Source organism: Cornus florida, unplaced genomic scaffold (assembly GCF_030987335.1).
Source record: "Cornus florida cultivar Cherokee Brave unplaced genomic scaffold, ASM3098733v1 CherokeeBrave_3.0.0_Hap2_Chr04, whole genome shotgun sequence".
Taxonomy (NCBI): domain Eukaryota; kingdom Viridiplantae; phylum Streptophyta; class Magnoliopsida; order Cornales; family Cornaceae; genus Cornus; species Cornus florida.
The window spans coordinates 50,049,267-50,121,355 of NW_026775574.1; the positions used below are offsets into that span (position 1 = coordinate 50,049,267).

Genomic DNA, 72,089 nt, shown 5'->3' on the forward strand with positions numbered 1-72,089 from the left:
CAAAATATCACATTTGTATGAAATGGATGCTTGTTGGTCTCAAGTTTTTCATTTAAAGCATTTTTTTTTTTTTTTTTTTGGCATTTTAAGGTTTAGATAAGTCATATTTTGCATGGGGCATTTTTGGGAGCCGCGGACCATTCCCGCTCGCTTAAAATCACTATTTACGTTTGCGTGCATGATCGTTTTAACACACAACACCATTTAGGGTTAAATGAACACTTGGTGCAAAGTTGTTTATTCTTTTTTTTTCCATCACTTTTGACCTAAACTGATATAGGTGCATTTTGGAATTCCCTTTGAAAATTTAATTCCGGCCTTGATATGGTCACATAGAAAACGTGATTTTAGGGGGGGTTTTTTCACAACATTTTTCCAGAAAATGTCGTTTTGGTCTCGAAAACCCTACGTCAAATTTGATTTTTTAATGCGCACATGCATTTTCAGAAAATTCTGTTTTAAGGGTATTTTGGGGATTTCACGTCAAGAATAAAATTTTCTTTCGACATGGTCAGTTTGGAAAAATTATTTTAAGGGGGCTTTCGCTTTCTTCTTCATATTTTTCCAAAAAAATGTCGTTTAGTGCCTCAAAACGGCACATGATTTTCAATATTTTGCTCAGGTCACTATTCATTGCTGTCAAAACACTATTCAAGGCTGCGGCGACGTAAAAATTTGTTTTGACTTTTCTCTTTCATCCGAACTCCAAATCAAGTGATTTTTTAGTCTAATTTGATTAATTTTTTGTCGTCTTTCCAATGGTGTACTCAGTAACATCCAAACCTTGCTGAAAATTACCATTTTGCCCTTGGGGCTAAACTTTTTATTTTTAAAACATCGCTTTCACTTGTTTTCCTTTTGTGTCCATAGCTTCTTGAGAAGTCATGATTGTGTCTTAGGGATGATGTACATTTCTAGAGACATTGTTTGCATGTAAAAAGACCATTTTGCCCTTGAGGGCTTATTCGGTCTTTTTTCAATCTTTTTCTTCCGTGTTGTTCTCGTTGAGTTTCGTGGCCTCATGGAAAGTCACTTTGGCGTCTTAGAGATGCATTGCATTTCTAAAGACTTCATTTCTATTTTCGCTTCCGCTTTTGGATCCGTTATTGAGTCAAACTTCGATTCATCACAAGACGCACTGGCTTGAAAAACCAGGGTCGTCTAAGATTTTCTCTTAGACACTGATCCAGGACAGGAGCAACAAATTACAGGAACCCTATTGGGAGTTATATGTTGATGCTTCCTTGAGCCAGAACGAAGCTGGGGCAGGTTTGGAAATAAGAACTCCTGAGGGGACCAAACTCCAGCAATCAATCTGACTAGAATTCTTAACCACAAACAATAAAGCATAATATGAAGCACTACTAGCAGGGCTTAGACTAGCCAAGGAACTCAGGTAAAACACCTTCATGCTCATAGTGATTCATAGCTCATCACCAGACAGGTGACATGAGAATATATCCTTAGAGTAGAAAAAATGTGTGCATACCGAGAAGAAGTTGAAAAACTAGCAAAGTATTTTGACACGATTGAATTCCGGCAAATCCCACAGGAAGAAAACCCGATCGCCGACCGCCTGGCCTGCGCGGCATCCATAGCAAACGAATCATTGACCAGAGTTATTCCTATTGATGTCTTGGATACACCAAGTATCATAAAAGGGGTACAGGTACTAGTCATTCCATGGGAGCCAAGTTGGATAGATCCAGTACTAGCTTACCTTAAAACAGAAGAGTTCCCCAATGCTAAAGAAACAGCGCGACAGTTAAGAAAAAAGCAGCCAAATACTCAGTTATAGGAGGGCAGCTCTTCAAGCGTTCACATTCTCGGCCCTACCTCAAATGCCTGACTCTCATGGAGTCCAGAGAAGTTTTAAAGCAGCTACACGAAGAGGAATGCGGGAATCACTCTAGAGGCAGATTACTAGCTCAAAAAGCTCTGACTCAAGGCTACTTCTGGCCCTACATAGCAAGGGAAGCCGAAGAATACTCCCGAAGATGAGACAATTGCCGAAGGTATGCCTCCCTCGTCCATCAACTCCAAGAAGACACACACACCATGAGTAACACATGGCCATTCGCCTAGTGGGGAATGGACATAGTAGGACCTCTACCATCGGCCGTATCACAAAAAAGGTACGTCCTATTAGCCATTGACTATTTTACTAAATAGGTAGAGGCAGAAGCATATGCAAGTGTAACTAACGTCCAAGTAAGAAAGTTCATCTGGAATAATCTAATATGCAGATTCGGAATACCAAAATCCATCATTATGGATAATGGTTTAAATTTGAATAATCAGTACACTCAGCGTTTCTTCGACAAATACAGGATCAATCAAAAGATGTCAGCTGTATACCACATACAAGATAATAGGTAAGCAGAAATAACCAACAAAATAGTCTTTGCTTGCATCAAAAAGAAGCTCAAAGACAAGAAGGGAAAATGGTTGGACAAATTGCTAAATGTCCTATGGGTATACAGAACCACTCTGAGATGCCCCACGGGCGAAACTCCTTTCTCTTTAGCCTACGGAACTGAAGCTATAATCCCCACTGAAAAGGTAGCACCTACCATCCGAAGCTTAGCTTAGGAACAGATATCAAATAATCAACTTCTAGAACACAATCTGGATCTTTTAAAGGAAAAAAGAGAAACATCCTCTATTTGGCTAGTTGTCTTTTAACAGATGATAGCAAGTAGCTACAACAAAAGTGTCAGACATAGAAGTTTTAATCAAGGAAACCTAGTGCTCTTGAAGTCAGAAAAGTATGTCGGCAAATTGGAGCCCAATTGGGAGGGTCCTTACCGAATCTCAGATGTGATTGGAAATGGAGCATACAGACTCTAACACCTAGATGGTACAGAAATGACCAAACCAAGGAATGCAATGAATTTGAAAAGGTATCTTCAATAAAGTAATCATACAATGTTTTCCAGTACTTTATTTTTGCGAATGAATAAAGTTACCTTTTGTCTTTCTCGGAAGTCCCACATCAGATAGAAACAAAAGTTGTTATTTAAGATAAAACAACACAAAATCTAAACAATAGAGCGAACCCCTAGATAGTAAGAGACCCATAATGGGACCCACTATTAAGGGTCTCCACTTCACACCTTTTTGCCTTATTATAGAAGGATAAAACTTCTTCACCCATGAATAACGATGTCCCACATGGCTTAGAAGATATACTTCTATGCTTTTCTTACAAGATTACTCAATTTACTTATATATCAGTGAGTGGGACCCATTAACAATGGAAACCCATTTACGACATCAAAATACCCTATTATCAGAGGTCTCTACACACTCCCCACATCTTTTTCAAACGAAAAGTGTTTCCCTGTTCTTAGGACTCGGGGTCCCACATCGACCAAAAAGGTAAATTACTTTTATTATTAAAGTACAACCCAGTTTGTATATAATCAGCGGGTGAGGACCCTGAATTATGCGATCTATGAACAAACAGAGCCCATCGTCGTGGATCCGTAATTCAAAGCCTTCCCCACTTTCTTTTCAAGTCAAACCCTTTCAAGCGAATAGTTCCTTTTCAATTGATGTCCCACATTAACTAAAAAAGAATTATTTTCGTTGTAGTTAAAATTGCGCCATTAGGCCTCAAGGTCAGTAGGTTAACCCCCTTAATAATGGAGGCCCACTATAGACCCATTATTAAGAGAGAGACCCGTTGTGACCACAAGAGCCAAAAAATAATAATAAATAAATAAATAAATAATAGTAATAATAATAGTAATATATATATACATATATATATATATACACACACACACACACTGCCCTCCCATCGAGACACTTTTATTATGTTTCGACTTTCATAAAAAATAAAAAAATAAAAATAGAAAAATAGAAAAACAAAATTGAATGCCCACAAGAGCAGATCGCAAAAATAGGCGAAGGCCCCAAGAGCCGAACGCCCAATCAAATTTAATCAAAATAGTGGTTGAGTTCAAAAAACCGAACAGCCACAAGAGCCGATTGCAAAAACAAGCAAAAGCCCCAAGAGTTGAATGCCCAATCAGATTTAATCAAAACACTGACTAAGTCCAAAAAGCCGAACGGCCACAAGAGCCAATCGTAAAAACAGACGAAGGCCCTAAGAGCCTAACACCCAATCAGATTTAATCAAAACACTGATTAAGTCCAAAAAAACCGAACGGCCACAAGAGCCGATCACAAAAATAGGCGAAGACCCCAAGAGCCGAACGCCCAATCAAATTTAATCAAAACACTGATTAAGTCCAAAAAGCCGAACGACCACAAGAGCAGATCGCAAAAACAAGTGAAGGCCCTAAGAGCCGAATGCCCAATCAGATTTAATCAAAACATTGATTAAGTCCAAAAAGCCGAACGGTCACAAAAGCCGATCGTGAAAATAGGCGAAGACCCTAAAAGCCAAACGCCCAATCAGATTTAATCAAAACATTGATTAAGTCTAAAAAGCCAAATGGCGACAAGAGCCGATCGTAAAAAAGGTAAAGGCCCCAAAAGCCGAACGCCTAATCTGATTTAATCAAAACATTGGTTAAGTCCAAAAAGCCGAACGGCCACAAGAGTTGATGGCAGAAACAGGCGAAAACCCCAAAAGCCGAATGCCCAATCAAATTTAATCAAAACATTAGTTAAGTCCAAAATGCCTAACGGCCACAAAAGCCGATCACAAAAACAAGAGAAGGCCTCAAGAGTCGAACGTCCAATCAGATTTAATCAAAACATTGATTAAGTCCAAAAGGCCGAACGACTACAAGAGCCGATCACAAAAACAAGCGAAGGCCCCAAAAGCTAAAGCCATATCAGATTTAATCAAAACACTGGTTAAGTCCAAAAAGCTCAACGGGCATAAGAGCTTATTACAAAAACAGGCCAAGGCCCTAAGACCCGAATGCCCAATCAGATTTAATCAAAACATTGGTTAAGTCCAAAAAGCCGAACGACCATAAGAGCCGATCGCAAAAATAGGTGAAGGCACCAAGAGCCGAACGCCCAATCAGATTTAATTAAAACATTGATTAAGTCCAAAAAGCCAAAAGGCCATAAGAGCCGATCGCAAAAATAGGCGAAAGCCCTAAGAGCTGAACGCCCAATCAGATTTAATTAAAAAATTGATTAAGCCCAAAAAGCCGAAAAGGCCACAAGAGCCAATCGCAAAAACAGACGAACGCCCCAAGAGCCGAACGCCCAATCAGATTTAATCAAAACATTGATTAAGTCCAAAAAAGAGCTAAACGATCACTAAAACTAATCGAGAAAATAGGCGATCGCCCCAAGAGCAGGCCATATGTGGGAACTCAAACAAAACCGATCCCAATGATTGCAAAATAAACTTTCATATATATATATATATAATTATAAAGGATGCAAGATATACCCTACACCTCCAGCAAACAAAAAAGATTGGAAAAGACAAAAAAAAATGAACAAAAAGCTATTCATGTGCGTGATCATCCTTGGGTTCAACCCTACCTTCTACATTAAACCTCTGTATAAAAACATCAACCAGCTCCACCCTAGCTGGAGTAGAAGAAGGCACAGCAAGTGCTGAAGAAAATAGCCACTGAGGTTCGATCGATCGAACTTCCTCCAGCGAGAAAAAGTTAAAGTCCAGCTCATTTATTCCGTCCTTCATCCAATGATTGGAGAATATGCCTTGCACGACCACATCTCATCATGGGGTGTATTTGACCTACCTATATAAGGAATATGATACACTTTTTGAGGGAGTCTCTTGTCACACATTGAAAATCATCTTGGAGGATATTCTTAGAGAGGAAGAAGGGAGGAAGCTAGAGCAACCTTTGGAGGAGACCTTCATCATCAAGGAGCAGATTTTCACCATGGATTTAGCCCTTGAGGGTTGGAGCTTCATCATCATGAGTGGCTAGACATCCTTTTGGGGCTAGAGTTAGCCCCAAACATGCTTTCTTTACCTAATCTTGTGTAATTTTGAGGGATTTGTGTTGTAATGCATATTTTAACTCTTGAACTTATGAAGATCTTGATTATTCATTGAGTTCTATGGATTAATGCTTCTAATTGATCATTTTCTCTATCTATATGTCTATGTATGCTAGAGTAGATGCTCACCTCTAGATTTAATGTTATTGATGCATGTCTATGTGTATTAATGCCTTTAATCTTAAGATTGTCAAAATATGAAGTTCTTAATGTAATGCTCTTGTTATGTCTCTAGATGGTTCATACTTATTCCTTGATGGATTGTGCTTCTCTTTTAAGTAGTGTAGTGTTAGTTGGGGAAACAATTCATGCTTGTTCTTTGATGTTCCATGCTTTTGAGTGCAAGAAGCATATGCTCTAATATTGTGGTGTAATGGAATTTTGAGCTTAATGAAGGATTAATGACTAGTTATGATATGTTATATCTTTCACATGTGTTTAGACAATTTATTCCTCTCCCAATAGATATTTTGTACCTCTCACATGATGTTTAGATAATGCATGTTTAACTAAATCATCCTTATGGATTGCTTGGACTAAGAGCTTAATGAAAGGTTCAATAACTTAAATTGTTATTTTGTTATCTTCACATGATGTTTAGACAATATATTCCTCTACCAATAGATGTATTGTGGCCTCACACATGTTGATTGAGACAATTTGCACTTGTTGAGTCACCCTTACCACACAACATTATTGCAACACATTCATTTCCCTCATTAGTCACTTGATTATGGTTTGGAATAGTATTGTTTGGTGGTGATCTCTACACCCCAAGACCTTTCCTTCTTACTTACTATTTATCTTATTGCATTGCTTTATTATAATTTAGCTCATTTAGTATAATCAACCAACCAATCAATTGTGTGATCACTCGACCTACTAACCCTAATTACCATAGTTTCATAATTCGATACACCATCAAATCCCTTGGGACTATCCCTACTCGCCCTATCTATATTTTATATAGAGAAAGGTAGTAGTGGCTTTCTATAAATGTAAAACTTGGCCACCTCCTAAATTCATAACTCTTCAGGCTTTGTTGGTTGTGGCGACTCCATCAAGGAAGCCAACAACAAGTTTTTGGCGCCGTTGTCGGGAATTTTAAATTGGCAACATCGAATTGTGAAATTCAATTAGGATTAGTACTCTTTTGATCATGTCTTTACTTTCTTTTTATTTCCTGTTTTTTTTTATTACTTATTAAGTTTGTTCTTCATTAACAAGGTGCATTGAGCAAGGAGCTAGCAAAGAACTTCAAAGCTGAGGAGCAAAGCAAGCAAAAAAGAAAAAAAATGCTAAAAATGAAGAGTTGCTAAAAAAATTTTGTTTGCTAAGCTAAGCTTTTAAATTTGGAGTTGAAGTGCTAAAGGACCATTGTGAGACCTTCTTACTCAATCTCCTTAGTTAAATCGGGGGCCCACGTGGTGGCATTGCATATCATTGAAAGCATGGGAGTATGGGAATTATTGTATATGGAGGAAGTTGTTGATATTTGACTTGTTGTGGAGGAGAAGTGTTTGTTTGATTGCTTTGTTGTGATTTGTAGTCTTTACTTAATCATTCACTCTAGGCATTCACATGGAAGACCTAGAGGGAAATCTTGGCTACCTAGACCCGCATTTCATGCAAAACCTCCCTCCCGATCAATACGGTCTCGGAGCTCAAGCTCCAATGCCTCCAATGGTACTTCGTGACTATTATGATCTCCATGCATACCATACACCTTCTTGTATCATGTTGCCTAATTTCGAGACAAATCAATATGAAATCAAGCCCGAAACTATTCAATTGTGTCCACTTTTCTATGGTCTAAATGATGAGGAGCCTTATAAGCATCTAAATGAATTCTTTGAAATATGTTCCACCATTAGATACATGAATGTTCCGGAGGAAGTGGTTAGACTACTCCTATTCCCTTTCACACTCAAAAGCAAGGCAAAGCATTGGTTCAATACTTTGGAAGCAAATTCTATAACTTCTTGGATGCAAATGCAAAATGAATTTTTAAAAAAGTTTTATCCCATGAGTTTGACCAATGCTATGCGTACTTCAATTAGAACTTTTTCTCAAAAAGAAGGGGAGTTATTACATGAGGCTTGGGAAAGATTGAATGACTTGTTAGGGAAATGCCCACATCATGGCACTCCAAAATGGCAAGTGGTTCAATACTTCTATAAAAGCCTATCCGACATTCATAAAGACATTGTTGATACATCATGTGGAGGATCATATTTTGGGAAACATGAGGATGACATTTGGTAACTCTTTGAGAAGATGAGTGAAAACTCTTTACAAAAATTTTATACTTCTCAAATTGACCATGAAAGAAAAGAGAAGAAGAAAAATTCTCAAGTTTGTCAAATAGAGAGTTCAATGGGAATTGTAGCCGAGATTAAAACTCTTTCTCAAAAGTTTGACCAATTCTTGTTAAATCAAAAACCAGCTAACAATTCATATCCTCATCATCATACCTCTCAAATGCATGAGCCTTGTATGACATGTTCAAGTGTTTTGCACACTACTTTTGATTGTCCCCACGGACATGCTTATAATGAACACTATGAACAAGTCAATGCTACATTTGCTCATCCCTATTCCAATGCTTATGTTCCAAGGTGGAATGAACATCCAAATTCTTTTCAAGCTCAGAATTTTCAAAACAAGTACATTCCACCTCACAAGAGAAATGAAAGTTTTCAAGGGTTCACTCCTTCATATCATCAAAGAATGAATAATTCTTCACATCCTCAAATGTATGAATTCCAAATGGAGCATCATCCTCCTCATGCACTTCATAATAATTCTACATTTGAAGATAAGGTTTTAATGGCTTTAGATAGCCTAGAGAAGAACACAAATTTGTTGCATTTACACTCTCAATCTATATCAAAGCTAGAGTCCCAAATCGGGATCATAGCTAATGCATTGAATGCAAGGGAAGTGGGTAAGTTACCTAGTCAACCCGAGAGGAACCCAAAAGCTCAATTTTGTGTGGAGGCAAACTCTACATCGGAGAATGCCTCACAAGTTCAAACACAAGCAATCACTACTTTGAGAAGTGGTAAGCAAGTTGACAATAAGGTTGAGTTGCCTAAGGAGGATAGTGAATCGGTGCAAACAAATGTTGTCACTCATCAAAATTCCAATTCCATACCTATCTCTTTGGATGAGAATGTTCCAAATCGGAATACTCAATCTTCATCATCTTCTCAAGTGCCAAAATGTCATGAGCCAAAAGCTCATTCCCCTTATGCTTTGAGAGAAACCTCGCCTCAAGAGAGGCAAGATGGGAAAATACTTGACATGATGGATGTTTTCAAGCAAGTGAACATAAATCTTCCCCTCTTAGATGCAATTAGGCAAATGCCGCCTTATGCCAAATTCTTGAAAGATCTTTGCACACAAAAGAGGAGGAACAAAGGACAAGGTCCTAAGAAAGTGTTCATCACGGAGCAAGTGAGCTCCATTCTTCAACAAAATACTCCACTTAAATGCAAAGACCCCAGTGCTCCAACCATTTCATGTGTAATTGGAAATCACGAGATTCGTAGAGCTCTTCTTGACTTAGGTTCAAGTGTTAACTTGATTCCTTATTCTGTGTATGTCCAATTGGGGTTAAATGAGTTAAAGCCAACCTCAGTGGTGCTTCAAATGGCCGATAGATCCATCAAAACACCTAGGGGTATGGTTGAGGACATCCTTGTCAAAGTAGATAAATTCTACTTTCCGGTTGATTTTGTAGTGTTAGACACAGAACCGGTTGCTAATCCCACTACCCAAATCCCAATCATCTTGGGAAGACCATTCCTTGCCACCGCCAATGCCACTATCAATTGTAGGTCCGGAATCATGGATCTTTCTTTTGGCAACATGTTGGTCAAACTCAATGTTTTCAATGCAAGTCGACATCCCATAGATGAAGATGAGTGTTATGTTATTGATGTGTTAGATGAGGTTGTTGAGGAATCAGTTCCCATAATGATCATGAAACAACCGCTTGAGGATGATCTCTCATCTCTTTTATCCGATGATCCTCTTGCCTCATGTCTTCTTGAAATGTATGAGAGTTGTGGGTTTAATAATGAAAATTCAATCAATGAAGTAAGCAATATAATGGAATCCGTAGCAAGTTTGAATTGTCCACCATGGAAAACTCTAATTGAGCCTCTTCCTTCACTTTCTAGTACTCCTCCGGTTCCATCTTTGGTATCTCCACCAACTCTTGAGCTAAAAACTTTGCCTTCTAATCTTAAGTATGCATTTCTAGGTCCTCACGACACTCTTCCGGTTATCATCTCTTCAAGCCTAGATGAGGACCAAGAAAATGCTCTTCTTAATGTACTTAAAGAAAACAAATAAGCTATAGGGTGGAGTGTGGCGGACCTTAAGGGAATTGATCCTTCCATTTGTATGCATCGTATACTCATGGAAGAGGATACAAAACCCTTTAGGGATGCCCAAAGGAGATTGAATCCTAACATGAAAGAGGTAGTTAAAAAAGAAGTAGTGAAGCTTTTGGATACCGGAATCATCTACCCAATCTCCGATAGCAAATGGGTGAGTCCTACACAAGTAGTTCCCAAGAAGTCGGGAATTACCGTGGTTGAAAATGCTAAAGGTGAGGAAATCTCTAAGCGCACCGCCAACTCATGGCGTGTGTGCATTGATTACCGAAGATTGAATGCCGCCACTAGAAATGATCATTTCCCTTTGCCTTTCATTGATCAAATCTTAGAGAGATTGGCGGGGCAATAATACTATTGCTTCCTAGATGGATATTCCGGTTACAACCAAGTGGCCCTTGACCCATTAGACCAAGAGAAAACCACTTTTACATGTCCATTTGGCACATTTGCTTATAGACGGATGCCTTTTGGTTTGTGCAATGCTCCTGCTACATTCCAAAGGTGTATGATGTCTATCTTTTCGGATATGGTGGAAGAGTATCTTGAGGTCTTCATAGATGATTTTTCTATTTTTGGGTCTTCCTTTGATGCTTGCCTCAAAATTTTGGACTTAGTGCTTAAAAGATGCCGTGAAACAAACCTTGTTCTTAGTTGGGAAAAGAGCCATTTCATGGTTCAAGAGGGAATTGTTTTGGGTCACGTTATATCTAGAAGAGGAATTGAGGTAGATAAGGCAAAAGTTGAACTCATCTCTGAACTACCCCCACCTTCAACGGTGAGGGAAGTTCGCTCTTTTCTAGGTCATGCCGGCTTCTATCGCCGCTTCATCAAGGACTTTAACAAAATCGCTAGACCTTTGTGCAATCTTCTTGCCAAGGATACTCCTTTCGTCTTTGATCAAGCATGCCTAGACGCCTTTCATAAATTACGCACTTCATTGTCATCTGCTCCTATCATGCAACCTCCTAATTGGTCTTTGCCCTTTGAAATTATGTGTGATGCTTCTGACTATGCCATGGGGGCAGTTTTGGGCCAACGAGTAGGTAAGCTCCCTTGTACCATATACTATGCAAGCAAAACCTTCTCAGGAGCTCAATTGAATTACTCCACTACTGAGAAGGAATTACTTGCTGTAGTATATGCTCTTGATAAGTTCGGCTCTTATTTGCTAGGATCTAAGGTTGTTGTTTACTCTGATCATGCTGCATTAAGACATCTTTTAACAAAGAGGGAAACAAAACCTAGATTGATTAGATGGATTTTACTCCTCCAGGAATTCGATTTTGAAATCAAGGACAAAAAGGGCAACGAAAATGTGGTTGCTGATCATCTTTCTAGATTACAAATAGAGCCTTTCCCTAGTCCTCCAATCCATGATTCCTTCCCGGATGAACAACTTTTTCAAGTCTCAAATGGAATAATGCCTTGGTTTGCTGATATTGTGAATTATTTGGCAATAGGCAAGCTTCCAACCTCTTGGTCAAAGAACGACAAAAATCGTTTCTTTGCCAACATCCGGAATTACTATTGGGAAGACCCTGTTTTATACCGCTATTGTCCCGATCAAATTGTGAGAAGATGCATTCCGGAGAGTGAAATCCCAATTGTCCTAGTGTTTTACCACACACTTGCATGTGGTGGGCATTTTAGTGCAAAGAAGACCGCCCTAAAGGTTCTTCAAAGTGGGCTCTTTTGGCCCACTATTCATAGAGATGCCTACAACTTTTGCAAGTCGTGTGAGAGGTGTCAAAAATGGGAACAATGTCTAAAAGAGATATGATGCCATTAACCAATATATTGGTTGTTGAAATTTTTGATATTTGGGGCATTGATTTCATGGGTCCATTTCCCATGTCATATGGTTATCAATACATTCTTCTTGTCGTTGATTATGTTTCTAAGTAGGTTAAGGCTTGTGCTACCAAAACGAATGATCACTCCGTGGTCATTCAATTCATTAAATCCAATATCTTTGCTCGTTTTGGTATGCCAAGGGCTATGATAAGTGATGGAGGAAAGCATTTTTGCAATCAATTCTTGAGGCAATTATTTCTTAAGTACTCCGTCACTCACAAAGTAGCCACTCCCTACCATCCTCAAACAAGTGGACAAGTTGAAGTGTCTAACCGGGAAATTAAGCATATCCTTGAGAAAACGGTTAACACCACCCGGAAAGATTGGTCAAGAAAGCTAAATGATGCTTTGTGGGCTTACCGAACGGCATATAAGACTCCCATTGGCATGTCCCCTTATAGAATTGTTTATGGGAAGCCTTGCCATCTTCCGGTTGAGCTATAACACAAAGCCTTTTGGGCAGTTAAAAAGCTCAATTTTGACCTAGCCAAAGCCGGAGAGAATAGGCTACTTCAATTGAGTGAATTGGAAGAGCTAAGGCACAATACTTATGATAATGCCAAGCTCTACAAAGAAAGAACCAAAGCCTTCCATGATAAGCATATTGTGAAGAAGTCCTTAGAACTCGGTCAAAAAGCTTGGCTTTTCAACTCTAGGTTAAAACTCTTTCCCGGCAAATTGAGAACCAAGTGGGAAGGTCTCTATGAAATTATCTCGGTTGCACCGCATGGAGCGGTAGAGATACAAGACTTGAAAAAGGGGAACATCTTCAAGGTGAATGGGCAAAGATTGAAACCATACATAGAGGGTCAAGTCTTTCAAAGACATTTAGAGGCTGAAAATCTTATTGACTCGGTGTATGAACATATTGATGAAGATTTTGATAAGAACTTAAAAACATCTTTTGAGTTAAATCCAACAAGTTCTTCCAAGAACCATTTGTTGGGTGGAACTCAAAATATTTCTCAACCCAAAAAGGAGGGGATGCATCACAAAATCTTTGATCCGGGCTGAAAGAGCCCAAGGTCTTGCTAGAGACGTTAAAGACTAGCACCGAAACTCGTAGGATGTCAAAACCCTATTCCTCCCTCATTTCTATCTTGCATTTTGATTCTTGCGAAGTCTAGATACTGTTTTTGTGGTTCGTATACATTGGAAGGAACTGAGTAAGGGATTGCATGAGCATTCAAGTCATTTTGAGCATTTAAGCATAATTTCGATCGATCCAAGTTTTGGTTCGATCGATCGAACATTGGTTCGATCGATCCACCTATGGACTCGATCGATCCAGCTCTCATTTTGCACCCAACACTTAGAAAAATTTTGGACCTGCATCCAAATTCCAAAATGCATGCTCTCGGGATCTCCAAATTTTTGAAAGTTCGATCGATCGTAAACCATTTCGATCGATCGAACTATCTTTCGATCGATCCAACATGTGGTTCGATCGATCATGAGTCCCAACACTTAGAACAACTTTCAGGCCTCATCCATTTTTCAAAAATGTATGCTCTTGGGACTTTTCAAAATTTTTCATATTCGATCAATCGAATTCCAAGTTCGATCGATCCAAGGTTCCAACACGTGTCAACTCTTGAGCCCTTCAACTTGTACATTCTTTATCCTCTTCGATTGATCGAAATCTTTCTTCGATCGATCGAAATTTGCATCTCATTAATTTAATTTCCTTTGATTTTTCAAAATTCAAAATTCAAATTCAAAAAAAAAAAAAAATTTAGAGTGGAGACCTAGGTTCGATCGATCGAACTCTGCATATCGTGTTTTTAAAATAAAACCGAGTTGGATCGATACACTTGGATCGATCCAACCTCAAAACAAACCCTAACCCTAAGTCTTCCTTTCTCTCAATCTCAAGCTCAATCCGGCCAACCTCCATCCCAATCATCTTCCCCATCTCCGGCGAGCCAATTCCGCCAAGGATAAGCTCCATTTTCATTGCGGCTTTGCCCCTTCTCTCTCATCTCATCTCTCTCGGTTTAGAGGTAAACCGAATGCAATTTTCTTGATTCCAAGCTTAAATTGATGCATGTTATTGATTGTTTATGCTAAATCATGTTCAATATGTATGAATCATTCATTGTTGAAGCTTCAATTTCATGATTACATGCTATATATACACACATGCATTCGGCCGAACCAAAATTGGGGGTTTTTGATTTGAATTGAAGTTGGGGAGTGTTTGGGTGTTGTTGATTGTATGAATGGTGTGTAGATGGGCCCACAAACACGTTTGTGTGGGCCCCGTACTCTAGATCTCACAGATCTGCGACTTTTCAAATTCGGCATTCGCATAATTCGATCGATCGAACTTGTGCTTCGATCGATCGAAGTAGTGAACTTCATTTCACTACCTTCAATCGATCCAATCTTGTGTCGTCTTCATGCTATCTTTATATGCACAATGCCTGTGATATTCCACATTGGATGCATTTCATACCTACATTGCTTAGCATGATTCACATTTCATCACTGTCATAGATTCATGTCATCCATATTTTGTCTATCTTATTTGACATGAATATTTCTATATTATGCTTCAAATTATTTATTTTGGTACTGATTTCCATTGTAAGTTTTTCTGTTTGCAGACCATAGATACAAATGCCACTTCTTCTGCTTCTGCCATTTCTGAGCCTCATGATCTGATGCCTCGCTTTGAAGAGCGATTTCAGATTCTTGAGGATATGCTAGTTACCCTTAGAGCTAACTTTGCTACCCTTCGTCTGACTCTAGTGGCTGCCCTCAGGAATGAAATTGTTTGCCTGCGCAGAGAGATATTGACTGCTATTGAGGGCCTCACCAGCGAAATCCGCACAGTCCACCCTACGCATCCCGCTCCCTCTATCTGATATCTTTCTATGCTCTATATCTCTGATATGCCTCTGCCACATTTGTGATACTTTTATTTTTGCAGCCAGACCTGTCGGCTTTGACTCTGGATGTATTGCACTTTATTATCATTTCTTATCTATGATGGATGTTTTATGATTTTATCTTGATTTATCACTGTTTGATCCATCAGGTGCATCCCAATCGCTTCAGTGAGAGAGTACCACCCGATTTTTCAGGACCACCTTACACCTCTCTCTATTCTCTATCTTTCATCCCATTTACACTTGCATGTCCACTGTGCACTGATTATCCTACTTTGTTATCTAATGAGTTTATCCGAGTGCAAACTTTTCAGGACCACAGTTTATCCCAAGTTTGGAGGGGCCATGCCACCCACTTTGGATACTTCTATCCCGATCATTCATGTCTACAGCACTGGTATACTCTTTCCTTTGTTCTCTTCACACATTGAGGACAATGTGCAGTTTAAGTTTGGGGGTATTGGTGTATGTTTCAGTGTTGCTTTAAAATTTAAATTTTGAGCATGTTTTGTGTATTTGAGGGATATTTCTATACTTGGTACATTTCTAGCTATGATTTTGATCTTTTGAGGACTATATTGCTTAAAATTTAAAAATTGCTTGACTTGAGAGTCCAATACTCCTTGTATGCCTTTTGAATGCCATTTAGGAGTAAATTTTTCAAAAAAAAAAAAAAAAATTAATATCATGCTTGCACTTGTGGTCTACATAATCCTGATTTTGTGATTGTTTTGAGATTCATTCTAGGATTCTACACTAGCACCAGCGCACGCTAGCATTCAATTGTGGGGTACATGCTTTGTTGATTATTGAATTCGTTATATCCCAATTGGGCTAGTAGTGCATTGAAAGCTTTCATTCTTGATAAAGGTGGATAACAACCCCTTTTCATTGAGTAGCCGGGATTCTTGCCTCATTAAGCAATGAACTTCTCGCGCCGAAAGGTGGAGGGCCCAAACTCTAGGTTAATAATTGGAAAAAAAAAAAAAAAAAAAAAAAAAAAAAAGAAGTTGCAAAAAGCAATAAAAGTGAGGACTTCTCCCAAAAGGTGAGAAGTAGGAAATGATTAGATGGTTGTTGTCTTGATTTGTAGCCTAATTGATTTGAGTTTGTAAGTCTGTAGGGGTGTCTTAACACCTAATGCCCTAAAGCCATTTGGTTTGGGAGTCATTGACCTAAAGCTCGCTACATGAATCTTCTAGAAAGCTTAAGAGATCAACACATTGTACAATATTTCCATCTTTGATCCTCAATAAAAAATAAAAAATAAAAAAATAAAAAGAAAAAGAAAAAGAGTGAAAAGAATAAGCGCACCTAGAACAATAAAGCTTTAATAAAAGGTCCACTCTCTTATCTTGATGATCGGTACTAGATTTGTGTGCTAGTTTGAGGGTAAGGATGTGATTACTTCTCTAGTTGGCTAAGATAGCAACACACTTGATGCCGGACCTCTCACATGGATTCTAGACTTGTTTCAATTTTCATGATCATTTTCTTGATATGTGAAGGACCATACTTGCTTACTTGATATTGAAATTCTGGGAGATTGCTTAGAAACGGTTGAAAAATTGCATACTTGAGGTAGTTTTCTCCTAATGCTTGTTGCAATATTGGTGCCTCTTTTGAAAGAATGAGCTTAATGTTTGTGGGTACCATTTCGGGAAACCCTCATGAGACTTTACTCGTCCACTAGGGGTAACCTAGGGGTTTAAAAGGCTTGTTGCATATGCTAAATGCAATCGTGTTCCCTACGAAAATGGTGTTATCATTTTACTTGCTTTCCAGTTTATACTTGTATAGTTGTTTATTTCATTCCTTTACTTCTTAGTTCATTACTAGGGACTAGCAATATTTAAGTTTGGGGGTGTGATGAGCACTGAAAAGTGCGCATTTAAACCCGTTAAGCTTAAGCATTCTAGTACCTTTATCTATCTTACTTTGCCGTTTTAGACTTATTACGTGTCATTTATATTTTCAGGCACTAATCCCAAAATTGAGCTAACTCAGCCAAATAAGAGCTTAATTGAAGCAATCCGAAGATAAACCAAAGGAGGGAGCAAAGTGGAGAAAGAAAGGAGTAAAAAGGAATCAAGTTGTGCAGCTAAAAAGTTCGATCAATCCAACTTAGAGTTCGATCGATCGAACATCTATGATCGATTACAGTACTTCTCGATAGATCCAACCTTGGCCTTTGCTGAAATTCTAAGTTCGATCGATCGAACATCACCTTCGATCGATCGAACCCTATTTTGTCCTATTCAAATGATTGATCTTATCCACAGCTGTACGCCTACCAACCACTTTTGTCTTTTTCCCCATAAATATCTTGAAAATATCCCAGCCTTGTCATTATCCGGAGGAGTCAGACCACTTCGATCGATCTAAAATGCAGTTCGATCAATCGAACCCATTTTCGATCGATCCAAGTTAAGGTTCGATCGATCGAACTTCCTCCAGCGAGAAAAAGTTAAAGTCCAGCTCATTTATTCCGTCCTTCATCCAATTATTGGAGAATATGCCTTGCACGACCACAGCTCATCATAAGGTGTATTTGACCTACCTATATAAGGAATATGATACACTTTTTGAGGGAGTCTCTTGTCACACATTGAAAATCATCTTGGAGGCTATTCTTGGAAAAGAAGAAGGGAGGAAGCTAGAGCAACTTTTGGAGGAGACCTTCATCATCAAGAAGCAGATTTTCACCATGGATTTAGCCCTTGAGGGTTGGAGCTTCATCATCATGAGTGGCTAGGCATCCTTTTGGGGCTAGAGTTAGCCCCAAACATGCTTTCTTTACCTAATCTTGTGTAATTTTGAGGGATTTGTGTTGTAATGCATATTTTGACTCTTGAACTTATGAAGATCTTGATTATTCATTGAGTTCTATGGATAAATGCTTCTAATTAATCATTTTCTCTATCTATATGTCTATGTATGCTAAAGTAGATGCTCACCTCTAGATTTAATGTTATTGATGCATGTCTATATGTATTAATGCCTTTAATCTTGAGATTGTCAAAATATGAAGTTCTTAATGTAATGCTCTTGTTATGTCTCTAGATGGTTCATACTTATTCCTTGATGGATTGTGCTTCTCTTTTAAGTAGTGTAGTGTTAGTTGGGGAAACTATTCATGCTTGTTCTTTAATGTTCCATACTTTTGAATGCAAGAAGCATATGCTCTAATATTGTGGTGTAATGGAATTTTGAGCTTAATGAAGGATTAATGACTAGTTATGATATGTTGTATCTTTCACATGTGTTTAGACAATTTATTCCTCTCCCAATAGATATTTTGTACCTCTCACATGAGGTTTAAATAATGCATGTTTAACTAAATCATCCTTATGGATTGCTTGGACTAAGAGCTTAATGAAAGGTTCAATGACTTGAATTGTTATTTTGTTATCTTCACATGATGTTTAGACAATATATTCCTCTACCAATAGATGTATTGTGGCCTCACACATGTTGATTGAGACAATTTGCACTTGTTGAGTCACCCTTACCAATTGAATGTCTTTTACACACACAACATTGTTGCAACACATTCATTTCCCTCATTAGTCACTTGATTATGGTTTGGAATAGTATTGTTTGGTGGTGATCTCTACACCCCAAGACCTTTCCTTCTTACTTACTCTTTATCTTATTGCATTGTTTTATTATAGTTTAGCTCATTTAGTATAATCAACCAACCAATCAATTGTGTGATCACTCGACCTACTAACCCTAATTACCATAGTTTCACAATTCGATACACCATCAAATCCCTTGGGACGATCCCTACTCGCCCTATCTATATTTTATATAGAGAAAGGTAGTAATGGTTTTCTATAAATGTAAAACTTGGCCACCTCCTAAATTCACAACTCTTCAAGCTTTGTTGGTTGTGGCGACTCCATCAAGGAAGCCAACAACAGATTCGAGGAAACTATCTTGAGTTTGAAGGAAAATATTGAAATATTATATATATATATATATATATATATATATATATATATATATGTATTATATTCTGTTTCCTTTTCCCTTCTTTCCTTATATATGTAACGACCTGAACCCGTAGGTCCGAACCGTTAGCCGAGCCCTTACTCGGACCCGAGGTCATCTAAATTAATCGGAACATGTCTAGTGTAAAAAACAACATTTTTAGGTCATAATCATGCTTCATGAAGGCTCAAGACAATTTTCCAAGACTCTGAATGGATCATACCGGAAGAAGGAATAAAGTGGACAAGGAAGGTGTATTTCATGGATCATGCGGAAGAACGAACGAAGTGGACAAGGAAGGTGCATTTCGGTCTACCGAAATGGGGCTTCGGTCGGCCAAAACAATCCCCGTTGTACCCGTCAACCGAAATGGCCACTTCGGTCGGCCGGTTGTGAACCCAACAGTAGCTGAAGCTACTGGAAGAATCAGTCAGCTGAAACAGGCATTTCGACCGGCCAAAATGGCTCTGAGAAACTGACTTCAGCAATTGGACTGCTGCAATTGGAAAATGAAGTACGGCTCTGGTAGGAACTTTGAAACTGATCTTAACCTGTCCCAACGCACTTTGAAAATGATAGTATATACCATGGTTACATACTTTATGATTTATTACATTACCACATGATTTCCCATTCATCTCATATATAAAAGCATCGTCATTACACATAATCCCATTAACAACAAAATACTATCAAGAGTTCAAAGTTATATTACAAAACCATGTTTTACAACTTGATACATTTCAAATGAGACTTTTACAAAAAAAAGGCTCAATATACAAAAGATAGCACAAAAAAAAATAAAAAAAATAAAAAAAATAATATGAACTTCTAGTCCCCTTCAAACTTGTGGTGGATTGTCATCCGCCACATCATTTCCGTGACCTGAAAAATATTAAATATAAGGGGGTGAGCAAATTGCTCAATAGGTGGTGCCTAAGACACACCTCTTGTGACCCCGTGAATCCACTCAATGAATAGATATAAAGAAAACGGGATCATGCTATGCCGGGAGAAAATACAACAAATTACAAGACCAGCATAAATAATGTGATGCTATGGAATGCTATGCCATGATATGTCGCTCCCCATTTTCAAAATCACTTTCATTCTTCACTTTTCAAACCGTTAACATAACCTGTCTCACGGTGACCCCATGGAGACATGAGAGAAGGACTGGCTACTATCCCTGACCCTTGGTAACCTCGTGGCATCATTTGAGGCCCAGATAGCTCAACCACGCTAGGACGATCTCCCTAGTTCGTTTGAGATTACATTAACGCCACGGACCTTTGGTACCCCCTTGGTGTCCGAGTTTTTCACAAAACCCATTATCAAAACTTTTCCCAAAATCCCCTTTCTTTTTTTTCATTTCAAATCAATTTCCCTTTTTCATGCCCAATGACATGCATAAATGCCCCATGCTTTTCAACAATATCACTAGGAGGAATCACATACCATACAAGTCAAGTATTCACAATATAGCAAGCTTTAAAGAAAATTTCTAATAATAACCAACATGTTTCTATATTGAAAAATCTAGCAAAATAAACATAATAGGCATAGAAATTCACCACTTAAACATGATTTCTCATACAACATCAATTGACACACATAATTATATGCTTCAAATACACAATTAAATCACTTAAAAGAAAATCAACACAATTTAGCATGCTAGACAACAAATCATAAAGTATAATTTATAAAGGTACAAGAAATTCGTGAATTAGAAACCCCAACCTCCAAAATAAGAAAAACCCCAATTTGATGCCCAAATTTTGAAATTGCTAGGGTGGCCAAAATCATGATTTGCTCCTATCAATGCGTAGATCGAGGTCTCCGTTTTGCCGCACACGGCACCCAAAAATTCCAAAAGATGAGAGAGAGCAATTTGAAACTGGAAATTTGTGAACAAAAGAGAAAGAAAAAGAGAAGAAAAGTGAGGGAGAGAGAGCTTACAGGGAAAGAGAGAGAGAATGAGACCAAATATGGTCTATTGGCCACTAAAATATGCCCCCCCCCCCCCCCCCCCCCAACCAAAACAAAGATTTTTTTTTTTTAACATTAAATTTCTACCACAAATTCACATATATGAGCTACTTATATTACAACCACACAAAATGACACATAACAGTATAAATATGCACAAAATAATTTTGCATGGTATGCAATGGAGCCGTGACAGCACTCTCGTGTACAACAATTCCGGTAACGGGTCCCACCCGGGACCGTCCGGCCCAAAAAACAGAAAAATGTCGAAATAGCAACCATTACATTTTTAGGAACCCTAAACTCAAAGAAATGCCCCAACCAACTCTCGCACACACCCGACACACCCCACAGTGTCCGATACGCAAAACGAAAAAAAAACAAAAATGCCCTCGCAAAATCGAAAAATTTCAGAAAATGAAAAATAGTGAAAAACAGAAATATTACAATATATATATATATATATATATATATATATATATATATTATATTCGTTTTCCTTTTTTTCCTCCTTAATTTATTCCTTTTATTTCCCTTCTTTCCTCCTTGATTTATTCCTTTTGTTTCCCTTCTTTCTTCCTTGATTTATTCCTTTTGCCAACTTTATTTCTTATATATTGTGTATCAATACAATGTAAACGTATCAAGAAATACAATTAATAAGAGAAATGTAGCCTCAGTAGCTCTTGATCCATGAATGTAGGCCTTAGTACCGAACCATGTACATGCTGTGTTATCTTTCTCTCTTCCATATTCCTATTTTACATCTTATTTTTTCGCATCCTAAATTTAACAGACACATCAATTATAAGGAGAGGTTACTCATTGTAGGTGAGGATGGAAGCATTATTATGCAATTAATTGCATGGTTTCTTTTGAAATTTCAAAACTAAGCACACAAAGTATATATAAAGATTCATAATTTAATTTTCAATTTTTTTAAAAAAATCAAGAAATTACATTTTTTTTTTATATTGACTTTTCTAATGGCGTTTAGTTTGAGACAACGAGTAGTTAATATTTCCATTGCAAAACTAACATTGAACTTTCTTAATCAAAAAGTAAAGTAATATTTTGTTGGAACATGTTTCAAAATATATAATTATTTTTATAAAAAAATTTAAAATAATTTTAAAATATATTTATTTCCTATTTTATAACACAATTAACAAATTATCTAGTTAGTAGATGACGATTAGGAGTTTCAATTTTGCACATGAGCGCATGTGAAAAGGCACTCTTAACATAACTGGAACACCTTAAAAGGGCAGCTTAAGGAGAGCCCATATGAGATAACTTGAGAGCAAGTCTTTCTAATAGAGTAAGAAAGGGATAAATCCGGTGAAATACCGAATTCGAATTTCGGTGAGACTCCGGCAAAGGTTACTTTGTTTCAATTATTAGAATTGAAATTCCGCAAAATTTTTTGTAACCAAATTATGAAATGCTAAACATTCCACGTTGGTACATTCGATATCTATATATATTGATATATGTTTTCAAAAATAACTTCTTAAATTATATTTTATTTTGAATTATTAATTGGACGGAGATAAATACATGAATTCATAAAGGGTGTCACTCAATAGACATATTGTTGAATCTGGCTTAATTGAATCCCAGAGATAGTGTTGCCAATTTGATATTCCGATTGAGGTTTCAACTATCTTCAAAAAGCGATTACACGTCTCTAAGTCTTGATTTAAAATTATAATTAATTTTTTTATTTATATTTTTGAAATATTATTATTTATCACATATTTTTTTATCTATGTGATTATTTATTCTTAACATTGCATATATTGTCATTTATGTGATACGATTCCCACATATTTGAACCTAACCCAACTTATAATATAAGCCCAACCCCAAATTTAAAACATGACCGTTGGCCATTAACTTGCAGGAATGGTCTTGTGCAGCCGTCAATCCGGTGGTCGTGGAGGTGGTCGGAGAACTGAAGCCGGAAACCCCATTCAACTATGATGTGTTGTGCGGATACATAATTGGGGAAGGAACATAACAATTTGAGTCTTATATCAAGAATGATATTCCATTTACATGTTTGGAACAAATTGGATTTAAAAGTTGAATTTAAAATGAGATTTGGAATAAAAGTAATATTATATTATTTTTGCCTTTTTTAAATAATAAATGAAATATTTATTTTATTAAAAAAATACACCCTAAATTTACATCAAGTACGTAGACAAACAACGGGGGAAATAAATTGTGGAGAGACATTGCGCAAGGAGAGTTTTGATGGACACATGACAAACTGTGCTTTGTTTCCGTAAATTTTCCATTTCTTTTTCTTTTATTTTTACTTTTTTTTCCAATCACTTAAATGTCCCTTTTTAGGAAGAAAAAGAAAAATAAAATTAATTCCTTCTATTGCCATATTTCATTAATTAACAAAGGAGGAAAGATTTATTGAACACCAGACTATATGGAGAGCAACATCAATCATTTTGCATCAGGATTTACAGTGTTCTCTCTGTATATGTATATATATATATATATATTTCTTAAATAGATGTATGTGTTGAATTTTTTTAAAAAAAATAAACCATTTTGGGGTCCTTTGAATTATATTTATATATTCTGAATTTAACTAAATCATTAAATCTTTGATGGATTGAGTTAAATTTGTCTATTTTTGTGGTTAGATTGACAGCATTACTATTGTTGGATCATGTGCAATATTAGTGAGCCATAATCGCCACAATCACTAATACGAAAAGGAGGTGTGGATTTGGGTAAGTACGATTTTCAGATCCGTTGAATGGGAGGTTAGTCACCAAAGTTCTTACTTTTTATTTTATTCAATACCCTAATTCTATTACAATAACATTCTTATTTAGATGAATTAAGAAAATAAATAAGAAAATAGCATAGTACCTAAAGTAATTAAATACGAACATAATTAAATACTCCCTCCAACCCATTATAAATGTCCACATTCAAAATTCACACATTTGAAGACACTAGCTTTTATTACATTGGTTTCCAAATTTATCCCTTTTAAATGTTATTCTTTGATGGGGTCCACCATTTTGACACTTCAATGTGTTTTATCTTTTAGGGGTAAATTAGGAATGTTAATAAAAATAGTGCATTGATTTTTGAAATGGGACAACTATTATGGGACAACCAAAAATAGAAAAATGGACTACTAATATGGGACGGAGGGAGTACTAATTGGTATTAGTTTCCTAACATTCCACCCCTCTTGAATCAACACTTGTCCTCAAGCCAAAAAATCTAGCCCGCATCATGAAGTAATGGTTGAGAATAGGGCTACAAATGAGCCGAGCTGTTCATGAACAGCTCGGGCTCGGCTAGTTAAGGGCTCGGCTCGGGCTCGTTCATTAAGCAAACGAGCCGAGCTCGAGCCCAATATTTAGGCTCGTTTAGTAAACGAGCCGAGCTCGAGCAACGCTGGGCTCGGCTCGCTTAGGCTCGTGAACATGAGCTCGTTTAGGCTCGTTAATGTTCGTGAACAGAGCTCGTTTAGGCTCGTTAATATTTATATATGTAATATATATTATATATATATATATATGATTTTATTATAATTTATAACATAAGTACCCAAAAGAAAATAAATTAAATTATAAACTATTGCAGATTTGCACACCTGTCAATTGATTAAAACTTACCTTATCTCTTTGAAATCTCAAATCTTATCTGTTACTGTTGGGAAATCTCACGAGGGTTAATTTTATCTCCATCTGGCATCTTCCCTTATTCATTCTCCAACAAACTTCCCTTATTCATTCTCCAACAAAGACGATTTATTGAATTATTGTGACTTGTGAGGCTTGATCTTCAGTTCCCCAGTTCCGTCTTCTGGACTTTGGAGTGAGCGAATTGTGAGGCCTCTTCTTCGAAAGTCCTTTGGGGCTAACCAGTTACCTTGCCTGAAGGTTGACAATCTCGTCTCGATCTAGACTGCCGCAAGATAAGTTACAGGGAATTTTGGAACAGATCAAAGAAGCTAATCTCTTGGTGTTTCAGACATCAGAGGAAATTGAGGCTGAATCTTTGCTTTTGGTAAGAAATCCTAATTTATTTATTTTATTATTCTTTATTTTTTTTGGGTGTGGATTCAACCATTCTGTTCTATCTCGTGAATTAGTTCTTTACAGATTAGTGGGGAAATATCTATTTCAATTTTTCACCCTCCAAGTGCGAACTGTGAGAGAGAATTTTTTCCTAATTTATTGATTCAATTTTTTACTTCCCGAATTCGCAATGATTTCTTGTTATTATATTATATATGGATAATTACACATAACATTTTACATTTATTATATTATATCTGAACAATTAGATCCGACATTTTTTTTTAGATATTATGATGTGCTAAATTATGTAAAAAAAATTGAACTCAAACTGGACATTAATTTGATACAGTGGTAGGTGTTTAGTAATTGATGAATTTGATTGCATGTGTTTGCAATGTCATGTCATCGCACAAGGTATATGTGGGCTGTGTTTTAGTGATGTTTCTTGTTGCCATGTCAATTGAGCTGGAGACATTCAATAGCTCCCAGCACAGACACTTGTAGGTCTTCACTCTTCACACTTACAAAGACTAAATTATAACTAAAGTTTGCAGTCACAGTACGAACCTTTAATTATATTATATGTTTGGATGTTCTCTCTCCTGTTAAATATCTTCTTCCAACCCTTTTACAGATTTTGCCAATATATCTTATTTAGCATCTCTTTGGATTTAAGTTTTACTCTATCATTTTCTTTTTCTTTTTTTTCTTTTTTCTTTTTTTTTGATACTGTAGTAGTTTTTTTTTTTAATTTTTTATATACAGCTATGTCAAATGAAAATCCAGATTTCTCTTTGAATTCTTCAACATCAGATTCAGAGAGTTTAGAAATGGATAGTAAAAATGAAAATGCCAAAAGGCCAATTGATGAGGTTAATGAAGTGATTGATGTTGAGGTCAGTAAAGAAAGCCCATTTCAAACAAAGAAAAGAAAAAAAACATCTCATGTCTGGAATGACTTTGAGATAGTTACAGAGCCGGATGGTAGTAAAAAAGCAAAATGCAAATTTTGCAAGACAAAGCTTGCTACTAAGGTTGGGGGTCCTACAACTCATCTTATTAGGCACTTGAACTCGTGTCCACGTCGTCTACTGGTTGATAAAAAACAAAATATTCTAAGTGTAGGAAAAGGAGGACTGGGAAGTGAACCAAATATTGCAAATTTCAAGTATGATCATGCAAAGGTTAGAGAAGCTGCTGCTCACATGATACTCGTACATGAATATTCATTTAACATGATGGAGCATGAATTTTTCAATCGGTTCATGAATACGGCCACCCCGCATTATCAAAAGATATCGCGTACTACGGCGAAGAATGATTGTGTGGCAGTTTATGAGATGGAGAAGAAAAGGTTGAAAACAACATTTAAAAGTGTTAACAAAGTTAGTATCACGTCAGATTTCTGGAAGTCTGGTCAGCAGATCGGTTATATGTGCCTTACAGGACATTTTATCGATTCTGAATGGAAATTACAGAAGAGGATCTTGAATTTCTGTGATGTGCCACCTCCTCATACTGGCGTTGTCAAAGCTGATACTATTTTTCAATGTCTAATTGATTGGGGCATTGAAAATAAAGTATCAACTGTTACTTTTGACAATGCAAGTAATAATGATGCAGCTATCAGGATTTTGAGAGATAATTTCACCATTAAAAGTAAACTGTTTTTTGGTGGGAAGATCTTTCATGTACGATGTTGTGCACATATTTTAAACCTCATGGTGCAAGATGGGCTTAGTGAAATCCAGAATGTGATTGAAAATGTTCGTGAGAGTGTTAAGTACTTAAAGGCATCAGAGGCACGGCTTCTCAAATTCAGTGAGATTGTGAAACAGTTGCAATTGCCTTCAAGGAAGTTAATTTTAGATGTTCCCACACGTTGGAACGCAACATATGCTATGTTGGAAGCGGCAATAAAATTCAAGGAGGTGTTTCCAAGATATCAAGATAGAGATCCCAGTTATAGATGGTTGCCTAGTTTAGAGGATTGGAGTAGAATAGAGGAGGTGTGTCAATTTTTAAAAGTTTTTCAGGTTGTGACAAACACTATATCTGGAAGTGTGTACCCAACTTCAAACATGTTTTTGCCTGAAGTATGGAAGATAAAAGAAGCCTTAAGTGAAAATTCATTGGATGAAAATATTTATATGCGATCAATGGCCAACAAAATGAAAGAAAAGTTTGACAAGTATTGGGGTGAATGCAATCTTTTGATGGCCATAGGTGCAATTTTGGATCCAAGGTACAAAATGGTGCTTATTAAGTTTTGCTTTCCCAAAATATATTCCGAGCTAGAAGCATCAAAAAACATTGACATAGTGCGTAAGGCATTATATGATTTATTTAAAGAGTATGTAGAAACTTATACTTCCACCAACTTGGAGCAAGAAGTGAATGTAACAGTTGCAGCTATTGATTGTGAGTCTAGTCACACTTCTAAGTTCAAAAGTAAAGGAAGGCTTGAATTTGATCTTTTTGTTAGAAAAAATGAATGTGTTCAGCCTTCAAAATCTGAATTGGACATGTATTTAGAAGAAGGTGTTTTTATTTGTCATGGTGAGATGGATCACTCTTTTGATGCAATAGAATGGTGGAAAGTCAATAATCTCAAATTTCGCATTCTATCCAAAATGGCAGTTGATATTTTGTCAATTCCTATCACTACGGTTGCTTCTGAGGCTGCTTTTAGCACTGGAGGTAGAACTATAGATCCATATCGTGCATCATTATCTACAAAAACGGTGGAAGCTTTGATTTGTGCTGGCGACTGGGTACGTTCTATTCATGGAGTAAAAAAAGTATTAAATGTAAGTATTTTTGAACTTTCTAATATAACTTCCATTCTCTTATATTTGAAATTAAATTGAAATGATTTTTCTTTTTATTTTTTATTTTTCAATTTTTGTAGAGAACAACGGAAGATATGAAGGAGATAAAACTACCTTAATCATCCCACGAATGGTAAGTAATTTTTTTCCCATTTGTATAGATTACTAACATACTTAATTAAATTATAATTCTTGATCTTATTTTATTTCATTTATGTCTAGGTTGGAACTTTTTGGTGATTTTGATTTTGGAAAACAAAAAACCTGCATAATATTGTTATATGATCCATTTTGGGCAGTCCCTTGACTAGAAACTATTTCTTTTGGTAAGTAATTTTTTTTTTTTTTTTTTTTTTCCATTAGTATAGATTACTAACATACTTAACTGAATTCTAATTCTTAATCTTATTTTATTTCATTTATGGGTAAGTTGGAGCTTTTTGGTGATTTTAATTTTGGAAAAGAGAAAACCTGCATAATATTATTACATGATCCATTTTGGGCGGTCCCTTGACTAGAAACTATTTCTTTTGGCAAGTAGATTTTTTTCTCATTTGTATAGATTCCTGACATACTTAACTAAATTCTAATTCTTAATCTTATTTTATTTCATTTACGGATAAGTTGGAGCTTTTTGGTGATTTTGATTTTGGAAAAGAGAAAACCTGCATAATATAGTTACATGATCCAATTTGGGCAGTCTGGAAACTATTTCTTTTGGTAAGTAAATTTTTTTTTTTTCATTTGTGTAGACTACTAACATACTTAACTAAATTCGAATTCTTATCTTATTTTATTTTATTTCATTTATGTGTAGGTTGGAGCTTTTTGGTGCTTTGATTTTGGAAAAGAGAAAACATGCTGTTGTATGATCCATTTTGGGCAATCCCTTCGCTGGAAACTATTTCTTTTGGTAAGTAATTTTTTTTTTCTATTTGTGTAGATTACTAACATACTTAATTATATTCTAATTCTTAATGTTATTTTATTTCATTTATGGATAAGTTGGAGCTTTTTGGTGATTTTGATTTTGGAAAAAAGAAAACCTGCATAATATAGTTACATGATCCATTTTGGGTAGTCTGGAAACTATTTCTTTTGGTAAGTAATTTTTTTTTTTTTCATTTGTGTAGACTACTAACATACTTAATTAAATTCTAATTCTTATCTTATTTTATTTTATTTCATTTATGTGTAGTTTGGAGCTTTTTGGTGCTTTGATTTTGGAAAAGAGAAAACCTGTTGTTATATGATCCATTTTGGGCAATCCCTTCGCTGGAAACTATTTCTTTTGGTAAGTAATTTTTTTTTCTATTTGTGTAGATTACTAACATACTTAATTATATTCTAATTCTTAATCTTATTTTATTTCATTTATGTATAGGTTGGAGCTTTTTGGTGATTTGGTGATTTTGATTTTGGAAAAGAGAAAACCTGCATAATATTGTTATAAGAAGTAAGTTTCTATTACTTTTCTAGTGCTGCTGAGTTGTATGTTTCATTTATTGTTATTCTGAATTCATAGGCTTTCTAAATTCTTTATAGGTCTCTTCCACATATTCCTAAAATTTATCTTCTAAAGAACCCATTCCTCCAGGTTGCCTCTTCCTTGAGAATTGAAATTAGCTGAGCTTTTTCTGTGTTGCTTGACATTGCATCTGAAAGAGATTTGAAGAAGTTTCTGTCGGTATGTTACTGGTATTTACTTTTTTATTTTTAATATCTTTTTTCCCCTTTACTAGTTATTGTGCATTGGTAGGCTACATAATTGTTGCAGTGGTTATTCTTCTTTAGTTAATCTGCAATGATTCTTCCGCAGAAAAATATACCTAAAAAAGTAATTCATGATAGTAATAAATCTTTGAAAAAAAAGATTATGAATGTTGTACTATTCTTCTTGAGTTGTGAAATATTAACTTCTTCCACAGATAAATTTAGAAATTGTTTATATTACGGCTATCTGTTAAATGTACATTTTATGTCTTTGTTTCCTTTTATGGCAGGTAACTAAGGAATGTTTGCAAAAAGGCATTGCTGTTTGCAAGGATGGTGCTTTGTTTAGGAAAATCAGAAAGAAAATCAGGTATATATATATTCTTGATGGTGTCAATATTAACAAATTTCTTCCAATGAAGATCTTGTTAGTGTGCAGTACCGGTCAAAAATACTAGAACTTAATGGGGATTTTATATGGTTTCGCATATGTGGAATACCATGGAGTCATTGTTGTTTTATATATTCTTTTTCTTTTTCTGGCATTGCAGTTCTGTAAACATTTATTTATTTATTTATTTATTTTTTCCTTTTTGAAATGTTTCAATTGTGCTTATTCCTAGAACAGTTAGTACTATTTTTATAGCTTTGAGATGAAAGTTCAATGTTTGACTTCCTATATGGTTGCTATCAAGGATGCAGATTTTTCTAATGTGTATGCTGTGTTTTGTTGTTTGCCACATGGAACCGCACAGGTCCTTTAATAATTCTGTGACATGATTTCATTCATGCAATTAGAAAATTTATTTTATTTTATTTTTGATAAGTGCAATCAGCAAAATTGTGACCCACTGAATTCTTTTTCTGAAAGTTGAAAAACATTTAATCCGCTGACTTCTGCAAGCTGCAAACTATACATACAAACATGAGTGATCACCATTCAATGTTGCAAACTAATTTATGTAACTAGCATTACATACTGTTGATCATTTGCTTGAATGTAATCCTTGAATTTGTGTCTAGTGACCTGTGACCACCATGGGCTTAGTCAAGTGGCATGTCGTTCTCCTTCCAAATGAAAGACCAAGGAGAATGTAACTTTAATGTAATTCTTGAATCTGTGTCTAGTGATTACCAGTCAATGTTGCAAACTAAAGCTGTACTATATTTCCTTGTATTGCCTTTGTATTGGATTTCCTGTAGGAGGTTTCTTTGTATTGCCTTGTATGGCTAACTTGGCATTACCAAGGAGAATGTTCCTTAGAGGGTGCTGGATTGACTTATGAGTTATGATGTACATATTTTTTCATTTTGTGGGTTCTGTCAATCGGGGGAATTGGTGCAACTGCTTTGCGAATTTTTTTTCTTACATTGAATACATAAATATTTATTATAAATGTTGTACTATTTTTTGATGATCATAATTTTCAATGAAACAGCTTTCGTATTGCTTCATACGGTGCATACAGAGTATTGAGGACCAAGTTGATCACTTTGCAGAAAAGGCAAATATTGAAATCAAGTAATAGTATGCAGTTTTTGATGCCAAAGTTGTGATAAGATTCCAAGAGGGCAATTAAAAGACAAGAAGAAGGCTTAAGAGAAGTTGATGTTTCCTTTTTGATAGACAATTGGGTGGCTATGAGTTTTTATGTATGCCTAGAATATTAGTTTTCAGTTTTCTTTATAATATTTCTAGTGATTGGGTTCTCAATTTGGATGAAATTTTACTTTCCTAGCTTGTTTCTAGTTTGTACTCTGTAGGTTTCCTGAGACCTCTATGGCAAACACAATGAATATTGTAATGACACAAATATAGCAATTTGTTGTTATTGTTGTGTTTTTTTTTGCATGATAGTGTGTATGTGGCCTGTAGAATACTAATTAATTTTGAATTTTAATTTAATTTTTTTGTTAAACGAGCCGAGCCCGAACCGAGCCCGAGCTTTTAAAATCAAGACGAGCCCGAGCCCGAGCTCAAATTTTTGAGCTCGTCACGAGCCAAGCCCGAGCCCGAGCTGATCCTATAAACAAACGAGCCGAGCCCGAACAGCCTAAAGCTCGGCTCGGCTCGGCTCATTTGCAGCCCTAGTTGAGAAGCAGACTCTGGCACATTATGAGTTATGGTTGCAATAATTGCATCTTCCTGACAGAGTGCTAATTCAAATGTCTTAGTTAAACTCATCAGACGAAGCAAACGAACACCAACTTTTATATTAGCACGAAGTCCAGAGAGGAAAAAACTAACGTGATGCGACTCAAGTAAACCCAGAACCCTATTAGTAAGTCGCTCATACTCAGTAATAAATTCACGAATAGTGCCCATTTGAGAGAGTTTGGCTAGCGAACCACAAGGGTCAATATGTTGTCGAAACCCAAAGTGTGTACATATTACACGAGAAAATTGTTGCCAATTCAAAATACCGAGGGATTGTTTAATCCAATGATACCAAGAAATAGCATCTCCTTGAAGATGCACTGCCGCCAATGGAAACATTGGTTCATCTAAAATACCATTGAGTTGTTGATATTGTTCATCTTGAAACAACCACCTTTCAGGATCAACACCATCAAAATTTAGAAAATTGATTCGGAGAGTCCGACCTTAAATAATCGGATAAGCCCGCTGATGAACATCGTCGCCACATTGGATAGTTGGATTAGGGTTAACATCGGTTTGAAGAACACGCTCGTCACGTTGAAGCGGTCGAGCAAGGTTATCGCCTTGTATTGGTATGTGATCATCACGTTGGGGATGAACATGATTTGGTTGAGATACTTGTCGATCTGTTAGGGCCAACACAGCTATTTGAAGTTGCTAAAAACTAGCTTGATTATCACGCACCATCACATCCATCCTAGTAGTAAGGGCAGCAACCTGTTCTACAAGTTCCTTGACCGTCATATTGAGAATACTAGCAGTAAAAAAAATAAATAAATAAATAAAAATAAAATAAAATAAAAAATAAAAATTTGGGCGGTCTCTGAAGTGGTTGATTGGAGATCAGCCACCAATAATCCATTGAATTGGAGATTAGCCACCAAAGTTTTTACTTTTTATTTTATTTAATATCCTAATTCTATTACAATAGCATTCTTATATAGATGAATTAAGAAAATAAATACAGAAATAGCATAGTACCTAAAATAATTAAATACTAACATAATTAAATACTAATTAGGAAAGAAGACTGCCTAATTGGTATTAGTTTCCTAACAGGGAGAGAAAGAGATGATGGAGCATTGTGGTGGTGATAGGGTTGAAAGTGCAGAGAAATTTTAGAGAGAGTTTGTAAAACCAAATAATGAGTAAGGGTGTAGATGCCCAACTAATTAAGCGGGGTAGTTTTGGAATTTTATTTTTTAAAATTAGTTGACTTTTGACATGGTTGACAGTCAACTAACATAAGGGGATCTCAAGGCAAATTTAATCAAACCTAAAGGGAGGTTTAGGCTTCTTTTTTTACTAGTTTAATCTATGAGCAATAAAAGTAAACCTAAGGGGGTGTGAGAATATTTAACCCAAAGTTAAAAGTAAAGAGGGATTTATGCAAATTTTCCTAGTTATTATTTTTATAAAAAAAAAATACTAAAAAGTAAACTAAGTAGCCTAAGGAAGGCGTGTAGTCATTTTCCAAGACAGCCAAGTTTTACGCATCTAATCCGAACGCCCAAAAAATCCTTCATGTACAGCGGATCTGAAATAAGAAAATCATAAGCAGAAAAAGGAAGGCATTATCAGTTTCGCCCATCTTCTCTAATTCCGAAAATATTTTTTTCACCATAATAGAATTAACGTCTACCTTTCTCAACCACAATATTAGATCTATCCAATGCATTTGCAATTTTAGTCAGTGAGTCAGTAATAACACTAATATTTTGGTTTAGTTCATTAGATTTTGAAATCTTTTTTTAACTTTTACTACTCTTAAAGGAAGATGCAGATGCAGAAGGCACCTGTGTAGTTCATGACTGTCGAACACTTATACATTCAATTTCCTCTAAATTTTTGAGATTGATCTCATTTCATGCCACCATTTCATCTATTTTGTCAATACTTGTGTCTTTTCCTCGCGTTGCTTAGCGACAATTTTTCTCTTTTGCACTTTTAGCTCCTGATCCTGTAGCTGTATCTTTTTCAAAAATTACACGTAGAACATTTTCTGAATATTGTGCACATTTAGACAACTCTATCCATGTAGAAAGTATTAAAAAAATGTAACTTTATGTTATGCAAAACACAAAAGACAATATTTTCTTCAACACTTTCATAACTTAATTAATGTATTCTATATACGTATTTCAACATCTATTGTTTTAGTATTATCATTCTAAGCAAAGCCACTACCGCACTTGAAATGATTTTGAACATTGTCTTTGTTTACCTTTTTAGTAAAATGCAAGATCATTGCTTCAATCACAACCATATATGCTGAAGGGTTAAAATATTTATCAACATTTTTTTCCTTGTGTTTTTTGGTCAAGCAAAACATTAAGTAGAAATTCATCCATTTGTTGTATCCATACAAGTAATACTAATGCATTCATTTTTTCATTAGAAACAATGGTATCCATTTCTTAAGATGTAAAGGAACATTCACAAGTAAATTATATAAAACATTATTTGTATTCAATGAAAAATAAGAACTATAATAAAATTAATAAAGCAAACAAGGTAAGAAGTACACAATTTCATAAATAATAATAAAAAACAAGAAGTTTCACATTGTAAAAGATTTGAAAATTTCTTTCAAATGCATCAAATTATCTTAGAATTATTGATTAGCCACATAATATGTCCACATGTTTGCCGTTATGAGATCTCTTCGCATTGATTCTTGTCTACCCTCTTCACTTAGGTCATTCTTTGGCATTTCTTGTCGATGTTCATCCTCATAATTCATAAGATCTTCATTGACTTCTGCAACTAATCTTTCATCTGGTTCTATTTCCAAGAGAAAATTGTGTAAAATATAACAAACTAATATAATTTCAGTTTTTGTTTTGAAACTGTATTGTGGTTCAGTTCCGTTGGCCAAAATTGGAAATCTTGTTTTTAACAAACCAAATGCCCTTTCAATTGCATTACATAAAGAAGCATTTGTGTGATTAAATATCTCTTTTGAAGTTCCTGGACGACGTGTTGAATAATCTTTTAAGTGATAAAGCGTTCCTCGATGAGGAGTGATAAATCTATATTTTAGAGCAAATCTTGCGTCACAAAGAAAAGTTTACCTTTTTTAGAGCAAATCCAATAGGGAAGAAATGATAATGATAGCACAAGATCCGGAATGCAGATACGTGTGCTAGCCGTCCATGCTCCCCCACGTCATCGCACTCAACCACCAATTTTACCACCATCATCATTTATTAATTTCACCCTAAATAATAGGGTGAAATTAGGGGGCAGATGAAAAGACCAAAAACTCATTGGGCCATTTTAGCCTAATAGGTTTAAATTAAATCAAACTCGGCCAATCCTATCTCAGAAGGAAACGAATCCTCAAGGAATAAAGTCCAAAAGGAAGAGTCAGGCCCATTGAGGCCAAACCCGGAAGCCAAGCAAATAGCTTAGGGTAGAATATAGACTACTATAAATAGAAGGAAAGGAGCCTGAAAGAGGCAGAGTTGTTTGGAGTGTAAGAAAAACTTTCCAAAAATAGAAGAGAAAATTTATTGCATCTTCAAGCGTTATCTACTACAGCAGCAGAGTATGTGGCGATAATAGAAGCCAGCAAGGAAATGATTTGGTTACAAGGTTGTTAACTGAGTTGGGATTCGAACAGGTGAAGAATATTTTGCATAGTAATAGTCAGAATGCGATACATTTGGCAAAGAATTCAACATTTTATTTAAGGACTAAGTGTACAGACAAATTTTATTGTCTGCGAATAAAAACAAAATAGGGGCAAAAATAATATTTTATTAATTTATAAAATTTGAGTACAATCCTCTGTAATAATATTCTTTACACAGAATAAGGTCCTCTGATTCGATCTCCTTTGTTGGTTGGTTGGATCCAAGGGCTGCACGAGCTTGATCTTAAATCACCATGGAATTTGGATGAAGAACGACATGATTTGATGTGCTTGTTGTTGATCACGGTGGAATTTAGATGAAGAACGGCACGATTTGACGTGCTTGTTGTTGATCACCGTGGAATTTAGATGAAGAACGGCATGATTTGATGTGCTTGTTGTTCTTCGTCTTCGAGAGGATTTGTTGAATTTGGTGAAGAACTGCACGACTTTGAATGTGCTTGGAGTTCTTCGCCTTCAGTTTTTCCTCTGGATTTCTGATTCTCTCAATTTCTAGACCTTCTGGATTTCTAAGCCTCTGGATTTCTGGACGTTGAATTTGTGTCCCCTCCTTCTTCCTCCAGGCCTCTATTTATAGGCTTCTTGGGTTAATAGGATAATGACACATGTCATCTCCTGATAAGGATAAAATTATAAATGGGTCAAGCCGGTTATATTAGGATAATTATCCTTAAAAATAATCATTCCAAATATATTTTACTAGGAATAATTATCTATTTATATAACCATCTGCGCTGAGCTAATTAAATAATTTAAGTGGACCAAGTTTGGGCCAATTAAATAACTTAATTAAATATTAGGCCCATATTTAATGGGTCCATTTGTCAAAACCAAAGTCCACTAAAATTTTAGTGTCGACAAATTGCCCCCACTTCGAGTCTCGAGTTTGACAGGACTTGTTTCCTTTTTCAAATGGGACTTGAAGTATCCAACTTTCCCTTCTTCTTCTTCTTCTTCTTCTTTTTTTCAATGCAACTTTGGATGGTAAGATTTCCTCTTTTGCTTTTCTATCCAACTTTGGATTGGAATTTTCCGTTCCTATTTCAACTGAATTATACAAATCCCAATACAAACACGAGATATTTCGTTGCATATATATACCACCAATGTTATATGTTTTGCCATCAATTCTAAAATCTCTGAAGACTTGCTAGATTGTAGTCTCTGCTTGAATAATCGGTATGATATTTCTCTCTTTCTTTTCTTTTTTTTTCTCCTTCCTTTTCACATTTTTTTTTCTCCTTCCGTTTTTTTTTCTTTCCTTTCCTTTTTTTTTTTTTTTTTTTTTTTTTTTTTTTTTGTTTGTCACGCAATTTTTCTCTCTTTTTGTTTTTTTTTTCTTCTCTCTCCTTTTTTTTTTTTTTTTTCCTTTTATCTCTTTTTTTTCACACAAATTTTTTTTCTTCTCTTTTTTGTCTTTCCTTTGTTTTTCTTCTCTTTTTTTTTTTCCTTTCCTATTTCTCTCTCTCTTTATTTTTTTCACGCAATTTTTTCCTTTTTTTTTTCTTTCCTTTTTTCCACGTTTTTTTTTTTTCACGACTCTTTTTTTTTTTTTTTTCCTTTTTTTTTTCATGATTTTTTTTTCCTTCCTCTTTTTTTTTCTTTCCTTTTTTTTTCATGTTCCTCTAACCCTTTTTTTTTTTTTTTTTGAAGGGCTTGATTGGGTATAACAACTTGATTTTGCCAGCCGTAGCAGAAATTAAAATCATCCTTCTAGACAACATCGATCGAGCTTCAAATTTGTTTATTGTTCCATCATGGTGGTATTTAAGTGTTTTATGAAGCAAAAGATTACTATCTTAGAGAGCAAAAATAGTCGAAGAAACTAAGGAACCACACTAAGCGTATTCGACTCACTTCTCGGTCGCAATGCCATTCATATGCCTGATCCTGACAATCAACATTATTCTTCTCATTGGACAAGCATTCAAATGCCTAACCCCGACAATGAACATTGTTCTTCTCATTGGACACGCAAGGCTACAGGGAACCTCACTAACTTTGGTCTTGATCAGATTAATGAAGAATCCATTGTCCCGGAAGCCTTGATATTAAATTCTTCACTTCATGAGAGTTGTTGAGAAAAACCAATTTTCACTCTTGGGTCTCAATGTTCAGGCGAAGGAAGTATCATGGAGTATTCCCTGTATACTTTCTGCTGAATTGCCACACACCGAACTATATTGGGAGTGGTTAGAAGATGTCCTGGCGCGTTTCCATGATTTTCTATTAAAACAACAACTATATGGTACTCTATTTGCCTCCCTATTTTCATATGATCGCCATGAATATATATTCAAAACATTCCTTAAATGTTAGTGCCCAGCCACTAATATTCTTCATGGTTTTATCGGCGAGCTGTCTTCATATGATCACTATGGAGATGTATTCATAGCATTCCTCGAATGTTGGTGCCCAGCCAATAATATTCTTCATGGTTCTATTCAGTAGAAAGCCAAAGATCTTTTTCAGCAATACCTTGGCGGCAAGCAGAATTATTTTTTTCCTCAACGACATCTCAATGGAAAGCCAAATTTCTCTTTCAACAATACATCGGCGGTGAGCAAATATTTTTTAGCAATACCTCGACGGAAAGCCAAAATTTTCTTTCAGCAACACCTCGGCGGCAAGCAGAATTTTTTTTCTTTCAACGACACTTCAGTGGTGAGTTAAAATTTTATTGCAACAACACCTTGGTGATGTACCAGATTCTTCAGCGATGCCTTGGCGGCAAACAAAATTTCTCTTTCAGCAATACCTTGGCGAAAAGCAGAAATTTTCTAGGCAGCTACATTCTGGCGACGAACCAATTTATTTCTTCGCAGCTACACTTTGGTGGCACGCCAAGTTGACAGGTGCGACGAGCACTTTTGATATCGCATGATGAGTGACAACATCATGAGAGCAATTTATAACGAGCGACAACAATATCTTGACAGTAAGCCAAGTTGATTAATTGCGACTATTCCTTTTGATATTTTATGACGAGCACACTTTGCCATTTTGCATACTCTGAGGATTTTTTTTTTTAGTGTCATACTGAACTTAAAATAAATTTCTAAGTTGCCTACATACCCTCAAAAGAGGGATCAAGTCATCACGTAGTTCAATAGAGACATTAGTTTTTTTAAAAAAGTTTATACTAGTGTCAAAGAGTTTTTTTTTCAAACAATTTATATTCGTATCAAAGAGTTCTTAATTTTTTTTCCAGGTAGACAGTTTAAGCTCGTGTCAAGGAGTGCTTGATTTTTTTCTTCTGGTAAACAGTTTAAACTCGTGTCAAGGAGTGTTATATATATATATATATATATATATATATATATATATATTTTGGGAGATAGTTTAAACTCGTATAAAGGAGTTCTTAATTTTTTTCAGGTAGACAGTTTAAACTTGTGTCAAGGAGTGCCATTTTTTTTTTTTTTTAGGAGATAGTTTAAACTTGTATCAAGGAGTTCTTGATTTTTTTTTTGTTTTTTTTTTTTTTTTTTCAGACAAACAGTTTATACTCATATCAAGGAGTGTCATTTTTTGTTTGGGAGATAGTTTAAACTCGTATCAAGGAGTTCTTGATTTCTTTTTTTTCTAGGTAGACAGTTTAAACTCGTGTCAAGGAGCGTCATCAACAGTTTAGGCTCGTATCTGGGAGCACTTTAACTTTAATAATTTTCTTCAATTTTGCAAGAATCAGACAACAATCCAAGCTTATACTGCAGGGCACGGACTATCTCGTCATCGCTTTGAGGATTTTCTTCTTGGTTTCATTGACTTAATGGCCCCTGTGATTTTGCACTTTCAGTTGAAGTCATTGTTGTAGCATGGTGCATTTCTTGATGCAAGTCTTTCGAAATGATGCTTATAATGAAAGATGAAGCTATTTCGTCATTTGAGTTAGGAAGTATATTGTCTTCTTCTTCGGACTCACTTCTCTCATCTTCTTGAAGGTTGTCGGGTATATCTAGAACATCTTTCCTAGCACCATGATTTTCCATGCTAAGCTCCATGTCATGGGCTCGAGCAACAAGCTCTTTAAATGTGCGAGGCTTAATCCCTTGTAGGATGTAAAGAAACTCCCAGCGCATACCTTGCATACATGTTTCAACTGCAAAAATTTCATACAAACAATCCTTACAGTCAAGACTTAGAGCTCGGCAACGGTTGATGTAGTTAACCACGGGTTCACCCTTCATCTGTTTTGTGTTTGTAAGCTCCAGCATACTTACAGTACGACGAGTGCTATAGAAACAGTTAAGAAATTCTCGTTCCATCTGCTCCTAACTGTCAATACCTCTAGCTTTGAGGTCTGTGTACCAATCAAATGCATTCTATTTAAGGGAATGAACGAATTGCTTGACAAGGAGATCTCCGTTTGTACTAGCATTGCCACAAGTTTCTACAAAGTGTGCAACATGTTGCTTGGGATTGCCTTTTCCGTCAAATTGTTGAAGCTTTGGAGGTTAATACCTGACCGGTATTTTCAAGATGTCAATTCTTTTTATGTAAGGCTTTGAGTATATGTGATCACTTTGAGGAACGCCACTGTATTGTTCTCTTATGCAATTCACTATCATGCCATGAAGTTGTTGGACAGAAAGTGAGGTGACAGAGGCAACATCAATTATTGGATTGGCGCGGACACGTCATTTTGATCATCAATTGGAGTGTTCTTTCGCATAGAATTAGAATGAGAAATTCGGCCTTTGATTGACTCAGCATTATTGTCACGTAATTTTAACTTTTATGTTAGCGAGGCAATTTTCAGATCTTGCTCCTTGAGAGAGTGTTATAATCTTTCAATTGCACAGGCCATAGTCGTCAATTGCTTTTTATTTGAGGTAGTACTTGTCATCATGACTGGCATAATGATGGAGTCAGAAAAAATCTTTGGCCTTGGGTGGACCAACCTTGAACTTGAACTTGTGACTAGAGCAACCTTTGAGGTTGTAGGAACCTTCCTCCTTGCCCCCCAGCAAGGTGGAACTTGAACTTATAACTGGAGCAACCTTTGAGGTTGTAGAAACCTTCCTCCTTGCCCCCAGCGAGGTGAAGGCAGTATGAGTTTGAGTTGTTACTTTGACAGATTTGTCAGAATTTACTCTCATCGCATCGTGCTGTCTTTTGGCAGGAACGGATAATTTGACCATGCTCCATATCATTGAACTTGCAGAGATGTTTGTACCACTTGACGAAGTTGCAACCTTCTTGCCACCTTTTATGATGGTATTGATGTTGTCCGTCATGACTGCGATGTCTTTGGTGGTATTCTTGCTCTTCATCTGAATCTTATTAAAAATCATAGAATCTGATGATAAATTTGTTGAGGATTTAATGTAGGAGAAAGAGATGAGAGGCAGAGGATGTCCCACCGGGCGTGCCAGAAATTTGTACACACAAATTTTGTTGCCTGCGAATAAAAACAAAATATGGCCAAAAATAATATTCTATTAATTTATAAAACTTGGAATACAATTCTCTGTAATAATATTCTTTACACAGAATAAGGTCCTCTGATTCGATCTCCTTTGTTGGTTAGTCGGATCCAAGGGCTGCACGAGCTTAATCTTGAATCACAGTGAAATTTGGATGAAGAACGGCACAATTTGATGTGTTTGTTGTTGATTACCGTAGAATTTGGATGAAGAACGGCACAATTTGATGTGCTTGTTGTTGATCACCGTGGAATTTGGATGAAGAATGATACGATTTGATGTGCTTGTTGTTCTTCGTCTTCAGAGAGGATTTGTTGAATTTGGTGAAGAACGGCACGACTTTGGATGTGTTTGGTGTTCTTCGCCTTCAGGTTTGCCTTCTGGATTTCTGGCCCTCTGGATTTCTAATTCTCTCAATTTCTAGACCTTCTGGATTTCTGAGTCTCTGAATTTCTGGACTCTGAATTTGTGTCCCCTCCTTCTTCCTCCAGGCCTCTATTTTTAGGCTTCTTCGGTTGATAGGATGATGACACTTGTCATCTCTCGATAAGGATAAAATTATAACTGAGCTGGGAAGGTTATATTAGGATAATTATCCTTAAAAATAATTATTCCAAATATATTTTATTATGAATAATTATCTGTTTATTTAACCATCTGGGCTGGGCTAATTAAATAATTTAGGTGGACCAAGTTTGGGTCAATTAAATAACTTAATTAAACATTAGGTCCATATTTAATGGGTCCATTTGTCAAAAGCAAAGCCCACTAAAATTTTAGTGTCTACACCAAGCATTTAAGACTTCGGTATCACTTCATTAGATCTTTGTTGGAAGATAAGGTGTTGACACTTGAAAAAATACTTGGCACCGAGAATCCAGCTGACATGTTGACCTAGATAGTGACCATGGAGAAACTGAAGTTGTTCGCAACTTCAGTTGGTCTTCTAGGTTAAAAACAAAGATAAGCGCACCGACATGCATCGGACATGCAAGAAAAAAAGATGGAATGGGTTTACAAGTGTTCTAGCCTCCATGTGGGAGATTGTTTTGGTTTTGTGGAGTCTCTGATCCCGTGTTGATTACGTGAAGGATTTGGGAGGTTAAATTTGTTAATTAAGTTTCTACGTTGGTTATTGGTACATTTGAACCGGTTCAGTGGTTTTTGAACTGGTTCAACTGGAGTTGTAAATTTGGACTTTGGCTACTGCCACCGGTCTCGGTTCAAGTTGGCCAGTGAATTGCATCACGTAAGACAACAAAGTTGAACCGGTTCAAGTGGAGTTGAGCCGGTTCAACTCCCTTGGGAAGCTACGTGAAGTGATTTCTTTATTGATTTTGGACTCTACAAGAGGCAAGCTCTTGTAGGACAAGTTGTGGTAATTGTGTAGGACTTATATATCATCCATAATTAATCATACGTATTGTATGATTGATTAATTTGTGCCAATACTAGAGAGAGCAATCGAAAGAGATTGAGTGAAAATTCTCAATTGTAATTCGTCATCGTTTTCATAGTGGAATTTGTTCAGTGCGCTTCATCGACATAATTCTAATCTTTGGGTGAATCATGTATAACTTGTGTTCTTATATGTCATTATTTTTATTCTTTGTGATTAGTTGAATTTATTTCTCGAACAACGTTATTTTTGCATTTCCGCCACATTAACTATCACACATGGCTGGCTTTTTCATTCATGGCTCCAACTCTTTCTTTCTTTCTTGTTTTTACAATGTTAATTGGGCAGGTGTCTCACCTAATGGCTATAATGTTTTCTTGAATCCTAATTTCATTTTGTTTGCGAAAAAGTGTTAAATATCCCCCGAGCTCGAGGGGCATGTTGGAAATAATAATGGTGACAATTATGAGTCATTGCGATAACGATATATGATTGATGGTTATCATGATATGGTGTATCTTGTAAATTGAATTTTGAAATTTGTAACTTTATCTAATTTTTAAACTTAGTGACAAACTCAATCAATAATTATATAACACTAACCTGAAAAATACGCAACTCTTATTCCTATTATTTCAGCTCCCCTCTCACAAGTTTGTGTATTTCCTGCAACTCTTATTCCTATTATTTATAATTTTCTAGCTCCCTCTCCACTAGCAAGTTACCAAATATGTATTATTTGCAAAGTTAATATAATAAAATATATATTTCATTCTCAACTTATGTTAACATGTAATTTATTTTTCTAGAAACTTCTTAATATTAAAACACTATTTAGTATTTACTTCCAACTTCAAGTTAAAAATGAGAATCAACTTCCAGATACGAGTGTCTTCATAAGGAAATATATATTCATGTCACAAAATTTCTTAGACTTTTTATTTAATCATTTTCACTTCATTTTCCTTTTCTTTTTTTTTAATTTTTTTTTTTACATGTAAAAAGTGTGTATACACGTAGTACGTACAAAAAAAAAAAAAAAAAAAAAAAAAAAAAAAAAAAAAAAAATCATTACATTATCAAACACATTGACAGTCAAACTGAACAACATGTGAAAAAGAGTATTAATCATCACAACTAATTATTAGGTCTTCAAAGACAAATAAATAGATGGATTTATAGAAGAAGAAGCTAGAAAAATAAAAAATAAATAAATAAATTGACAAATACTTAATAAAGGAAGGTGATGCAAAGGGACAAACCAAGAAGTCATGGTCGGCTTCTATATGCATGGATTGGCCCCCAGTGACTGTACCTTTATGTACATATACTCCTATAATATAATATTATATATATGTGTGTGGATTAAATAGCTAAATAACAAAAACACTAATCATTCTGTTTGAACAAGAGAACAAAGGAGAAAGCAAACATGGGATTAAAAAATGGGGGGTTGCATGAGATGAGATCCTGTCCACCGACCTTTTGGATTCGTCCATTCTATAGAATTGACTCCTTTCCAATTTAAAGACATGACAGAATATTGTTTCTTGTTTGCTAGCTTGCGCCGTGGTGACTTGTTGATGGAGATGTCACGGCATGCGCATAGACTATGACTATGGTGGAGGGTAGCTGTAGTGTTCAGGAGTCATGCGATCGCCATGCAACAACAGCGTAGTAAGCACGCTCATAGACCATGGCTAGGGTATTTATCATCCGCCCCCGGATAAATTATGCACCCATATTATTTAATTATATTATAATTATATTTCTATCTTTATATATCTATACATATATATATTATACTTTATTATAATAAAGGATAAATTACACTTACATGAAATGAGGCCATTTTTAAAATAGATTAATATTTTGGTTTTAAATTTTACTTACATTTAAATTAGTAATTTAACATTTCACTTACACTCCAAATGTCAATTTTTGGTGAGATTTTTGGTGAGATCATAGTACTTTTGAGATATTAAATGACTATGCTAGTTAACTATTTTTTTTGACCAAACTACTCCTAACGTACGCATTTCCTCTTCTTCCTCCTACCGATCGAATTCGTCGTTCTACCACCTCCACACAACCACACAAAACCCAACACCTTAAAGCAGATATATATATATCTATCTATATATTTATACACACACACAGAGAAACAAAACAGTACTATGGCCTGGTGACAATGTTATTACTGCATGTATATATATATTATATAGGAGGTGGTGGTGACTGGGCGAGCCGGATCGATTTTAGGTTGTGGATTGGAGGAGGTGGTGGTCGGGCGAGCTCGGAATGGTGGCTGTGAATTAAGGGTCGGTCGAATCAATTTTGGGTTGTAGATTAGAGGTGGCGGTGGTTGGGTGAGCTTAGAACTGCGGTTGTGAATCAAGGGTGGGTCAGATCAATTTTCAGTTGTGGATTGGAGGCGGCGGGGCAAGCTCGAAACGGTGGCTGTGAATCAAGGGTCGGCCAGATCGATTTTGGGTTGTGGATTAGAGGTGGTAGTGGTTGGGCGAGCTTGAAACGACAGTTGCAAATCAAGGGTCGACCGGATCGATTTTCGGTTGTGGATTGGAAGTGGTGGTGGTTGGGCAAGCTCGGAACGGCGGTTGCGAATCAGGGGTCAGCCGAATCGATTTTGGGTTATGGAATGGAGGTCGTGGTGGTCGGGTGAGCTCGGAATGGCGATTGCGAATCAGGGGTTGGCCGAATCAATTTTGGGTTATGGATTGAAGGTGGCGGTCGCCGAGCGAGCTCGGAACGATGGTTGCGAGTCACCGACGATGATGGCCTCAGAGAAGAGGGAGAACCCACTGACGACGATGAGCTTAAAAGACGATGGCCTCGACGATAGACCGGCATCGCTTCACGGCGTCGATGAGTTATGAAGAACCCACTGGCAAAGTCTTGCTATGCGTTATTGGCTTTCAATTTGGGGTTTGGATTTGGTGGTCGTGGTGGTGGTTGTCACCAGCGACGTCTCCGGCTCCGACTATGGTGGTGGTGGCATGGGTGTGTTGGTGGTCGTGGTGGTGGCTGTCTCAGGTGATAACAGTACACACACACACATATACATATATATATAGGGGCCTTTATGTCATTTAAGAATAAAGATATTTTGTATTAAAAAGTTGAGGGTAAAAGGGTCAATTCGCATATGTTTGAGGCCAAAAGTAAATTGGGGTGTAAGTAAAAGTTAAAACAAAAATCTTCATCTAGCTAAAAAATGACCTAACCTCAGGGGGTGTCTATGTAATTTACCTTATAATAAATATATTTTTTTAAGAGTATAATTGAAATTTGAAAGTTACAAAATTACTGACATTAGTATTTTTCATCACAGTTAACTAAGAAGAAATATGAACGCAGGTAAGGTTTGTGTTATTTACATACAAATCTCAAATGATGTAAGTGTAATTTAGCAAATAAGGGGAAGATCAGTGTAGATTATCGAAACTTCAGAGAATTCCAATGTAATTTATGTTAGATGAAAAATTATTATTGGCATATTTCGGTGATCAAAACAAGTCTGAATCGAGTTGTAATATTTGTTTATCATCAAGCCTCGGTTTTGGAAGTGGAAATTTCAAGTGAAGTTACTCACAACATTCTTGGTTCAACAATGAACAACTACTAGTTATGGTAAGCGTGTGCAGATCACTTAGATTAAGGTTACAAGTTGGATTTTCATTTTTAGGGTTTTTTAACAATCCAACCGTTTGGACTTCACTCTTGAACCGGCTGCATTTTTTGTGCAAAATCGTGTCTCGAAAAAAATCTAACCAGTTGTATTCTCCTGAACTAAAAGGAAAATTTGTGTTTTTACCAACTTGTGTTACCTTTTGAGTTTGACTGTTAAGGATATACTAGCACAAAATTTGGTGTATTTTCTAACACTATTAAGACTAGCTACTTGTTTATCTAAACTCATGCATATTCACACACATTCATTCACGACTTTTGCATTAAAATCTTTATAACCTTGGAAAGCCTTTTTGCGAGTTTTTGAGAGTTTATTATTTTTCTGTTTTTGAGAGCACACAACTATACACAAAGTGTTTTAGGTTGTTTATTTATTGTTCGATTGGGATTGGCGTGATTGAAGATTTCATATCTGCTGGTCGTAAAGCATAATTTCTTGCAAACTTTAGAAAATCAGTTTTGAAGAAAATGAGAAGAAGATTGCACTTCGAAGGGGTCAAGACTCTTGTGGAGTGTTGGTTGATCTACCAGCGATCCTTCTACAAAGATAAAGAGTAAGCCTGTGGTCGAGAGCTATTAGATGGAGGAGTCAAAAGGTTAGGGATCTCGTCAACAATTGGTTTTCAGTAGAGTGATAGGGTGTGACCCTAAGTCAGATTCGATTGTACTTTACTTCATACATAGTGAATCTTTTCGCTTTGGACGACGTAGTCCACGAGGTTTTTCCCACAACAATTGGTCTCTTTTGTTAATCAGGGTTTTCTCGCTAAAAAATCAGTGTCACTCTAAACTCACTTTTTACTTTACTTGTTATTTATATTTATCTAGGGGGTGCATAATTTTAGCTTATTTCGGTAAATTTAAATTAGTAAAAAATCAAGTAAACAAGCAGTTGAACCTATTCACCCCCTTCTATGTTGCTTATCCATACTATATTCCACAACCATTCCATATTGTGCAACTCACAATTTATCCTCTTTTTTTTTTTCCATTAAATTGATTTAATTCAAACTTGTATTAAAACTATTATTGTCAAATTTAAGAGTATTTTTAGCTTGATTGATAAACTAAACAAAATAAATAAGTAAATAAATAAAATTGAAACATTTTCATCTTTGATCTTATTATTGTTTTGTTACTAGCAGGTGAAATATATATATATATATATATATATATATATATAAAATACGATTTTGTATAAATTTTATCTATATATATCTATAATTTAAGGGCTTATTTGATTTGTCACTAAAAAAATAGTCTCCAAGAACTCTAAAAAAAAAAAAATTTTAACAGAATTTTCAAAAAATAGTTCTAAAAAATATCAATCAATTAAGTAGATTTTCGTACAAATTTCTACATTTTAGTTATCAAAAAATAAAATAAAAAATATTATTAAAAATCTCAACCAAACAAGTTCTAAATTATTGGGCAAAATCCATAAGCAATTAAATAAAAAATTGATTTGGATATACTTTGATATACTTTTGTAGTCTACCATACTTTCCCCTGATGTATCACACTTGTTCTATTTGCAAGTGAAACTAACATCAACACTCTCCCTCATTGTTCTCTCATTGTCTCTCATTGTTGAGTTGTCCGTTCGTTTTCAGTACACCAGAGGACATCCACGTAGTCATTCACACGATAAGGAAGGCAACACAGACCATTCTCAATTCATCCCTAATCTATGTTCACACGAATCACACTTCTCAAAAGAGCTAGTGTTTCATGTCACGTTGATTCCGGCTGTATTCCTGGCCGTTTGATGATCATTTGCCAAATGATTACATCCATCGGATCATACATAGTAAATATGGAAACTTTTAAGGCCCTATTATATGGTCCCCTAAACAACTTGGATTTTGTCATATGATTGCATCAAATGGGAACCCAATATGATGGGCCCACCCTCTGGGGGCGAGCTTAGCCCCAATTTGGAGAATCACTCTGACTGCACACATTTCGAGGTGGGCTTGTTTGACCATCATCATGAGAGGGATCTTCAAATTTCAACCGTTTGATCTTATCCCAGAGGTGGAATTTGAATTTTGGTGGTAGTGAGATTTAATTATCTTGTTGCACTTTTGGTCGTGACCATCCTTGGAGGTGGAATCTTAGTTACAAAATTCGGTCAAAGTGGCACCGTTTTCAAGTTTTCCAAGTGAATTTAAGTGAATTTATGATTTGAGAGTAAATTCGCACAAAGTTTGCAAATTTAATTTTTACAATTCATTATTTTTATATGAATTTAGTTTATATAATTAAATTTGTTACCGTCTTAGTAATATATAACACTTATATTATCATTTATATATTTATTAATATAGATTAATTACTTAAATTATATGTGTGCCTAGCTGTATAGTGGTATACTATAATATATATATATATATATATATATATATATATACATACATACGTTTGAAAATATATCACTAAAATACTTCTCAATGAAAGAATATTACAAATAAATCACGCATCTATTAGTAAAAAAAAACTAACTTATTTATTACATATATCATTAATGGAATAAAAAATAAAAAATAATATAGATTTAAATAAATAAAAATATATAAAATATATATGTTATGGCCTAATATAATTTTATTTAAACTTAGTATATTGTATATCAATTGATACAGTGAACTATGATAAAAAAAAAAAAAAAAGAACTAATGTGATTGTTCAAAAATATCTTTTAGCTTTTGTACTAATTATCCTTACCCAAATAGGGCAAACGAAAAGTATGGTTTATTAGGATTTGAAGTATTATTAGAAAAATCAACTTTTAAATTGGCTGTTTGGATCACAGAATAGGAGCAAAAATCAAAAGCAAAAAACACAGAGGTAGCTTCAACCTGAAGATTTTTCTATGACACTGTTAAAAGTAAGGGTAGGTTCCTCTGCTTTATGCTTTTTGGGATTAGGACGGAGGCAACACATTAAATCGAGAGGCCACACAATCATTTTGAAGTCTAAGATTTTTCTATCACATGATTAAAAATGTAAACGTACTGTAAGGAGAAGAAAAATTTACAGTAGGACAAATCTCAATCATCATTTTATGTGCGTAAATATTGATGTTTGGGATAATAATAATAATCATATATTAATTGATATTAGATCGTATTAGACAAAACAGTCGAAATTATCTGACTTTTATGATTTAAATCTTTATTCTTAAAAATAATATGGGAGTTGGATACTTTACTTTATGCATTCTAAGACCAGCACTCTCGCGAAATATTAAATTGAAAGACAATTAAATTAATAAAAACTAATTTCACCGTCAAAGATAATAATAACATATTGATATTAATTCAATTGAATAGGACATTAAATCAAGAGACAACACAATTATTTCAAAGTTGGATTTAATGGAAAAAATATTAAATGGTATTTAAAAAAAAAAAATTTATTAAATGGTTCTTCACCATATAGCAGGCTCAATAAAAATTTTTGTTCAATATTCTTTGTACTATCTTATAAAATTATTATAAAACTATTTTTCGTAATTGGAGAATTTTGATTAGTCTGAATCACATGATCTTCGACTATCTAATACCGAGTAAATTTTTGATTTAGTGTGTCATCCAACATAAGAATTTACCACTAATATTTCAATTGTTAGAATTCTCAAAATAATTGTGTTAAATTCTTAATACAATAATGTTTGACAACACACTAAATCAATATTCAGTACATTATTTCGAGCCTAGGAATAGCAATGCCCAATCTTCATAGTAAAGGTATTAAAAAAGAATAATGATACATAATTAAATATTAAAACACATTTGATTAAATTTACGTGTATAAAAAATATCTTATGCTGACATCATTTCCACTCATATAAAATAGTTACATATATCATACTTTTCTACTACTTAATTATTAGTTTTTATTAAAATAAAAATAAAAATTTATAATGGTAATTTAACACATAAATGGAGCCTGGAAATACTTATATTTTTCTACTACTTATCAGTTTTTATTAAAATAAAATTAAATATTTATAATGGGAATTTAACACATAAATGGAGCCTGGAAATATCTATATTAACTCCTTTATCTGCTGCTGGAATTGTGTCAGGTGTACTGTTTAAGAGTAGGGCGCGCACACTTTTTTATGACCTGATCACAATTGTACTTTGAGCTCTCTGTTCATTGAAGCGTGTTCCACACGGTATCTAAAGTTCCACTGAAACTTCGAATACATGCGAGACCCGAAGGCTGCTACGTACCTCCTCGTGTTTTTTTTTTTAATTATTTATTTGGAAGGTGCCTGCTCGGGTTTCATGGTGGTTCATGTTTGCAACATTTAATTAATTAAGCTGTTAAAAAATTAATTAATTAATTCATTGTTGGACCAATGCGAGCCAAACTTGACCACTAAATTCCAAATAGAAATTAATTCCACAAACTAGCACAATTTGGGTTAGTGTTCTCTTTTGAATATTATTTTAATAGATTTTGATTAAATTCAATAATTTATACCAAATGTTTGAAATTTTATTTTTTTATTTTTATTTTTTTCCAGTAGATGAAAAGAAAAGGCTAAAAACTTTATATTCTAAATTTTTGCCAAAAAACAAAAAATTGGTAATTAAATAACATGTGAATCAAACTTAGCTTGCAAACCAATCGAATTGGCATTCTAACAACTTGGTTCTCATGAGGGGGAAGAGAAATAATGGAAAGAAAAGAAAAAGGAAAAGATAAAAATAAAAATAAAAAAAGGTATTTGTGCTTTTATATAAGTGGAAGGGAAATGGAGAGAAAAAGAAAAAACCATAAAGGGAATACGTTTTCTTTCAAAAAAATTTCAAATTCTCACACATAAAAGAGGGAAAGACTCTCCAATCTTTCATCCCCTTTCTTTTCATTTCCTCTTTTTTTTTTTTTTTAATCTTTTTATTTATGATACCAAATAAACGAGTCCTTTACATTACTATTTAAATATCCTATTACATTCAACGAATCACTAGGAGGGATCATTGCTTCCAATCTTACAAGTTCTCAAGAAATTACTCTCTTAGAAGTTTTTGAATAAAATAAAGAGGTTATTGGATGGAGTGTGACTGATTTGAAATGAATTAGCAACATAATTTATATGCATCAGATTCATTTGAAGGAGAATTCCTGAATTTGTGACATCAAAACCAAAGTGGGGTTTGCTGTAAACAATTTAATCAAAAGTTTAAAATTTTGAATCTCAAATATTTGTAGGTCAATTATTGTTGATCTGCTGATCCAATGTTGTGATTTTAGTATGTTGCTTTTTAGTAGATTTGTTTCAAGATGGTGTGAGATTATACGATTTTGTGATCGTCGAATTTGGCTTTTGAACTATTTTAGAAGACTCGCCGACACTTGTATTTTTTGATTCGTTTAGAGTTTGTCACATGACATTCTTTATATTCTCTTGTATAATATATAATGACATACACATGTAATATTTATAAGTGATTAAATCTAAAAACGACCTTGTATAGTACTGCACCGAATTTCATTTTTCAAAGAGTTTGAATTGGGTATCAGATCGTACACCAACATTGCACAATTGATGGACATGAACTATGAGAATTCTGTTTGTTTAGGGTTCAAAGAGATAATGTTTGTTTGATTTGTCACCAGAAGAGACAAAGCAGTACACTTATGCTGACAAAATCAGAAATTAAGCACAAGAATTTAAACACTACACGAAGTGTAGACGGGGCTCCGAGATGGTGTGCACGTGGTCAACCCTAGTGAAGACACGTGACAAGGCGAATTTATCCTTTGCTTGTAAGAGGAGTAGTAGTGGGGTCCACATGTCCTGGTGGGGTCCACAAATGGAGTGCCTCTTTGGTTTCGCTCTTTATCGATGAGCCCAAAAAATATTCTCTCTCCTGTCATGTCACACACAATCTCCTTCTGAATACGAAGCCGAGATTTTCTGTCCTAGTGTTCATCATCATCAACGGCTGTAATCGTGCGAGCTCGGTCAGGTTGTGCTAGAGCCGTTGGTTAGCTAGTGAGTCCGTTTAGTCAAGCTGAGCTCAGCATTGGGTCCAAAGTTGAGACACTAGGCAGACAATGGCGGGACCCACATAAGTTGTCACCGACGTTAGCTGTAGGCTAGCAGCTGCTCCACCACTGCCTTTTTCTTCCTTCATATTCACAATCACAGCCTCCCTTCCCAACCCACACAAACCCCTCTCTCTCTCTCTCTCTCTCTCTCTCTCTCTCTATATCTCTATCTAGAATACATTTATTAAACACACACAGAGTGATACTATGGAGTGAAATGCAGTGTTATTGAAGATCTGGTCATTTTCAACATCGGAGTTTTAATTAATGGGCCTTACTTCTCTGCAAGTTTGCATGGATTCATCTGATTGGCTACAGGTATTCCATGCATTAATATTTACTTAATTTGTGTTTCAATTTGTCCATTTTTTGTTGCTATATTTTTCTTCTTAATTAGTAGTACAATATTTGACATTGCATAGAGAAAAAGAAATGTTACACTTAAAATGTGTCTTTGTATCATGAATTTTAATTTACCACATAATTAAGCGGCCATGATCATTTTGGCTCCATTTTCTGTTAGATATATGGGTTCTTTTTTTTAATAAAAAAAATGTTGTGAAAATATAATTAATCTTAAAGGAATCAAATAGGTAAAGTTTTATTATATAACTTTCAGAAAATGATAACAAATTAAAATTGTCACCACTAACAAAGCTCAATTCTCACTGAATACAGAGATAAAGTTAAGAAAATTAAACAAGTTGACCAGAAAAGAGAAGTGGCATGCAAGCTCCAAATTAAATTTGTTAAGCATTATTTCATAGTCCTAATTAATGTGACTAATTTTATGGTGTGCTCATGAATGACCAATAATTGGCGCCACATTTTCCATTTATGGCAGGGCACAATGGACGAGGAGAATGGAATGGATTCATCCTCACCATCTGGGGACATTCTGACATGCTCAAGGCCTATGATAGAGAGGAGGCTTAGGCCTCCCCATGACCAAGCCCTCAAGTGCCCTAGGTGTGATTCAACACACACCAAGTTCTGTTACTACAACAACTATAGCCTCTCTCAGCCAAGGTACTTCTGCAAGACTTGTAGAAGGTACTGGACAAAAGGTGGGACACTGAGGAACATCCCTGTGGGTGGGGGTTGTAGGAAGAACAAGAAAGTTTCTTCCAAGAAATCATCACCAAATGACAATCATCAGTCCAACAACAATAATATTATGATTAATCAAAACCCCGGATCCTCGTCCCACAACCCGACCGATCTTCAGCTGTCGTCGTTCCCTGCGGAGGTGCAGTTCTCACACCTCGGAGACCTGATGGGGAACCACCACCATGGTGGTCTTGGAAACCCTAGTTTCATGGAGAGCAAGTACAATGCCATGCTTGAAAACCCAAGGGCTATTGATTTCATGGAGAGTAAGTATCATGAGGGTATTGTGGGGAATTCAAGGAACTACAAGTTCTTAGGGAGTGGTGAATTGGGCTTTATGAGTGGGCTTGGTCATGACATGAGTGGTCACACTCATGGGTTGGCGCCAAACTTTCATGGGCTTTGCTCTCCATTTGGAATGTCACTCGATGGGAATAGTAGTGGGCCTTTCATGGACACTTGTACTCAAAGGTTGATGCTTCCATATGAAGCAACAATGGGTGATCATCAGGGACAAAATGCAATGGATGTGAAGCCAAACCCTAAGCTTCTGTCCCTTGATTGGCAAGACCAAGCTTGTTCTGATGCTGGGAAGGACCCTAGCTCTTTTGGGTATTTCACGGGCCTCGGTCCGTGGACTGCGGGCTTGATGAATGGTTATGGATCATCCACAACAAACCCATTAGTCTAAACTAATCAGAGGTCTTCTTGGCCTTGATGAGTGCTGGTGTGGATCAACAGATGCTGTAGTTTAGACTCGGTTAACTACTTCTTTAAGTACTACTTAATATGCCTTTGATGGAAAGGGTTTTTTTAGTGTTTCTTTCTGTGAAGGTTTTTTTTTTTTTTTTTTTTTTTTTCCAATTAATCTTTGATTGACTTAAACAAGCAGTAGTGTGAATGAGGAATGTGAGAGTCTAAAAATGACTGTTTTTTTTTTTTTTTTAGTTAGTGCCTTAATGTTGTTCTCTATCTTAATTTTCATTAATATATATGATTTTATTTCGGTGTTCTCTTTAATATGCTACTTTGTTTTATTTTGGTGATTTTGTTGGGTAAAGTAATCCAAGGCTAGCTTTAGGTTTTTGTGGACATAGCCATGTACGAAGAGATCGATAATATAATAGCCAGTGCCTTTTAATTATAGTTACAAAAACATGTGTGTTAAAGAACTTGGCGTATCTTTATATGGTGATTCACTGATTGTCTGTGTGTTTAGTGAACTAGCTATGAATTCATTATTGATAAAGTGATCGGACCGTATTGGCGGGAGAGTGTTTTTGAGACAAGAAAGTAGAGAAAAGCAGTGTTTCCAGTGCTGAAAGCAAAATTCTCTGGAGTACTGTGTTATATATAGTATGTTGCATGTGAGTGCGTTGTACTTTGACGGCTCTTCTGATTAATTATTGATACCTAGAGAATGACAGTGCTGAAGGTAAAAGAATGACTCGGACGCATGCCCCATACTGGCCCAAGCCCGTAAAAGACCAGCCCAGTTCAGCTCGTTTCAACCGTCTCTTAAAATTAAATTAATGCCATGTTCATTATATCTTTTCGGTTTATACGTGTATCAACTGTGTGCATGTATCAAGTGTGTGCAGGTATTGTCCAAGGGGTTTGTAGTAGAAAAACATACAATACAACAAGAAAAATATTTGTTTCTTCATATCTTCTTCTTCTCTATACACAAAAACTCATAGTTGGTTGAAACTAGAACCAACATAAGTGGTACCAGAGCTTGATTCCGATCAAGAGCAAACTGGGCGTGAAGCTTATTGACGGGAAAACAAATCACGAAGAAGATCGACCGTGATGGCGATTACAAGCAATCAAAATCAAGGAACCCAACAATCCGCATTTCCCTTTTTTATGGGAAAAATTATGATTTTTGGTATGTGAAGATGAAGATCAATTTTCTCTCATATGATCTATGGGACTATGTTGAAGATGAGTATGATGAACCGGAGGATACGACAACTTTGATGAATGCTCAAAAACAACAATTGAATTATCATAAGAAGAAAGATGCAAAAACTTTAGCCTTGATTCAACAAGGAGTTGCTGATACAATTTTTTTCAGAATTATCAATGCTTCTAAAGCAAAGGAGGCATGGAAATCCTTTGAGAAGGAGTATAGAGATAGCACGAAGGTAAGAACTGTAAAACTCTAATTTTTTAATTAGAAGAGATTTTGAAAATATGAAAATGAAAGAAAATGAGTTGCTAAAAAAAATTTCTCTAGATTTATGGAAGTTGTGAATCAAATGAAAACATGTGGGGAAAATATTTGTAATTAAAGAATTATTGAAAAAATTCTAATTAGTTTGCTAGAAAAATATGACTAAATTGTTGCTAGCAGATTTGAGTGTTGAAGAATTAATGGTTCTATTAAAACATTTGAGTAAACGTTGAGTAGGCGCTTCGAAAAAATAATTGAAAGTGCCTTTCAATCCAAGCTCTATTAGTTCCAAAAATCAAGAAAAATACTCATCAAGTTTTGATTGATCCAAATGTGAGTCTTCTAGTGGTGGAATATATAGAAGAGGAAGAGGAAGAGGAAAAAATTCAATAGGAAGAGGAAGAAATAATGAGAGGTGGAAATATGGAGTCCACTCAACAAAAATGTAGAATTTGTAAAATAAGTAACCATGTTGAGAAAGATTGTTGCTTTCGTAGAAAACCACAATGTTTCAATTGTAAGAAATTTGGGCATGTTCAAAAAGATTTTCGAGTCAAAGCAAATCAGCAAACTAATTTTTTCAAAGAGCAAGAAGTTAAAGAAACATGTCTTATGCTTGTCACATGGCATCAGAACAAAAAGATAATGTATGGTTTCTTGATAGTGGGTGTAGCAACCACATGACCGGAGATAAAAACATTTTTTTGGAGATTGATTCTTCATCAAATTCTTAAGTGAGGATGGGAAATGATGACTTGGTCTAAGTAAAGGGAAAATGTACTATTGCCATAAAGACAAAAGAAAGGAAGAAAGCATATTTGTGATGTGCTACTTGTTATGGATTTGGAGCAAAATTTATTGAGTGTTGGGCAGCTTGTAGAGCATGGATACTACATTCATTTTGATGAGGACTCTTGCAAGATTTATGATAAGGGAGGAAAAAATCAAATTGTGGCAAGAATTAAGATGGGCAAAAACAGAAGCTTTCGTCTCATTTTTCATGCTAAAAAAATGTGGCTTTGAAGATGGATGTTGTTGATGAATTATGGCATTAGCATAGAAGACTTGGGCACTTGAATTTCCAAAACTTAAAGAATTTACAACCAAAGAACATGGTGTGCGAGCTGCCAACAATACAAGAAGTTAAAGAAGTTTGTGAAGGTTGTGCTATTGGCAAGCATCACCGAGAGTCATTTTCAAAAGAGAAGGCATGGAGGGCTAAAGCATCATCGGAGCTTATTCATATCGATGTGTGTGGGTTGATGACAACACCAACTGATGCAGGTAACAAGTATTTTATCATTTTTGTTGATGATTTTTCAAGAATGACATGGATTTATTTATTTCATGAGACAAAAATCAGATATGTTCTCCATTTTCAAAAAAAATTCAAAAGCTTCTTGAAATGCAAAGTGAACACCTTATTAAAGTATTGAGAAGTGATAGAGGTGGAGAGTAAAACTCAAATGATCAAATTTGCAAATTTTGTGAAGATATTGGCTTGGAGATCGAGACAATTAACGGTTGGATACACTACACAACACTATAGAGTGGCAGAAAGAAAAAATAGAACAATTGTTGAGATGGGTAAATCAATGCTTCATATATGAGAAGGGGTTGCCTAAATCTGTTTGGGGTGAAAACGTGTATATGACTGTTTACTTGATGAATAGAAGTCCAACAAAAGCGGTGGAGAATAAAACTCCATTTGAAGCATGGAGTGGAAGGAAGCCATCCTTGAATCATTTGAAAGTTTTTGGGTGTATTTGTTTTGCACATGTTCCAAGAGAAGTGAGGCACAAACTTGATGAAGCTAGTGAAAAATGCATCTTTGTGGGTTATAACTCAAAATCAAAGGGTTATAAACTCTTTAATTTGAAGAAGAAGAAGTTGATTATTTGTAGAAATGTTCTCTTTAATGAGATTGCCTCTTGGGATTGGAAAGAGAAGAAAGTTCAAGATCAAGTCATTTATTTTAATGATGGATCAGAAAATAATGAAAAAGAATATGAAAATGTTCTTGAAGCTCCACAACAAATGTTTCCAATAACAAGCTCACAATTAACCCCAACTTCTCTATCAAGCTCAAATACGTTATCTCCAAGTTCAACTCTTAGAAGAATGAGAAGCCTTAGTGATGTGTATGCAAGTTAAAATTTTATGTTGTTGAACCGGAGAATTTTGAAGAAACAATTAAACAAGAGGCATGGAAGAAAATTATGGAAGATGAAATTTATGCGATTAAGAAGAACAAGACTTGAGAGTTGGTAGAGAAGCCGGAAGATAAAGATGTGATTGGTATGAAATGGATTTTTAAAACAAAATTCAATTCTGATGGCTCCATTCAAAAGAACAAAGCAATAGTTATAGCAAAAGGGTATTCACAACAGCCCATAATTGATTTTCAAGCCCGTGGCTCGTCTTGACACAATTAGATCACTCATTGCCTTGGTGGCTCAAAAGGGTTGGTTCTTGTATCAACTTGATGTAAAATCAACCTTCTTGAATGGAATTTTGAAAGAGGAAGTTTATGTACAACAACCTCAAGGCTTTGTTACAAAAAGCAAAGAAGAGAAAGTCCACAAATTGAAGAAGGCTTTGTCTGGCCTAAAACAAGCAACCCGAGCATGGTATAGTGAGATTGATTCTTACTTCATCACAAAGGGCTGTCAAAGGAGCAAAAGTGATCCAACCTTGTACTTCAAGACATAAGGTAAAACCTATATTCTTATTGTTTCTCTTTATGTTGATAATTTGGTGTTTATCGGTAATGATGAAAAAATATATGAAATGAGTTATTTGGGTTTATTGCATTACTTTTTGGGTATTGAAATTTATCAAAAAGAAGGAGTGTTCATTTATCAAAAGAAGTATGCAAAAAATTTTCTTAAAAAAATCAGAAAGTTGAATTAAAAATCTGTTTGCATTCCTTTGGTTGTGAATGAAAAATTGATGGGAGAAGATGGAAGCAAAGAAGCGGATGCATCTTTCTATAGAAGCTTGGTTGGAAGTCTATTGTATTTGACAACTTGAAGACCCGACATCATGTATACTACAAGCTTATTATCTTGGTTTATGCACTATCCAAGCCAAATTCATTTTGTGGCAGCCAAGAGGGTGTTGAGATATATACAAGGTACACTTGATTTTGACATCTTGTATGAGCAAAATGTTAATGCAAAGTTGTTTAGATTTTGTGCAATCTCTCTTGGTTCGGGTGTATTTTCATAGGCATCCAAGAAGCAAGAAATGGTGGCACAATCTTCTGCTGAGGCTGAATACATTTCAGCATCATTTTCATCGTCATAAACAATATGGCTAAGAAGAATTTTTGAAGATGTTGGTGAGAAGCAATGAGAAGCTACTACAATTTTATGTGACAACAAATCCATAATTCCTATTGCAAAGAATCCCATCTTCCATAATCGCATAAGGCACATTGTAATCAAGCATCACTTTATTAGAAAGCCCGTGGAGGATGAAGAGATTCAACTCAAGTATTACAGGACCGAAGTCCAAGTTGCGAACATCGTTACCAAAGCACTTCAAAGAAATAAGTTTGAATACTTTAGAGAGTTATTGGGTATAAAAACATGGCATTAATGGGGAGTGTTAAAATTAAATTAATGTCATGTTCATTATGTCTTTTGGGTTTATACATGTATCAAGTGTGTACATGTATCAAGTGTGTGCATGTATGGAATGTTCAATGGTCTTTGAGAGGACTCTATATGTTGTCTACGGGGTTTGTAGTAGAAATCAATTCAAACCATTTTATTACATACAAATGTGTAAATACCCCTGGTGTTCAAAGAAACTATACAATTTTCAAGACTTGTTGAGCATTGTGTACTTTAAAGAAGGGTATACCATTATACTTTGACGGCTCGTTGTCATTATCATTATTTTTTGTGATTAACTTATTGGTACCTAGAGAATGACAGTGCCAAAGTGAAAAAATAACTCGGACCCTTGGCTAACTAGTCCAACACTGCAAGAGAATGTATAGCGCCTAAGAATAGATAGGATTCAACCCTCGGCCGACCAGGTCCTAGCCATGCTTGTTATTATTATTATTTCAATAGGGGAACCCAACCTATGAAGAAAGGAAAATGATAAAACAAGCAACTAGGTTTTGCTGGAAAAAAATCAATTAAATTGGTGTATATCTTAAATTGGTACAATTGACATGCCCTTCTTCGCCTTTCTTTAGTCTTTCTCCTCTACACGACCACGCAAATTTACTCTGTCTCTCTCTTTCTCCTATCCTTTTGAATGTTATTCCACCCGACTAAAAAATAACCGACAAAATACGACTCTTACGTGCCTTTTGTGAGTTGCGCAATGTGGAATGGATATGGAAGTTCGATATAAAAATAACCTAAAGGGGGTGAATAGGTTTTACTTCCAATTTTACTTATATTAATTTTATTGAAATACAACTAAAATCAAACCCATAAAGCAAAAATAAGTGTAAGTAAAGTAAATAAAGTTTGAGAGATGACACTGGGTTTTTGTGCCTAGAAACCCTAGTTGGAAGAAATCCAACCAACCAGGATGAATACTAAAGAGACTTTTGCTATCTCGAGTAACGATGCAGTTGAGCTGAGCCGAGCCGAGCTGAGCCAAGTTTTGGAGTGTTCAGGCCCGGCTCAGCTAAATCTTACCCATGTTCAAGCTCAGCTCGTGTTTGGCCAAGCCTAGCTTAGCCATAAACGAGCTTGGCTCGATGCTCTTTAATGAGCTCAAGCACAACTTGAATTGAGCTCGTTTACGCTATAATAAAATGCTTGACTCAATTATCGTTATCCTGATCCTTTACACACCGATCTTAAGACATTATCATCGAATCTTACGCATCAGTCCTAAGACATCATCGTCGAATCCTACGCACAGATCTTTAGTCGTCACCACGATGGGATATGAGATAAAAGAGAGAAAGGTAACATAAAAAAAGAGGTAAAGAGGTAAGATTATATGATAAATATAGTAAGAGAGATAGACGATCAACTCGTTGTAATCTCTATGGAGTTTGCAGTTCGCTGGTAGATCGTTGAGGTGTTGCCGTTGCTGTTAGGGCTACTGAATGTGTTTACAAAAAATAAAGATGATATTATGGTTATGTAATAACCTGAGTTTCTATTTAACCCGGTGCGTCAGTGATGACCCGAAAGATGACCCGATAACGGATCCGAAATGCAGAAGCAAAAAAAGCAAAATGGCCTCAAAAGATGTACGTCACCCCTAAGGCACCAAGATGACTCCCATGAAGCCACAAAACTCAAATGAAACAAGCAATGAAGCAAGAATGCCAAACACGAAAACAAATGAACTAAGGGCAAAATGGTCATTTTAAACTGAAATGGGTGCCACCGTGTACACCATTGGAAAGACAACGAAAAATGAACGAAATTGGACTCAAGAATCACTTGATTCAGAGTCCGGATGGAAAAGATATGAAATTAAAACAAAGTGGCCTCTTCCATTTAAGGGTTACCACGAATCTATCTCACTAAAACTGGAATAACTCAAACTATGGATGGAGTTTTGATGAATGGTTGGTACTATTGGAAAGTTAACTTCAAGCTCTTGAACTTAGACCCAAGAACGAACCCATTTGGGTTAGAAATGAAAGAGATATGATTCCCCAAAGTTAGCACAACAAAGCTGTCCAAGGAAAGGATAAAGAGAATGGTTCTAGGGAGGATCGGTCGACTGACGGCAAGGGTCAGCTAGCCAAAACTTAATCACCAGCCTACCGAAGCCAAATGATCAGCCGAAACAATGGTTTTTAATAAAAGGCTACTGAAATGGTCTCGAGGGCCTTGTCAGCCGGTTGATGGATCCTCATCAGCCGACCAACACATCTGCTGCAGCAGAAAAAGCTGTTGCAATGGGTGTATGAGGTGCTTGGTCCGTCTTTAAGGCTATATATGCATTCTACATGATCCGAACAAGTTTAAAAACATTCCCTAACCTCATGTAAGCATCCAAAACATACTTAAAACTAGAGGAAACTTAAAATGATACCCCAATGCATGAATTTTCATAAAAATTCACAAAATCGCCCAAAAATAGGTCAAAAGTTGAAATGTAAGAGTTTTGTGAAACGTGGACATGCACACAAACGTAAAAAGACATTTAAGACGCGTTCTAATGGTCCGCGGCCTCAAAATGTCCTAAATGCAAAATATGACCTCTCAACGGCCAAAAATGCCTTAAAATGCAATAAATGAAACCAAATTGCGAAACCTAGAACAAAATGGTGTTTGGCTCTTGGCCACACCTCATGCATAATCATAGCGACTCTACGAAAGAAAAAGAATGGAATTCCCAAGCCCGTTGCAACCATGGTGAGGCAAAGACTTAACATTTTTCAATATATTCATAGTAAACCTTGAAAATAAAAGTGCATAAAATACATCTTTGATGCAATTGGCCTATGGCCTCAACTCATACATGTCAAATACATTGAAAAGAGTGTACTTATGTACACTTTACATATATGGAATCAAAGATACAAGTGTTGATATACAAGGCTACAAAATGACATTTCATGTTAACATTTGCGTGAAATGGAAATTTAAAAGCTACAAGTCATCCAAGAAATGATGAGCATCACGAACCAAGCCTTCGTACCTGAATCAAATCCCCAGTAACTTCGGGGTGAGTAACATAAAGCTACTCGTAGGAAATGAGCATGCATCGACCTAGCATTTTACGATTTTATCACTTTAAGGTGAAGCATGCTAAAGAGGCTCGTGCCACCTAACATCTATGTCAAGATGAGACTCATGGAGCATCCTAAGTTACCTTAGAGTGTAATCAATAAGAATCATGATACATATACATGTATGAAATGAATCAAGATTGGAATAATCCTAGGAACATGGTAGGAAGGATACTTAAATAAAGATCAACATGAATTACATTGTTAACACAATTAAGCAAGGTTTGGAATAATCCATATAACACGACAAGAAATTACTAGAATACAAGGATCACATTATCAATGCAATTAACATGATTGAAACATTCTAATTAATACGACATGAAGTATACTGGGATATAAGTTAACAAGAATTATATTATTAATGCAATTAACATGATTGGAACATTCCAATTAACACGATAAGAGTAATACATGAAATAAAAAACAAGGCATAATATCTATGCAATTAACAAGATTGGAGCATTTCACATAACACAACAAGTTTTAAATCTTCAAGGAATAGCAACTTGAAGTTTAAAGAGTGAAATAAACCAATGTGGAAACTTGGACATCGCCAAGATTAAAACCGTACTCTTGGGATCACTTTAGGGCTACTAACCCATGGGTACCTTCCCCTAGTACGCACTATAGCGTAGGGAGCTCTTTATCTCCCGTATTAGAACCAAGTCCTAACCATGCCAATTCTTGATTGATATCTCAAGTTCCAAAATTAACAAGTTGTGCAAGTCAAGATAGTATCAAGATACAAGTAATGCATTAAACCACATTTCATGCACAACCAAGCTTTTGGAACACACAAGTCATGCCCTAAGTTCTCAACTATAATGGCATGTGAAATGTCAAGAAATCATAGTGTGCATCTATATAGACTACAGCCAAGATATAAAGCACATGCATTCCATTGATGTAAATATACTACAAGTAAAAGATTATGATTAAATTATTTACTAAACAACACATGAGTAATTAAACCATTCCAAAATAATTGTGTAAGTTCATTAAGTACATTAATGAAACCAAGATACAAGAGGTCATGATGCTTGATAAAAAGATAAAAGTCCATGAAATACAAGTTCGATTCCTAAGTTTGACAAGGGCTCAATATCAAGGCCTGATTAACTCGATGGAAATATAAAAGGGAATTTAATTTACTTAAGGGATTAAATTATCAATATTACAAGGCAAGTCCAAATATTCCACGAACAAAGCATTTCAAAGGTCACGTCAAGGACAAGTTTAATATCAAGTTATAAGTTCATTTCATACAAGACAGAATAATGTGAATTAAGCTCATAAAACTATTGAATGGATTTTAATTAATTAATTTAATTAAAATCTCTAGATTTTGAAACTCATCCAAATGATCTCAAATTAATATATGTTATATAACATATCAAGACTTGATTTAAAAACATAATACAAGTGAATTCCATGCAAGATACGGCCACGAGTATTGAACTTTAATACTAGAAAATAATTAAATGAAAGGTTTCAAAACTTAATCAAATATTTCCGATTTAATATATATGAAAGTATATGGCATGCACATCAATAAAATGAAGTCGAAAATCCAATGGAGTGAATAGTGCACTTTGAATAAAATTAATTAATCTAATTAATTAATTATTACTAGATTTCAAAACACCTCCGATTACTCTCAAATTCACCTATGTTGAAGATAATGCTAGGGCTTAATATAATATGACATTACATATTAATTTCAAGCTAGATAAGGCCACATGAATTAAATTTTCATTCTACAAAAATATTAAATAAAATTTTCAATACTTGTTCAAATGCTCTCAATTTAATATATGTCAATGAATGTAATACCCCTAATTTCAAAAGGATAGTCTCAGTATTTTTTTTTAAAATTTTTTTAATTGCATTTTAATTATTTATTTGATTTCTTGGTTAATTGTTTACGTGTTTAATTGATTTAATTATTTATGTGTTATGTTTAAATTATATTTATGTGCTTAAATGTTATTTTAATTAATTATTAGTAGGAATTGATTTGTTTAAATGCTAAGTGATGATGTGTTTATTTTATTATTTTATTTTTTATCTACTTGGCTATCTGAATTGTTTGTGGCTTGATTATTTAATTGTTGTTTAAAAGTTAATTATTTTTTTCCATTGGTATTATTTTATATTTTTTTAAGGTAGTTGTGTGGATGGATATATATATATATATATATATATATATATATATATATATATATATATATATAATTGTAATATTATAGGTAAGTGTGATATATAGATTACATATATAGGTATATGTATAAAGGTATATATATAATATATTGCTAGTATTATTTTTAGTCATTATATTCTTTACTATTCTAGCAGCCGTTCAATTAGTTTAGGAGGTGTTAGTTGTTAGGTGTGTTATGGTGTGAATGAGAATAGTTTGGCTAAGGTAGGATTAGGTTAATTTTTTATATGTTTATATATGTACGTTAAGTCTGCTAGGTGGGTTTTAAAGCAACAAAAGAAAAGAATAGAATTAATAGAGAGGGGGCGGCGGCGAGAAAGAGAGGAAGGAAGAGAAAAGGAAGAAGAGGTTGGGATTTCAAGTCTGAAAATTTCTAAAGGCAAGTTATATTCCTTCTCTTCTTCTTTAATTCATAATCTGTACATACTAGATTAGTTCCAGGAATTTAATTAAATTAATGGAACCTAATTTCATGTTTGTATCTAAATTTACAGTTCATGTAAATAATAATGGGTTTTGTACTAATATTACATGGTTGGATGAATTGGTTCATGAATTGTGTCCTATATGTTGGAGTTACGATTATATAGTTAATTATTGTTGTTGGGACAACTCTAGGGCATAGATTTGATCTATGGAACTTGTAACAATGGAGAAAAGGAATATATATATATATATATATATATATATATATATATATATATATATATATAAATAAAAAAAAGGGGGCAGAATTCGTCAAGACAAAGAAGAGGCAGGGACTTGGGTGTTGTTGGGAGTTGTGGTTTATTATATGGCTGGGTTATTATTTTTGCAGCTTTCTAGTTTCATTAATGGATCTGTATTGAATAGTTTTTTTAATTATTGGTTTAATTACCTGAGATGTTGGACTCCAGATTTTTTAACTAATTTAATGGGCCTACTGTTAAATCTTTTAATTGGTTTAAAAGAGTTTATTAATGGGTTTACAAGAGTTCATTAAGGATTGAGATGTATGATAGAATCTTACATGCTAAATTGAAAAGGAAAATAATAATAATTAAATATGGTTGGATTAAATTATTTTAATCAATGGTGTAGATTTAAATTAATTTAATCAGAGTATGGAGATGTACAATTTAAGTGAGATGCATATAAATTTTTATGATATAAATTAAATACATGCTACTTAGAATTGCTATTTTTGCTCATTTAATTGCACATGATGTATATACGATTTATACCATTTTTATTTGGAATATTATATGTAAATATTAATTACATTATCCTTGAATTGGAAACCGTTATTTGGTTATGATATAGATTAACGCACCATTATGGGATGGGGGCGTATTAGGAACGGATTAACTTGTAAGTTAAGTCCAACCTATTTATATTTATAAGAGAACAGATTAACTATATAGTTAAGTCCTACTTATTTGTGTCAGGTCAACAGAACAGTTGGGTGACATATTATTAAAATAATATTAAGGATAGTTTATTTTGATGGTTGGATATAACGGATTATATATATATAATTATACGCCATGATATGAGCTTAAGTCTTAGGATCAGTGGTTAGGGTGCATATATTGCCAGTAATGTGTAGCTAGATATAGTGTAGTTGTGTGCCTTGGTAGATCTAGGTACTCATGCCCACTATATGTGCGTTTTGCATGTTGCCTACTATTCAGGTTGAGGCAACTCTATAATCTAGTGAGGTTCCTTTAGTGTGTGTGTGTATATATATATATGAACTATTAGTTATTGTCGAATTAATTAGGATGGATATAAGTTCTGAGTCTCTATTTGGGATGTAGTAGATTAGAACTTGTTTGTGGGCCTAACCCACTAATATTTTTCAGATGTTCGTCAGATCCAGTCTTAGAGATTGTTCGTGCCGAGCAGAGACAGTCATTTACTCTTCCGACTCTATGTAGGACTCTTATTCATGTTTTAATTATTGGATTTATTTCAGTCCAGTTATTTCAGTTAGGGATTTGGATTATTTATTTATTTCCAATTTGTTTTATTAGGGGTCCACAGTATGGATTCTCGAGTTGTAGTTTGAATAGTTACTGGCATCAGAGGATTAGAGGATTTTATTATTGGATTATTTAATTAGTATTTATTTGAGGATTTTTTTTTAAAAAATAAGGATTTATTATTTAGTTCCCTTCAGCTTATTATTTATTTATTTCTTTACTATTCTTTTTGTATTCAAATGCTTGTTTAAATATTAATTGTTTGATATCCCTTGTATTTTGTGCTTGGACTTGATCACCCGTGACTCTAGAATCGAAGGGTATCACAATGAACATATCAAGGTACAATATACTATCATGCCACATGTTTAAATCAAGGTATAACCAACCGAGAAAATCAAATCTCACACAAGAAAATTAAATAATAAAAGTCCTAGATTTGATACCAAAGCATGTAATTAAGTTGCATAAACATCAATAACATCCAAGACAACAAAAATAATAACTTATAACACCCCTTACCTCAGTTTGAGATAAAAATCTCAAATCCCCACAGAAAAAAGTGCTCCGAATTCGACGATATTTCGGGGTTTTGTCGGGGACAACACGATGATCGTTAACCCCAAGGAAGCCCCATGAAAATCACAACTTGACTTCAAACCCGAACTCACAAAATGGTCAGAAATGGGTTCTAATAAGGGGGAAAGGTGTGCGTCGTCAAGGCGAACACAAAACACTAAGGCACTACGATGTTTTACACGAGGAAAGTGGCCGGAAGAGAAGGGAGAAGGGTGGCAGCCCCTTGGCTGCCATGGCTGCTGGCCAAGAGAGGGAGGAAGATGATGAAAAAATGACTTTTCACTTTAAGACATTCTACTTATAGGAAAACCCTAAAAGTGCCCCGAAAGGGCTTCGCCGGGTCCGGAAAAGTGGAATTTGAGCAGATGCGCTCAAACAGTGAAATTCCGTGAACGAAAAAGAACCAAGATGAGAAAATATGAACAACGAAAGAAACGATATAAAAAACTAAGTCCCGAGTAGAGAGACATGCGCTAAACAAGTTCGACGGCAACCGGGGTCAGAAATCCCTAAAACTGGGGAAAACGACCAGAAGGAAATTCTGAGAGTACACGACTCGACAAAATGTGAAAATGAATCCCGTACGAAGATCCAGGCTCAAAACGAGGTATTTTGCAATAACTTTCGTTAATTGCACAATGGCCCCTCCAAAAAGGGTTAACTGCACTAATGACCCAAAATGAAAATATCTTCCAAAAATATTTTCTTAAAAACCCCTAAAATAAAATATCTTTTATTTATGAAAAACACCCCAAGAAAAGAAAAAAATTCTGAAGAACTGTGCATCCATACCCCTATGGACACCGGGAGCAACCAGAGTACTTTTATACAAAAGTAAAGATACGTATTTCATGAAAATCACTTAGGATGAAGACACATGAAGTCAAAAACCAACTTCGAGCATGAAAAGTGAGGTTATGCCAAAAAGTGATAAACGAGGAAAAGACAAAATAGGGAAAATGATGAAAAGTGAATAGTGTCCAAAAAGTGAAAATGTGAAAATGACTCGGTCCTTAAAGAAAGTTGTTAATCCAAACGAAAGAGTCTCAGAAATCATTTCCAAGCACTCGAGATGACACCAAGTGACAAGAAATTGAATTCGGAAGAGAAAATTAAACGAAAAAAATTTATCTGTAAAATTTGAGAAAAAGGGAAGGAAGGAAAATGACCGGATTATTACAGGTTATACTTCAATAATAGATGGACTTGGGTTATGTTTTAAAATGAATGAATGGTAAAAATAGATTGGGTTGGGTTGAGTTTTACAATTTTTTTTTTTTTTTTTTTTTTTTTTTTTTTAAGTGTAAATATTTAATAGGCATATCGTATGTGGGTTAAGCTTTCATAACATAAAGTTAAAAAAATTTCTCTATAATCTTTACAAACCCAGACAAGCTTATTAACAACCCTATTTACGAACATGTTCATAAGCATACGAGCCGAGCCGGAGACTGTTTGAGATTGGTTCGTTTTTTAAATAAGCTTCAAAATCTTGTTTGAGTTTGGTTCATTTACTAGGAAAACGAACACAACCAAGCTCTTAATGAGCCGAGCTCGAGCTCGAGCTTGAGCTGTTTGTCAAACTTTTGATTAATTTACAGCCATAGTCTCAAGTGAAACGGTTCACTATGTTTCAAGCAAAGTACAACTCAATTTAACTTAGGCTCACACTTTATCGTTCTACCAAAAATCAATTGCTACCAATCACTAGCTTTGTGACTCCCTTGTCTAATAGCTCTCAATCTCAGGCTTACTTTTGATTTATGTAAATGGATTGCTGGTAGATTAATCAACACTCCACAAATATCTTGATCCCTTCAAAGTGTGATTGTAATGACTCGGTTATTTTCCTTCCTTTTCTTTTTCCATTTTTACGGATTTTCTTTTTTCCGTTGAATTTTTTTTTTTCTTTCTTTTCCGAATTCAAGTTTTTGTTCCTTTAGGTTGTCTTGAGTACTCGAGAATAGTTCCCGAGACTCTTTCTTTTGGATTGATACCGTCTTTGTGAGCACCATGTCATTTTCACATTTTTTTTTTCGACATTTTCCTTTTTCGTCTTTTTTTAGTTTATCGATTTCCTTCGTGTAACCTCACTTTTGTGCTATGATTTGATCCCGGCTTTGCATGCATCCAAAACATTTAATTTCTATGAAATGCGTAGTTTTACTTTTTAGAAAAAATATGCTACTTATTTACTTTTTCGTAAAGGGCATGGATGCATAGTTTCTTCAAAAACATTCTTTCTTTTTTGGATTTTTGTGTAATTAAATTTTGTAATTATTTTTTTATCTTAGGGACCATTTTACAGATACTTGTAGGAAGGACCTTTTTGCAATTTTTGAAAAATGTGACAAGTATTACACTCCTATTGGTCTACTTGTCATCATTCCATTGGTAACCCTTGGAAGCCTTAGATGATGACATGTGGATGGTGAGGATTCACCCACTTGTTGGCCTAATATTGGTACACTTGTTGGCTTGGATTAAGCCTTGGAATGCTTTAGATGATGACAAATGTAGGCATATGATGTGATCTTGTGATGAGGCTTGGTTGGTTGACAAGTGGAGGGTGTGGATGAGTTATGTGTGTGTGAGAAGTAGTGCTAGTGCACATAGTGAGTGGAGAAATACACCATTTATCTTTTATCTCTAACACTTTTTCCTTTCTTCCTCACTTTCCCTCTTTCCTACCATTAATGAACCTTGAAACCCTAGACATACCACCATCATTTTGGACCATTTCCCTTGACATTTGAACTTAACCATTGGGAAACAAAAGCTTCCACTCACCTTTCTCTACAAAACCCTTGAAGGGTTTCTTGGTAAAACCTTGATTTCTTTGGATTTTAGAGAGACACTTCTCTGTGAGGTAGGGGGTGATATATGTTTATAATCTTAGTATTTTAAATGCTTTTGTAGGTTAGTATAATTTATATGCATATCTGTAACTTAATTATAAAATTTGTTGGTAGTAGTACCTTGCATGAAATTAAGCTAAATCATGATATTGTTAGAGGCCATGACTTAATCTATAACTTATGTTAATTTGAAGACATTTAGATTTGTTTTGAAATATAGAGAAATTAATTAATTAATTTAATTATTTTTTACTTATATGTTCCTTTGATTTAAATTAAGTTTTGAATTGATATATGTAATGACCATGATATGATCTTTGACATATAATTAATTGAAGTAATTTGGAGTAGGTTTGAAATCTAGAGAAATTAATTATTTTATTTAATTAATTTTTATGTGATTATTCAATTGATTTAATTAGGCTAAGACATGATTTTAAATTAGGCCTTAACTTGATCTTCAACATATATTAAGCTTACTTTATTTGGATATGTTTTGAAATCTTGTACTTTTCATTAATTTGCTTTAGTGAATTTCTATTTTGTTGATGTGATGATTAAATTATATATTTGAAGTTGTTTTAATAGTTAAATCATGAAATTAGAACTTGTTTTATAATTACATGAGGTGAATTTACGTATTGAAAATATAGTTGTAGTTTGTATTTATTCACATTATGAAATTGACATATAATTGAACTTGTTGTACGATTACATAAGCGGACTTTATGAATTGATGTCATAGATGTAGTTTATGTTGATACGCTTTATGAATTTGACATATTACATGCCATTATAGTTTGAAGACTTAGAGCATATATTGTGTGCTTACAAAATTTCGTTGTGCATGGTAGATAACTTATTGCCTTGTATGTAGATGATGATATATATATATATACACACACTTTTGTTCCATAACTTGTTGATTTTGGAAATTTGGGATATCATTGTCTTGACTATGGCTAGAGTAAGGCTCTAGTACGGGATATACGAGTTCTCCATACTTTATAGTGTGCACTTAAAGGAAAGGTACCAACGGGCTAGTAACCCAAAAGTGACCATTGTGTTGTGTATATTCCGGTGTGATGTCCAAGTATATCCACTTTGTATAATTTCGCTTTTCGTTTCAAGTTGATAGCACTTAATTGTTGTAACTTCTTGTTGTATTTTCGGTTCTCCAATTTAATTAAATTACATAAATATTGTAGTTTATGTTGAATTGTTCTAATATAGCGTATGAATGATCCTATAGACTCATTTGGAATATAGACGTTAGTTGATTTCGCGTTTTCGTTTCCAAGTTGATAATATTGAGAAATTATAACTTCTTGTGTTGTATTAGATATCCTAATATGATATAATTATGTTAACCTTGTGGTTTACGTAGATGATGTACTAAAGAAGCTTAGGATGATCCCTTAGTCTCACTTTGGGTATAGACGTTAGGTGTCATGAACCATATGAATCGATTTATATTAACTTGCAAAACTTGTAAAACTTTAGGTTATACGTATGTTCATTTCCTATGAATAAGTTGTTTACTCACCCAAGTTGTTTGGGATATTTTTCATTTAAGAAAACACTATTTTTGGATGCACAACATCTTTAGACTTGTTTGGTAGCATGGAGTATTTTGGAATATTTGATTTCATGCACTTGTAACATTTTTTTACTTTATTTTGGTTTTAAATGCCAAAACTTGTATCTTTTGTTTTAATTCTGTAATGAATACTTAAGTGCACATTTTGGGAGGTATTTGACATGTATGTAATGAGGCAAGGGCCAAGCACATTTAGTTTACAAGTATTTTAAATTTACTTTATGTTTTATTTGACAATATGTTGAGAAATTGAGGTTTTATAGGTAGTATTTTGCATTTTGGGGGGGGGGGGGTGTTAAAGGCCATAGGCCATTGCAACACGCCTTAAATGGCATTTTACGCTTGCATGCATAATCATTTTTGCACACAACATCAATTAACATGAAATGAGCACTTGAAACGCCTTTTATTTTTAGGTTTTATGCAAAATCTGGTCTTAAGGGTATTTTGGGGTTTTTCTTTCAAAAATAAGAGTTTCTTTTGACATAGTCAGTTAGAAAACATGATTTTAAGGGAGGTTTCTTCTTTATGTTTTTCAAAAAAAAATTCGTTTGAGTGTCCGAAATCAGTTGCAGATCTGGATTTTCTGGTGCACGCATTTTTTTTTCCAAGAAAAAGCCTGATCTAAGGGGTATTTTGGGTATTTCACTTGAAAAATAAAAATTTCTCTTGACATGGTCCTG

The 72,089-nt window shown here is 35.0% G+C and overlaps 2 protein-coding genes across 2 annotated transcripts; both read left to right on the plus strand.

Annotated features, from left to right (window-relative positions):
- The first annotated feature begins 25,955 nt into the window (after window positions 1–25,955).
- On the plus strand, window positions 25,956–31,258 carry LOC132304953 (zinc finger BED domain-containing protein RICESLEEPER 2-like). The gene is made up of 8 exons (XM_059802648.1): window positions 25,956–27,962; window positions 28,837–28,932; window positions 29,218–29,313; window positions 29,404–29,417; window positions 29,565–29,616; window positions 30,023–30,102; window positions 30,379–30,487; window positions 31,172–31,258. Exons 1-8 carry the CDS (start codon window positions 25,956–25,958, stop codon window positions 31,256–31,258), a joined length of 2,541 nt encoding a protein of 846 aa, XP_059658631.1.
- A 21,042-nt stretch (window positions 31,259–52,300) lies between these two features.
- LOC132303231 (dof zinc finger protein DOF5.6) lies at window positions 52,301–54,287 on the plus strand. Its single transcript, XM_059800413.1, has 2 exons — window positions 52,301–52,480; window positions 53,007–54,287. Exons 1-2 carry the CDS (start codon window positions 52,430–52,432, stop codon window positions 53,961–53,963), a joined length of 1,008 nt encoding a protein of 335 aa, XP_059656396.1. The 5' UTR covers window positions 52,301–52,429; the 3' UTR covers window positions 53,964–54,287.
- The last annotated feature ends 17,802 nt before the right edge of the window (window positions 54,288–72,089 follow it).

What these genes read in the sequence shown, in the direction of transcription:
- LOC132304953 (XM_059802648.1), top strand. Translation starts at nt 25,956, where the DNA reads ATGTCAAATGAAAATCCAGATTTCTCTTTGAATTCTTCAACATCAGAT. An exon ending in TGATTTGTGCTGGCGACTGG is followed by an intron (nt 27,963 to 28,836) that starts GTACGTTCTATT and finishes ATTTATGTGTAG; the next exon opens with GTTGGAGCTTTTTGGTGCTT. An exon ending in GCTGGAAACTATTTCTTTTG is followed by an intron (nt 28,933 to 29,217) that starts GTAAGTAATTTT and finishes ATTTATGTGTAG; the next exon opens with TTTGGAGCTTTTTGGTGCTT.
- LOC132303231 (XM_059800413.1), top strand. Translation starts at nt 52,430, where the DNA reads ATGGGCCTTACTTCTCTGCAAGTTTGCATGGATTCATCTGATTGGCTA. An exon ending in ATTCATCTGATTGGCTACAG is followed by an intron (nt 52,481 to 53,006) that starts GTATTCCATGCA and finishes CATTTATGGCAG; the next exon opens with GGCACAATGGACGAGGAGAA.